Source organism: Semicossyphus pulcher, unplaced genomic scaffold, assembly GCF_022749685.1.
Source record: "Semicossyphus pulcher isolate SPU_LCO1_2020_fin unplaced genomic scaffold, fSemPul1.0.p SCAF_19, whole genome shotgun sequence".
Lineage (NCBI taxonomy): Eukaryota > Metazoa > Chordata > Actinopteri > Labriformes > Labridae > Semicossyphus > Semicossyphus pulcher.
Window position 1 is genome coordinate 22,437,562 of NW_027211692.1, and position 60,948 is coordinate 22,498,509.

Consider the following 60,948-nt stretch of genomic DNA (forward strand, 5'->3'; position numbering starts at 1 on the left):
GCTTTTTCCAGTGAGGGCCTGAAAGAAAGGCTGTTGTGATGAAGCAAACCTCCTCCACTGACCAATTTTCTTCTGAAACTGAGAAAATATATGACATAGTTGGTCTAAGTGCTAATGTTAAAAATGGACACTTGGACAGTGTCATATTTCTAATTAGATTGTGAAACACAAAGATGCATTCTTTTTTTTAGATCATATACTGTGTGCTTCAGCTATGTTGTTATATTCTCAGAAGTAAGCAGTTCCCTTGGTAAATGCAATGACCAAAATTAACAGATTACATGAAGCCAAAACTCTAACCTGCTGCCTTTGGAAATGTGATTCTTGTAAATAGATTTTTAGAGCAGAGACATTGAACAAGATTAAAAGAGCAAAGGCACAAATAATACAGTGTTTTTTTCCGAACAGCTAGTTTATGAATTACCTATGGCTGTGAAAAGCCCTGGGCATATTTTATGCAGGAGAATCTGTCCCCATTTTCACGTTGTTCCCCTCTTTTCTCCTCTTTTTGCAGTAGTCTCCATTTCAACTCCACTAGCCAGTGTGGGTGTCAAGGTTTCAAGCAGACAGTTTCCAGCTTTGTTGGTCAGCTCACCCTGACCACAAGTAAAGGTTTCGACTAACTAATGTGCTGCTCTCAAAAGGATAACATTTAATTCAGAAGTTTCCAGTTACACAGAGGAAATACTGTATTTCCAGTTATCCACAATGATAACTTTATATTTATCCTGTATAAATAAAAATAATAATAATAATAATAATAATAAGATAATAAGACAACTCGATGGACCAGCATGCACTCAAAGGATGTCAAAGAATTTGCAATATCTCTCACTGTGTCACCAGCCTGTTCAGTCACTGGGTTCAGGAAGTGCTGTGAGGTCAATTAGTTCTTGTGTGGATCAATTACCAATCAATTTCAAATTAGTGGTGCAACGCCACAGTACTCCTGGGGGAACAGTTGACAAAACCTATATATATATATAGTCCTTTTTTCAGCACTTTGTCAGGAAACTATGACATAAAACCCAGCTGGATCTGCATCCTTCCTCTAAGTCTGGTGTCAATGCAGGTCACACAAAACCCTTTTGTCATTAAATGCTTGGAGCAGATAGCTTAAGCTTATGTTCATTATTTTAAGGTTTGGCTGAAAAAATGAAAAAGCATTTTGCACCTTATGCACCAAAGTTAAAAACTGAAAAGACTGAAGTGAGTTTCCTGTCATATTAACACTGAGCTCACAGGAAAATGTAAATCTACCAAATAAACGAAGAAGAGAATCTGGAACCTGCAGATTTGTGATTGGTTGATCAAACCATAGTCGTCATTACAGTCCGGGGTAAACCTTGATCCTCTGGGATCAACTGTGATGTATTTATTCAAGGGAACACTGACACACAGACTCACAAACACACACAAACCGTGCCATTTAGAACACACATTTGTGGGACACGCACATTTCATTCGCCATTGATTTAAGCTCTTAAAGATTTACAATGATAAACTTAGCAACTTGGTGATACAAGAGATCCACTTAACGACCCTCTGGCATTGACTGATTGAGAACCACAACCCATTACAAATACAAGGAAGTGATTGGGGTAGGAGGGTTTTTTTAATTACTTAAAACTTTGATGGTAAATGGACTGTACTTATATAGCGCTTCTAGTCTTTGCGACCACTCAAAGCTGCTTTTACACGACATGTCACTTTCACCCATTAACACACACATACGAACACTGATGGCAGAGGCTGCTACGTAAAGTGCCCAACTGTCAATTCACATATGACGCAATATCACATTCATACCCGTTGACTATGGCACCAGGAGCAATTTGGGCTTCAGTGTCTTGCCCAAGGACACTTCGACATGTAGCCTGAGGGAGCTGGGGATCGAACCGCCGACCTTCCGATTGACCGATTCTATCACTGAGCCACAGCTGCCCCTAAGACATACGACATCCACCAAGACCATTTAATAGCTTCCTTAATGTTAAATCAACACGTCCCCAGTATTTCCCATTAAATTCCTAGACTGGCCCACCAAAGTCTAATTTGCCATTACATAATGAACTGAAAATATTTTATCACTTACGCAATAGTCACATTGCTGGATGTGCGATTGTGAGGCAAATTAACTGAAACAAGTAGAGCTTCTACTTCTATTGTTGCTTGGTGCAAAAAAAGTAATGGCCATTTTCTCGTTTTCCATCACTAATCTACAACAAAATCTGTCTAATATCACATTATTGCAGCTCTTCATCAAAGCGCAGAGTGAACTGACGCTGACCTGCAGAGGTGCAAATAATTGCTATGTCATCACCATTCATATCCATACAACCAATTTGTTTACATTTCTTGCAATTTCTTCTCTCTTTCTCAAAGTGCACCAGATTGATCCTTTTAACTTTAAAATGTATAACATTGTAACAATGTAACAATGTATAACACTCTAGAGGGTTCAGACTCCACCCCCCGTAGTCTCACAAAATCCTGTGGGAAACCCTGCTTCCCAGATATCTCTTGAGTTACTGATGTGATGGGGGAGTCCTGTCAGCAAAGGTCCTGTCAAATCTCAAGTGCTAGAGGAAGCATAACAGTTCATTTCAAGGAGAAGATCTTCAGGGTGCCCTGACATGAGGTAGACATCCGTTTGAAATATGTATAAGCCCAGGGCTTTTTTGCACGCACACTCTAAAGGACTGATGGTTTTCTCCAAATGGTACAAACTGTAACAGTATGTTACAGACTGAGAAACTGTTGTATACACTTAATGGATGTGTATTGGGATTTATGGTCTTGTCATTTCATTTTTGTATTGATAATTGTTTCATCCTTGAGGTACTTGCAGGAGGTGACTTTGCAAAACCACAAAGGCTTTCACAATAGTGCAATTTACTCTCCTAGTCCATAAAAAGGTTATCTTGCAGCTCATGGCAATGATCTGGTGGATCATGCATGCTGGGATAAAACTGGTTACTACAACACAGCAACATCATCATGCTCCTTACATGCTCATGATTTACTCATGATTCCCTCAGTTACCACTTTGATTTAAGGTACAACCAACCCCAAAACCTCAGAACCCCAAACCCCCAAAACTCTGTGAACTGACCACATCAGATGTTTGCCCCAGATGCTTGGCCGACTGCTGTGTAACAGAGCAGGCTGTGGACTCTTGTGTTCAGTGTGTGCTTAAGAGACTGTGGGAGTGGGGGAATGCTGCGCTCGCTCTTCTCCAAATATCTGCCCATCATTTATTCATTCACACTCCCAGGATGGTTGCTGCTGCCATCAACTGTGGACCCCATCATCTGAAGTTCTCTGTGCCTCTGTTGATCACTCATACATAAGCATACGCGCACTAACACGTGCACTTTCCAAGCAGTCCCAGAGGTCTTTTAATTTTTTGAGAGGCTATTTTTAGAGAGAAAAATAATCGAGGTGGAAAGTTCCATCTGTCCAACACTCTTGTTCCAGCTGCTCCTTTTTCACAGCAGGGGGGAAAAGGGGGGGGGGGGGGGGGGGGGGCAACCTATCGGATAAAACTGACACAGACAGGATTTTTTTTTTTTTTAACATAACAATGCTGTATCAGTAGGACTTTAAGACTAAGAGACATGGTTTAATAGGATCAGGGCTGAATTACACTTTTTAAAAAATGGCACTCACCTGTAGTTTGAAAAATCAACAGTAGGTTACTGGAAAAGCTCTTGTCGCTATTCTTTCTCATCTTACATTCTTTGTCAACCTAAAAGTGTTTGTTGAAAAAAAACAATCGCTGAACCTAACAAAGCAGCAACCAAATATGGTTTGGTTGATTTACCGATAATTATAGAACCTTCTATACATTATAAGATTTAGTGTAGGTTTTTAAGCTGGTTTTCCACCAAATTAAGCCAAGTTTTGCGATGACACTGATGTCTTCTGGCCTACAAAGTGTCAAAACCATCCTACTTCAACTATAAATATAGAGCAACTGAATGGCATCATATCTGACTCAGTTGACTTAAATACAGAATCATCAAACTAAGCAAAGGAGACCATTAAACAACAAACAGACCAGGCTTGCTATGTAATTCCATTACTTTGCCCACAGCAACAGGCCCACAGAGAAAGAGGAAGAGAAGTGGTCTAAATACAGCTTTGATGTAAACATGAATGCCCTGAATGTTAATGAGCTTAACAAACACTCCATTTTGTCTTTTTTTTGTTTTTGTTTGTTTTTCATGCTCAAGTGCTCCTAGTCCACTGGACAGTTCATTTCAGACTTACAGGACATTGGAAGTCTGGAGGCTAATCCAAACATTTCAGCGTATTCAAATGTGAAATGTTCTATAAGCTTATACAGAAACAAAAAAACAAAAACAAAAGTAGTATAAAAGTTCAGAGTCACTACCTCCACTTGAAATTATTTTTTTATATTGATTGGATCTCCATATCGGTCCCTGCAACACCCCTGAGGGTTGTTCTGGGTGAATTGTTAAATCGGGGCATTGTGGACAAAGCAGCTCTGTGTTGGTGTTGCCAGGGGGGTTATGTTGTGACAACAGCTGAACCAATCAGTTTATCAGCATAAAGCCCCTCCTGTTTTTTCTTCTAACTTTTAAACACTTTTATCGAAAGTTTTTGGGCACTGCAGACATAACCCATACAACCCAACTTTTCTTAACTGTGTTGCTGTAAAATGTCTTTTCTTATTTGAGAAGAACAGATACAAAATGCATGGGTAGATGGCTGAGAAGGACTATTCTCTAACTAACCATGTCCCTGTCACTTATGAATTTGATTTCCTCCTTTTGTAGTTGCTCTTTCTGTTTTTCATATTTGCAAAACTTAACTTTGTTCACTTCTTTTTAACTTTTTAGTGTATGTCCATAGCTACATATACATTATGCTGTGTTCATTAAGTTCAAGCTAAAAAGACCCTTTTGGCCGGAAATGGAGGGAAAAAGCCAGGCACACTCAAGATGAAATTAAATTATTCAGATCTCTTTGCCTAACTACCCAAAACAATCCAGTGTCCATTAATTTAATTATCAGATCAGATCAAATCCAGTGGCAAGTGTGACATGTAAGAAGTAACACATCAGATCAAATCCAGTGACAAGTGTGAGGTCAGTTCACACAGACAAAACAAGCAACCACAATAGATACTGACTTTGCATCATCAAAATGTATTTATAGAAACACTGACTCCCAACCAAGACACAAAAGGAAAGAGGAAAAACTGTCAAGTAAATGCAGTTCTCTCAGAGCAAGTTGGCCACTAAACAGAACAGCTGAGCTCTCTTAGGCTAAGCATTTCTTTCCTACTTATTACTTAATAAGTAAACAGCAGACTTGAACCTTCACTCATTACAATGGCTGAAGTTTTTGTATTGGATGGACTTGGGGAGAGAAATTAAGAATGGCCTTTATGCGTGTGTGTGTGTGTGTGTGTGTGTGTGTGTGTGTGTGTGTGTAAATCTTAAAAAAGCTGACAGGACTGCAATGGAATGGAGTGAAACACCTGGGCAATCAGGACAATTTCTCACAATTGTTCTGTCAAAAGTGTCATGTAAGGTGGTGTGTGAGGGTCGCATGGCTGAGTGGAAATGTGTTTTGTGTTCTGGCATAAGGCTCTATTGGGACTTGGTATTTTCTGCTCTGCTTTGCTTTGTCTCTGACACATTGTAAAAAATTACAGGTTATAAATGACAGTTATTTTGTCAATTATGAATTATATCTCTGAATGCTACCTCTGAAAAACAGAATACATCTTAGCATATAAAAACTTACTTTAAATATACCACAGACAAATGTGAATTCTCATCTCTAATATTCAAAGGATATCATATTGTTCTAAAAGGTCAACAAACTCACTGCAGCTGCATGCACTCCATATTGTTGAATTTCTAATAACACTACTCTACTAAGTGCTTGGACGGCCGTTTCTATTAACTGCAACACACATGCACACAGTTCTCCATATGAGAATTATGGGACAATGCAGTGATTTTCCTTTGGGGTTGCCTGCGTTCCTTTGCTGCCCGATCACTGTGATAGTTACAAAAGTACTCTTCGTCTGTATCCATTTCAAAACACTGACACACTAAATCCATGGAGAATCCATGGTTTTAGTAAAGCAGTTATTTTTATACCTTATTGTTGGTCAAATCAGGCAAGGTAGAGACCATTAAAACATGCAAATTCAAAAGTATTTATAGGGTAACTTAACATGGTGCCTTTGGGAAAAAGTCATCCTAAATCAGTGCTTTAGTTTTTGTTGTAATGTCAGGGATTTGTCTGCTTGATCCAAACATACAGTATTAAAGGGAGGGGGTACTGTTTGGGACTAGAGATTGAACCCGTGGCACAATTTAATTCCAGATACATCTGTTTTTGCAGAATTGATGCAGACGGATTGTAAATTATTAGTACATGTGATAAATATTTGAAATATTTGAGCCATTGGAAATATTGACCATATAACATAGAATGGTTTATTAATATTACTGTTATTACTAATATTATCATTAGTAGTACAAGTAGTAGTAGTGGGAACGCATTGTATGTGTACAAGGTGGATTGTGCTTGATATAGATACACAAGTTTCCAAGTGTCACAGAGCCCAACTTACCCTCGATGAAGAAAATGGCCATCCAGGCTATCCATAGGTCTGAATTATGAAACTTCACCATGGTTCGTAAATGTTCATGCACTGAGTTTTATCCCAGTACCTCTTCTTTGTGAAATATCAGCTCACAGGTCCCTTGAAGAAAAGTAACTGTTCCCTCTAAAGGCATGAGACATGAAAGTAGTCCGGGTATTATGCATCGCGCACTATCGACATTTGGCCAATACAACGTTATTTCTCAAGAGTGTTGTGGAAAAAATAGCGCATAGAGCATTTGTATCAAACCTACGCTCGTTTCTGCTTTGGGATCTTTTTTACTCCTCCTTCCCTCCCGTTCTTTGGTAGCTGTCGGTCTCTTCCTATTTTCCTAGACCGCTCAAATCAATTTACGCAAGCTTGGAATAACTCAATATCCACTTGCGAATGAACGAAAAAAAAGAAATCCCACCGTCGCTAAAAGTGACTTTCAAACTTAAAATATACTGGCATCTTTCCCGTCCGCGTGGTGGGTTTGTTTAACGCGTCTTGTTGCGCTTCATGGTTTCTCTTCTGTTCTGCTGCAGAGGAACTGACCTGGGAGAAAATTAAATAGCATTGCAAATGAACGACTTCCGATTTATATCTTTCAAAATAAAACATCCGAGAAGCAGGTCGGGGTATGCTACCTATAATTTATGAAATGTCACTGTAAATAAACATTTAAGGAGGAAAGGTACTTTAAGGAGCTAGTTTTAAAGTTTTGACAACACAATTTTAATGCCCTGGCTAAACGACAACAACCCGTCAGTCGAAGTTGAACTAGCCTACAATCTCCCAAACCTTGTGTGCTCCCTGAACTCACAATGCCATTCCTCAATATTAGGAGTAAAGAAAATAACGTCAGAAGAATATTCAAAAAGTGAAATATTTGTATACGTATTAAAGTGTTGAATATCTGATAGGCTAAACGTGTCAGTTTAAAATGTAAATACTCCAATCCAGGTTTCAACACTCCCCAGTACAATGGGTAGGCTAACATTATGCAGTAGGCGATAGCCAGCAAGGAAAAGCCAAAGTATAAATCGACGTTAAAGGGAACCAAATAACTCGTCTGAACTCTACGTGCTGTTATTTTCCAGGTAAAATCCGCCTGTTCCTTTCTGGTCTGAGTGTGTTTGTGCGACTTGACGGCGCTCGGCAATGAAATGATTGAGATGAGCTCGAGCCCGACTGTTGCTGGGAGACCGCTGACGCCAGTCGAGAGAGAGGCAGAGAGAGAGAGTTCGTGCCCTCCTGTGGTGGGTAATTTCACCAGACTAATGTCCTAACCTGCTCTTTCTTGTGACACAATCCATTGCAAAAGCAAAAGCAATGAACGAAATAGCCTATACAACATCATAAGTAAACATGTAAAAAGACATAGGATATTCTGAAGAAAAGCACATATTTTGACACATCAAATAAAACCTCACTTATGTATGTCCCTTTGGACAAAACGTCTGCTAAATTAAATTGTAACATTGTAACACAATAGATCAATTTATCAAAACAATTTCTTGTAAATCATCCACTGATATATCCCTTATAAGTTAAAATGAAATAAAATGTTGATGATAATAGGCTAACACTTGTAATAAATGTAACATGATGGATGGGTTTGGGTGTCTTCACTAAAGATGCATGCTTGATTTATCATTGATTCCCTTTTGAAACGGCTCAATTTTTCTTGTTTTACCTGCACAAACATAGATGATTCAAAAGACCTAAAAAGAGAATCTCAATGGTAAATGTGGCTTATCTCCTCTCCTGTCAGCCCTGGCTAGAGTTCACAAGAACTTTAATATTGACGTCAGGTAAACTGAGCCTTTTTTAATGGTCCATCACTTGTTCTTTGAGACATTGGGCATGTTAAGTGGCTTCACTTGTTTCTGGGATATTAATTTGTTGCTGAACATTATTTATAATGAATACTTTTACTTGATACTTCAAGTACATCTAGCGAATAATACCTCTTAATTTTAATTTATTGTAAATTGAACCTGTAAATATACAAGTACTGCTAGCAGGGTATTTTTACAATGTAATATTGTACTTTTACTTACAGGATCAAAATACTTCCACCTCTCAACCATCGACACCTGCTGAGGGTCAACCCAGGTCAGAAGGATTCAACCCGTCAAAAAGAATATAAGTTTCTGTCCAAAAAACAATTTAACAAATTAATACCAATCCCTGGATTTCAAACAATGATCAACTTAAAAAATGGACAACAATGCCATCTTGTGGTGAAGAATACACACTTTACTTGAAGAAGAAAAACGTCATGATAAAATTTGTCCTGCAGGCAAGGGCCTATTGTTTGATTGTCTTCATGTTGTCAACATTTACTTCTAGGTATCAGAATATTTGATCATAAAACACCAGGATCTTTCTGTGACACCATGAAAAGGAAGGAAGAAAAGTTGGTATGACTTTACACTCAAATACACACATCCATTGTGTCAAGAGACAAATTAATTAGAAAGTAACAGAGCAGTCCAGTCCCACAGAAAGCATCAGTCCTGAAATGACAAAAAGGATATTAGTGTTACTACAGAAAGGATACATGATTTATTAAAGAACACCTACAACGCCAAAGCTCCTTTTGACAACAACCCCCCACCCTGAGTTTGGTTCTTTTCTCTTTTGCTTTACATGGAAAACATGGAAAACATGGATGCAAATGTAACTAACATGTTGCTCTATTTCCTCAGAATAAGCCGCAAAGCTGCAGTGTGCCTCAAGGTGATACCATAGCAGAAGTTGTACAGTGATTGGCTGAAAATAAATCTGCTGGTATGGAAGTATGATCAGAATGAGCTCTAAGTGAAAACAGAATACACACAAAAGGAGGTGCGGTGTGTCAGGTCTTAGTAGAACTGGCACTGCTGGTATGACCTGTTTTTGTAAGCTTCATAACTACACCAACCTTAAAAACAAGGTGTGACAGGTATGTTACCTGTTGGGCTGCACTTTATTACATCTTGAATCAAAAAGTTTTAAGGACTACAAACTACAGAACATAAACAAAAAACTGAGCACTGATGGGGTCATGAAGATCTAACATAGCCAATCCCAGTTCATTTGAGTAAGTCATTATAGATCAAACATAAAATAAGCAAAATATGTCAACAAATTTACTGGTGCATTTGGCCTACCTCATTGCTGCTGGAAGATGAGGATGAGGATGAGGATGATGAGGATGATGAGTTGCCTGAAGTTTCCCCCTTCTTCTTTGTCTTCTTGTCCTTATTCCCCCCTTTGTCCTTTTCCCCACTCTTTGACTTTGACTTGCATTTGCCTTTACTTCCAGAGTCCTTGTCTCCCTAATATTGACAAAAGTTTAATTTGAATAAATCCTTAATTGTGTTTGAGTCCACTAATCAACATGTATCATCAAGTAAAAATTGAACACACAAAAAAAACACAGCTAAATATTACAAGATGAATCATTCCACATTCCCCCCGATAGACACTACTGAAGCCTATGCTTATGAACTACAAGTGCATCTTTATTAGATTGTACACATACAATGCTCACCTCATCCTTTTTATCATTTTTGTTCCAGGGCCAAGCGAACTCTGTTTTTTCAGCATCCTCCTTCACAGCTTAACACATGCAAAACAGACAAGGTGAGCTGGTGTAAATGATCCAGTTAAAAATAAATGTCATAATCAAATTTGGGTGACTGCAAACAAGAATTACAATTTCCACAAATTACATTGTTTCCGTGATTTTCTTTGTTTACACATTTGGATTTTGTATCAGACACATACATTGGATTAAAGTGCCTTAACTGCCAGTCAAAACACCTCCCCTGAAAATAAACTCCATCGAGAAACCATCAAGTATAACATTCAAGGTATTATTACTTCATAAAATTTACATCAATTTGAGCCTACCGTTTGACAGGTCGAAAGACATTGTGACTCCATTTAGTGCGCTTTACCAAATAAGTTATCACAGAGACTGGCAGGCTGCTTTTAATACACAAGGGAAACCTGGACTGAGCACTCTTAAACCACGCCCCTCCCCACCTCCAACCTCGCTTAAGGTAACATAAGGAAAGACTCTTACCTGCTATATTTATTTCATAAGAGATTACATACATCCATATTTACCCCTTATTTTCAATTTATGTGGTAATGCTTTGAGAACGTGCAGTTAAGTATAAAATAGGTTTTAAAAAATTCGAAGTTGGATTAAAATAATTTTATTTGTTTTTTTTTTTCATCTCATACATTTTTAATTTAAGAAATTATTAATCAGTTATTGCCTGTATCCATTTTCCTTAAAATTAGTGAAAAAATAAGCCAGCCATAGATTATTTCAGGTCAAGATTTCAGAACTTTTTCTTTTCTAGAAATGGGTGAGATCTTGAATGAAGACAGAGTAAGGGGTTGGTGATTGAGAATGAAGACATTCCTGGTTCAATCAAAAAAAATCTGGTTGTTAAAAAAAATGCAGAAATTATCTTGCTGCAATGGCAGATTTTTAAAATAGTTTGCTAAATGCAAAACAGTAATCAACAAACCGCAAACCGATTGTTGCAGCAGCTGCCTGGGTGGCTGGTCTCAGACGATCTTGGAGGTGAACATGCTGGATGTGGAGGTCCTGGGCTGGTGTGGTTACACGTGGTCTGCGGTTGTGAGGCCAGTAGGATGTACTGCCAAATTCTCTGAAACGCCTTTGGAGACTGCTTATGGTAGAGAAATGAACATTCAATTCATGGGCAACAGGTCTGGCGGACATTCCTGCAGTCAGCATGCCAATTGCACGCTCCCTCAAAACTTATGACATCTGTGGCGTTGTGCTGTGTGATAAAACTGCACATTTTAGAGTGGCCTTTTATTGTGGCCAGCCTATGGCACACCTGTGCAATAATCATGCTGTCTAATCAGCATCTTGATATGCCACACCTGTGAGGTGGATGGATTATCTCGGCAAGGAGAAGTGCTCACTAACACAGATTTAGACAAATTTGTGAACAATATTCGAGAGAAATAGGCCTTTTGTGTACATAGAAAAAGTCTAAGATATTTGAGTTCAGCTCATGAAAAATGGGAGCAAAAACAAAAGTGATGTGTTTATGTTTTTGTTCAGTGTATCAACTTAATTATGTAATGGAAACTATAGTGTTTAAACTTTTACCACCAGGCTTAGAGCTGCTGCCAATTGGATCCAAAAATCTCCCATCATCTGAACCTGAACTTTCCGTTTTTGGCTCACAATTTTGATCACCATTTAAACAATAATTACAGATCATTATTAATATGCTATTATAGTGTTGTTGCTGAACATTATAAACAAATTAGACTGAGCCTGGGGAGAAGGATGTACTTCTACTTAAATGATGATACAATGCTGACCAGTTTGTAGCCTACTACAATGAAGGATATATTGGTATGAAAACTGATAGTAGAGAACCTAGAACAGCTTGTCAGTCATTTCATATCATTACCAACTGATGTAGTAAATTAAAGTGGTTTTACACTGCCACAAACATATAAGAGTATTGACAATATGGATGAAGACTATAAATCGAGAGTATGAGGGCTGAAATATAGGCTGAAATATTTGTTCACCAATATTACATTGTAAGTGCATTGTTTCAAGTAAGTATTTTTATAGTCTTAACAAAATATTTACACTTTAATTTGTGGGCTCTAATCCAACCAAACAATTACAGTTAGCATTACATTATTTCCTGCTTGGTGTAAAAACCTGAGATGTAGAGGGCAAGATGCAAGCTAAGCATTGTTTTCTTAGTTGACATGTACATTTACCCTGGTCAGGTCAGTGTTATGGTAAACTTCTTGTTTATCTTCATTTGTCCAAGGAGGATGTACATGCAATCATAAACCACTGCTTTTAAATGTTAAAAGACACCTAATCGGAATGTATTGCACTTGTTGGAGAAATGGTTGAAAAGGGATAATAGGACTTCTATAATCAAATTAGGACGACTGCACAAAACACATTTCAAGAGGAAACAATCAAAATGGATTTATTCCACCAAGTAAGCATTTTGAATTTTGCCAAAAATGTGTGTTTCTTACCAAATAAAACATTTTCATCATGTCATCATACATGTTTACCCAGTTACCCATAATACACCATAAAACACACACAAAAATCAACTGCTATTATTTTGCATGATAAGTCGTGATATTTTTGGTTTATTTGGCCTCATTAGAAGCATTATCACTTTCAACTTCCTTTAATGCCATGTGAGCCAAGTTTTTTTGGATTTGATAACTATTTATCTATTTTGATCTATGATATCTTATTACTGGTAAGGCCTGGGGCCTCTCAGTAGGTCACTAGAGGTGAGGTGAGTTGTGGAACGGGTTCCCCCGTCTCCAACCCTCCTTGGGCTTCCCATCAGCGTCTCCATTGGGCTGGGAGGTCTGCGAATGGCGGCCCTATCTCCAATACTCAGTGAGGGGCTGGAGACAGAGGGCTTAGAGACTGCTAAAGGACTCGCAGGATCCAGCTTCACCATGGGTTTGGAGGGGAGGGACGCAAAAGAGACAGCAGAAGCACCACCAGGCTTAGAGCTGCTGCCACTTGGAGCCAAAAGTCTCCCACCATCTGAACCTGAAATTTCCATTTTTGGCTCACAACTTTGATCACCATCAGGGCTTCCCTGGAATGAAATCAACATACCACCCCACCCGATGCATTAATAAATGGAAAAGAAAGTTAAGCCTGCAGAGAGTAAATGAGGATAGGTCACATTAGTGGTTGTCTTAGCTTATTAGATCATGGATAAACTTACAATCTTTTTATTCTCAGTTTCACCTTCTGATGACCCTGAACTCTGAAAGCCACACAAAGAAGCATAGAAAGGTAATTTACCCGTCCCATGACAAATAATCTGCTGATTTTCACATTTTATGAGCAATATACCTTTTTCTTCTTCTTCTTCTTGTCCTTTTTGTCCTTTTTATTTTCCTTGCCGTTGTCACTGGAACTAGATGAACTTGATGAACTAGAGCTTGAATCCTGCACGAAGATGGAGCATACATACATACCCTATCATCCATTTTTTGAAAAACAAATTATTGAGCATAAATTTGTTATCTGTGAGCACACCTGAAATTACCTTCTTTTTCCCCTTCTTCTTTTTCTTCTTCTTGTCTTTCTTCTTCTTTTTCTTCTTCTTATCGTCATCACTGCTTGAAGAGTCCTTGATGGAAGTAAATGTGTTGGTGTATTGCTGTTTTTTTTTCTGAAGAATATGCTGTTTTACAAATACAGAATGCAATTTACCTTTTTCTTGTCTTTCTTTTTCTTTTTCTTCTTATTCTTCTTTTTCTTTTTTTTCTTATCATCATCACTAGAATCACTGGAAGAGTCAGAAGAAGAATCCTAAACAGAAAAACAAAGATCGTCATTCATGTGTTTTTGCAGGAATGTCACAGAGTACATTTGTGCTGTCCCATTTCAGGTTTCATTTTTCAGGATTTTTTTTTGAGCTTCTGGTTGTTTTTGATCTATGATTTTTAAAAATTCAAGTCAGGCCTCATATAATCAATGGATACCTAGAATGCAAATAAAAGGTGGAGTTTCTCACCTTCTTTTTCTTCTTCTTCTTATCCTTCTTCTTCTTCTTTTTCTTGTCTTTCTTTTTCTTCTTTTTCTAAAGAAAAAAAACCTTGATTAAGTGCAGCAATGACCTCTATTTGCTTTGTAAACCTGGTTGAGTGATCTCACCTTGTCATCATCACTATCAGAGGACGAGGAGGATGAGCCACAAGAGGTGCTATCATCAGAAGAGCTGGCCTTCTACAACAGGTATCAGTCAATTAGTCAAGAGTGCATCCTTGTTTAATTATCTTAATACTTTATCTACACTTGTTAGGCACCAAAAAGCAAATTGACAAAACAGATTGCTTTCATTTCAGTCAACTGTCTATTAGCATGAGGAGCGTGGCCTAAAACTTTAACTGTCAGCTCAAAAGAACAGTGGAAAGAGAACATCATGGCAAAAGATTTTTTGAATATGTTGTACCTTCTTCTTCTTCTTTGACTTCTTTTTCTTCTTCTTCTTCTTGTCATCCTCACTGTCGGAGGAGGAAGAAGAAGAAGAAGAAGACTTGGAATCCTGTAGAGAGAGAGAAAGAGGCAGACAGAGAGAGTGAGATAGAGAGAGAGTGACAGAGAGAGAGAGAGAGAGAGAGAGATGGGAATGACATTATACCATTAAACGCCACAAGTACAAACAATGCAACATACATAGAGACATAAAGTGATGTGACGACCCACCTTATCCTTCTTTTTCTTTTTCTTTTTCTTCTTGTCATCTTCGCTGTCTGATGAGGAGCTATCAGAGGATGAAGAAGAAGAGGAGCTGGAGCAGTCCTTTGTATGTAAATGAAACACAAATATGGACATTGATATCCACAAATATTGTTGTTATTATTGTCACTAAATAAATGCATTTTATACAAAATGAATTTATTTATGTGATATGATGTCATATTAATACAAATTCAATAATTGTCAAGTGCTTTGTAAACCTTCTTCTTCTTCTTTTTCTTCTTCTTCTCCTTCTTTTTCTTCTTTTCTTTTTTGTCATCATCACTGTCTGAAGACGAACCAGAATCCTGTTGGAAAACACAGAACATTTAAAAAAAAATCACATTTAAATTTGATCTTAATTGTTCTTTAATCTAACTTTACTATGTTGTACATGTTGCATCATTACAGAGTGGCGATAATTCAATATAAAAATTGTAATGCCCACAAAAAAGGCTACATTCTTCATTTGGTTTTAAGATTGTTTCAAGGCATTAATGCTATAGTGGTATGTACATCGCCTGATTACTTTTTTCTTCTTTAATTTCTTCTTCTTGCTCTCCCTCTCCTTTCCTCCTTCTCCCTCATCGTCACTGAGGTGGCCTTCCTCAATACCATCAGGAAATGCCTGCTTTCCCCCTGGTGGACAGAAAACATCATTACAACAACAAAATCAAAATATTTTTTATTTGTTTTTTTATTTTTCACTACAAGATCATATACACCAGTTTTTTTGACCCAGTGCAGCAATCCATTATTTTTTTCTTTCTTCGAAATCTTTCTGTTAAGCCAGAGTAGCACACATACCAGCCAACGCAGAGGACAGTTTCCCTTCTCCTGTTCCTTTAAGCTCTTTTTTGGCCTGTCATGACAAACAAGCAATACTTTTCTTTGCATGTGTGCATTTTTCTTTATTTGTGGGTACTGTATACAGTGAGTACGAATATTTTACCTCAGAATCTTCATCTTTCTTTTTATCTGCATCAGCACATGGTCCGGCAACCTCACCACCTACAGAGAGAAGAAAGGCCAACAATATTGCATCAACCTCATGGACCGATTTGGATGCAATGATGATTGTCTTCTCACTAAACGGGGGAACACTAACCAGCTGACAAAGCACTAGCACTTCTGAGCTCATTCTTTTCTTCATCCTGTGGAAAAAGCACAAATACAACCAGGCTTAGACTTACTGTATATACTGCACCTTGCATTTCCCAGACAAATAACGAATCACAAAAGGGTACAGAAATGTACTCACTACATGCACACATAACTACACACTCTTCTTTACACATCATAATCAAATCAGCCTACTGAGTGTATTTTACCTCTGCAGGGGAAAAAAGTTTGAATATAATTGATAAAAATATATGTAGGTCAGGTGTTAAGCCAGTGTAACTTTTCATACCATTCCCTTACAGGTCCTGACAGGTAGGGAACTTACTACCATTTTTTTCAGAAGGTATGTTCACTGTTGGGGAATCAGTGTTTTTCTTTATCACAAAGGGAATGCTGCTCAACAGTGACACATTAAGAAATTACATTTTAACCAGATATTGTTCATAGTGGATGTATATTGTAATAAAAACTAAGCATCACACAAAGCATCAAGAAAAACCTGACTCAGCATTCCTTCAATGAGTCAAATACCTTTAGAGGTTCACATGAAGAGCAGCTTTGTCTGTGCCCAAAAAACCTGCAAAATCATTTAAAAGCTATAGGCTTTGGAAAAGGAACAAGACAGGAATTATGACCTTTTTATCATCCTTCTTCTTCTTCTTCTTGTCCTTTTTCTTCCTCTTCTTTGTTTTTTTGTCATCATCACTTTCAGATGATGAAGATGATGATGAAGAGCTAGAATGCTGTGTCAATAGTAAAAATATGTTAATTCATAGATACAGAAAAAGCTTGTCATTCATGCAAAAATGTGTGCAACATTGTTGGATCGGAACCATAATGGATCGGACCATACAATAAATGATCAATAGTCATTTTAAATATGTGTGTACCTTGTACTAAATCCTCCCAGTGATAGTTTAAACAGTGAATAAAGAACTTTATGTATCAAGAAAAAATTGCTCTTTTGGATTAAGAAACTTTCAAATAACTTTACCCTTTTTTTGTCTTTCTTTTTTTTCTTCTTTTTCTTCTTGTCATCTTCGTTGTCAGAAGAGGATGACGAAGAGGATGAGCTATCTGAGGAAGAGGAGCTGGAGTCCTGTGAAAGGCAACCAAGCTAAAGAATTAACATATTAACTCTGATCAGTTGGATTTACAAAGATAGAACAGGCAGGCCTGACAGTCACTTAAGACATTCACAATATTTTATCAAACTGAGAACTTTTTTAAAACATCACACCTTCTTCTTCTTTTCCTTCTTCTTCTTTTTCTTCTTCTTCTTCTCCTTCTTCTTCTTCTTCTTTTCCTCGTCACTGTCACATGACGAACTCTCAGATGAGGAGGAAGAATCCTAGGACAGAGGAAGGAGGAAAATAACCAGTAAAAAGGTTAAAAATATGTTTCATATCTATGTTTCATTATTTTCATTCTATATATAATTTAGTGACTAGGCTAAAAACAAGTTTAATTCTAAAGTCTAAAGCTATATGTCATTGTATAAACTTTTGTATTGTGAGAAAATATGACATACCTTCTTTTTTTTCTTCTTCACCTTGTTCTTCTTCTTCTTCTTCTTATTTTTCTTGTCATCCTCATCATCTGATGAGCCAAAATCCTGAAGATACAGCAGGAAATTCTATAATGATGAGTTAATGGAAAAATAAGTTTATGAGGGGAACTTTTTTGAGTCTTACCTGGCTCACCTTCAGACCTTCAGCAGACTGTTGTTCCATTTGGCCATCGGGACCTAAAAGACATGAAATACAATAATAAGTAAATAATGTGTTAAATCAATCAAAATAGGTATATGTATCGTAAGCTAAGAGGCTTCATCAGTAATTGTTCAGATCACATATATAGATCACACATCACAGCTGCAGATTAGTATAGAAGGATCAATCATAAATTTCTGATTATTGTTTACAATAATTCTGCCAACGATTTCCAAAAATAAAACAGCTATCCAAGTTTTAAACTAAAATCAACTGACTGACATTTGAAATCTGAGTAATGGGGGTGCCGGTTTAGCTCAGCATTTAAAGCATGTACAGAGGCACAGTCCTCGATGAAGCTGCCCCAGGTTTGAATGTGACCCTCCGCCCTTTGCAGCTTGTCATCCCCTCTCTATCTTCCCTCATTTCTGACTCTATCCTATCCAATAAAAAACAGGCCAAAAAATAATCTTGAGAACTGAATGATGCTGCTGTAAACACAGAAATTTGTGGCCAATAAAAGTAAAATTAGAAATAAATAAATAAAATATCAAAAATATAGGCAGCAAAGGTGAAATCATTTTTCTAAAATGTTGGAATACAAAACCATAAAACAGTGCTCAATGCATATGTTAAAGCTGTGTTTCACTTACCAGCCTGAGATATGACAACACTGTCCCAAACGTACTCTTTCTTCTTATCCTTTTTCATCTTCTTCTTCTTTTTCTTCTTCTTGTCATCCTGCAAAGGAACATTGTTCCTTTTATAACAGTATATTATTTTTTATGGCCTTTTTTTGGGCAAGATTCTACTGTATGCCTGTTGGTACGTAAAGCTTATTTCCAAAGTGAGTGTTACATTTGCAAACCATGTCACCTATTATTCATACACTCAGAATTTTTTGTCTTGGGTCACTCCGGTAATTATCTGGTTAAACGTTCTTCCCATGTGTCAAAACTGAGTTATTGCCATGGCATCATGGACTCAATTTCAACCTTGGCCCTTTGCTGCATGTCAACCCCTCTCTTATTGCCTTCCCAGTGTGTATAGACTGTATACCATGGATCCAGGACCTAAGAGCCTCCACCCAGAGCTTGGGGTGAAAAGATTCCAGTGTTATTACTATGTACTGAGTCTGAGCAGAAGTGAACCAAAAGTTGGTAGCACTACTTTGGAATGCAACATTTCTTTTTGTCTTAAAAGCTTGCAAGTTCTGAGTCACACACTTTTCCAGAGTCCCTAGATTTTCTGACTATGCCATCAGAAAATTTGCAAGACCTCACACCATGATTGCAGTTACTTGGAGCCAAACAAAAAGGTCAAAAATGGTACTTAAGATGAATTATTATCATTATTATTTATTATTATTATTTTACACCTTAGTGACTCCTATATCAGTTGACCACCCCCCTCCTCAATAGTCAGAGGAATTAACGAGTGAAAAGTATTTACATAAACAAAACCATCAGGTCTACAATCTCCTTGAATTTTTCAAATACATATTTTTCCTTTAGCTGAAAGAATATTGAGAGCTGTCTATCAAGGTTCAGGTCCTTGCAAAATGATAAATGCAAACAATATATTTTCCTGTCACGAGTACTTCTCAGGTGTCAGTGGAAAAGTAAGTGACAACAGAAACTTGTGTGTGTCTTTTTGCAGCAAGACAGGAGTTGCACACAAGCAATAATTTTCTATTCCACTACGGGATTGTTGAGCAGCACCAATGCCATAACCAAAACTTACCTCACTGTCACTATCTGAACAGCTACTAGAGGAAGAAGAGGAGGAGGAGGAGGAGGAGGAGGAGGAGGAGGAGGAGGAAGTTGAGCTTGAATCCTGTTGAGAAAGAAGTGGGGAAGTTATTGTTTTATTCTGTGTACACAGTACAAGTTTAGTTTTACTCTCCTTTGGTGGTGAAAGTGAAGAATAAGAATCTAACCAAATTAGTCATTATACAAACACACTGGAGAGAGGCTTTGTTATTGCAGCTTAGAGAATGTGGTGTAGCTGGCAACAGAAGGGAGGGGCCCCCTCAACCATTCAGCAACACACAAAAGAAACTACACAAGCAACCACTTAACCAAAGCAACATTTGCAACCACACAGACACACCTATTCCAGCTACGCTGCAGAGGTAATCAGCATTTTAAACAAATTAATGCCATTCCTGTTTCTCTCTTGTTTGACTGACTGTTACTAGATACAGCCCTCATAGCTCATTTTATATAATCCAGAAGCCCGAACCCTGCAAAGCAGCCTTACATGTGAAGTTTCCAATCAAAACAATTCCCCAAGAAGCCACAGTATCAACTTGTGTAGTGAAGTGATTTAATCCTATTTGACACAAGATTACTGCCTGCTCTGTCGTAGATTAATCTAGTCTATCCAAGAGAGTAGGCCTATACTAAATAATGGCAAGAAAAAAAAACAGTTATGCTTTTTGAGACACATACTTTCGTCTTCTTCTTCTTTTTCAGCTTCTTTTTCTTCTTGTCTTTCTCGCCCAAACCCTCATCCTCGCTGTCCGAGGAGGACAGAGAGCTGTCAAATGAGTACAGCTCCTGGTAGTAGACAAATAGTAAAAGCATAGACTAGATAGATAGAAGAGATCTATTCACAATCTTTAGAGTCTAATATGATGAGAAGAATTACTGATAACTGATAACCATTACGGTGAGACTTGATGGTCTTTAATGCAATTCATTTTTTTAAAGAGATATTTCTGAATTTAAATATATTATTTTAAATGGTTCTTATGAATAACATTGACAAGAAATACCTTAAACACTTGGTTATAAGGTTATAAAAGTCCATGAATCTTATCGAATCTTATTGAAATAAATTTCTCCACTGCTCACCTTTCCATCTTCTGCTCCTGCAGGATGTCCGGATTGACTCTTGTCTCCCTCATCCTTGCCCACGTCTAAGGGCTCTGCAACCTTGGCAAAGGGCTGCAAACCTCCAGGAGGGGCCTCTGCTGGCTGCTGGACACCTGCAGGGCCTGCTTCACCTGGGGCTATACAGTACAGGTTGACAGGATTATAGTTGTTTGGCAGACAAGCACCAATTATTATGATTTATCTCTCTTTTTTAAAATATAGAATTGTCTAAACCCAGCTGATGAGTTGTCAGTATGTACCTATGGTATCATATGGTGCAACTTCAACCTATTTTATCATGCTCGTATCATTACAAGCAAGGGAGTTGGAAGGCTGTACTTCCTCATTTTCCCACTTCCTGAATTAGACAGCAAAGGGGAAATATAGAGAAAGAAAATCTTAGGTGCTAGATCAATACAACGATGCATTTGGATTGATGCTTTCAGATTGATGGCTTTTTGGTGCCCTTCCAGCAAACTCATTACAATAATTGTGAAACGTGTCACACCCTAAACAGTATAGGCTAATGCCATAAGACAAAGCCTTTGATTTGTGTTAAAGGGTTATTAGTTAGTGTACACAACACATCTATGAAACAATGTAAATTGGTCATTAGCTTTAACCCTGAAGCTGTTACCTATTACTCAAATGGGGCTTCTATCAAGCCAACACTCTCCAACTTAAAGAACTAAATAGCTTAACCATAGTCAAATAGGCAACAAACCTTTAGGGAGGGTGGACTCCATATTTGTCCAAACTTCTCCTCTGTCCAGGTATTCCTCTTACAGACGCACCTATGCGATTTTATGACAAGGGGTGTGTGTGGAGCTTGTGTTTTATGGGTGTAAAAACAGGAGTAGTGTGAAGGTAGGCAAAATAATAGACACTTCCCTTCACAAGTTTCAAAATTAAACCCACTTTCAAAGAAGACATTTAAAAATACTAAAAATATACCCACTATATATTCAACGTGTCAACTCCACTGGATTTATTAATTACCTTATTGTTCTTTGTGACACATCAATTAACAGATTGTATGCATATACACCACATTATTTTAAAACGTCTGTTTTATTTTGAAGGCAACAACGCCTTACACCTAATGTTCTGGCTGTTATATCTAAGGTGTGGGCCCTGCAAAACTAGTATGACTGGTTTACCTGTCCCAACATGTAATGCCTGTTTCACTGCATGTGTTTGCATAAACTTTACAGGAAAGGGGAACACATTCTGTAAGGGGTAAAAATTTATTTAACCGTTAGTAAAAATTGCAAAAATAGATATGCACTAATAATAATTAACACAAATTGCACATCTCAGAGGAATAAACTCTTTTGCCCTAAATTTCAAGCAGCTCATAAGTAATAGGCTATGTTTTGAACTGGGTAGTAGAGGATATGTGTTCCTTTTGTTTATAGGCAAATCGTCCCATCTTCAACAAATATAGGGATCTGAACACAGTTTTTGTCACAAAGCTGTTACGTCGCCCCCGCTCCTTTCCTCGGTAGGCTTTTACATAGTCACAATTTAAGTATTTTGTTCGTTTTAAGTTTCCGTAGTTTAACAGCTAAGTAAAGTTTGCCGTAAACAGCAGAGTTTCCGCATTATTCCGGAAATGGGATTTTATGCTCAAAATAAAGGTAAGACTGTTACAATATAAATCAGAAAGAAAATGTATAAACAAGACAAAAGCGTCAAACACTCGAGCTTACATAACTACAGAATACTCTATAACATACCTTATCGACTCATGAGGTTGGGAAAAAGATTTTAAAAATAACCAACAACAATCATTGTATTTTGAAATCCATAAACAGGACATTCGTTCAATATTATAGATCTTGACGGCTGTGTTTCACACACTTTCGAGGTAGCCTAGCTGTAGAAGGTTAAAACACTTTATATTATCATTTAATGCGTTTAATAATAGCCAACCTTTCTAATTCAACTGTATCATGCAAGAAAAAACTAACTTCACCCAACTTTTCCTTACCGATGACAATAGACACACGACACTGTCGGACGGTAATTTTTTAAACCGACATAAACACTCTATCATGGGACTTTGAAAGGAAGAAGGCTATTTGTATTTTTGGATTATATAAGGTAATTTCTTTGTTTGTTATTGAGTAGCATGGGGACCAAAGGGAAGATATGACCACTTGCTGAATGTTGGTCAAACTTGAAAGACTGATTTGTTGTCACCATGCCGAGCCAAACGTCGTCCCCTCCACTGCTGACAGTGACTCTACTTGTGGCGCTCTGGGTCAGATTGGGTCGGTGCGGTGTCCCAGAGTCCCGGGGGCCTCAATGTGACAATGGAAAGGTACAATTTGGGATTTGTTTTGTGTGTCGCTGTCTGTCAATGTGTCTGTAATCGCATTTCTAAGGATACAAGTTACATTCAATCAATGCAGGCGTTAAAACGCGCTCACTTCCCTTGTTTCTGTCTGTGGTAGTTGTCTTTGGATAGGGACCTGCCTGCGGGTGCTATTTACCGGGAGTGTCCAGTGACTTCTTGGCCAGAGTCCCCTCAGGTTACTATGAATACAACATACCGCATATTGATTAAATAAATCTTGTTGCATATTATCTTCATTCTCTCTCGCTCAGATGGGTGGGGTATGCTTATAGCAAATACTGTAATTGGTGCCAGGATTAAACAATGTTGGGAAAATTGAACATCCTGTTCTAATGGCATTGCTTAGGTTATAGTGTAAATCAGCGAAAAGGTTATAACAATAATAACAACAATAAAATTATATGAAATATAATTGTAAACATATTAATAATATGCCTGTCCTGGTTTCTCTATCAGCAGTTTAACCGGTGTTTTCTCTTTGTCTTATCTACTATACAGAGACTTCCCAGTATTATTGACACATTGTATGATCCTGAGGTGAGTAAATACTTTGCAGAGCACTTTTTTGAGACTTTCCCCAACCTTTGACCCCCAAAGACTAATGTAACATTGCTATTTCCTAAAATCAAAGTACAATAGGGTCTCAGTGACACATCCAAATTCAATTTTCCTAAATTTTCCGGTAATGCACTGAATAAACTGAAAGCTTTATACTCTTTTTCAATTTTACAAAGTCTTTGCTGATGTATTAAAATGTGGTAGTTGCAGACATAGTTTGATTTATATATAAATACATTTTATTTGATTTGTCTCTATTGCAGCCAGCCAACCAGATTTGCATGGGTAAATCTATTTCATACAACCATACCATTCCGAACAGGTAAGGCATTTTGGTCAGACTTATAGTACGTATGCTCTAGAGAGGTTGGGAGCTGCTTCTTTCAGCACTAGTCAGACACTGATAAATGACAAATTTTGTCAGAATAACCCACAGCAGTGTCCTTATTATCCTCATCTATTTGCGGTTTCTGTGCTACAGTATAGTTCTCAACCAATTTTGTCAGGTATATAAGGCCTGTTGACAATAATCAGATGTGTCTATATTTGTGTATGTATGTTGTAGTGGAGCGTACAGACCAGTCAGGGCTGAGAGTGGAGAGTACTTGTATTGTCCTCCTCAGCGCTGGCTCAATAACTTACACGTAAGTCACAACTTCAAACACACCTTGATGCTGCATCTGCCTCTGTCTCTACCAATTTGATTACCTTGTCTGCTAAGTTCAGTAAAAGAAAGAACTGAAATGTTTGTTCAGGGCGTTGGTAACAAGCTACTGAGACACAGACAGTGAACACAGTACCATACATTTGTATGAGAGAGAAAATGTTTTACCTTACTTTTGTAGCTAAGCCCCTTTTTCAAAAGATGCAACTATTTAATATTAGCATCAATTAAATTAAGAAAAAAAGTTTATTTTATATTATTTTTCCACCCATTTTATATTTTACCCCCAAATTTTTACTCATAATAGTAATGATTGATTAAGGTGTTGTGGTGCATTTATGGATGTTAGTTAATGCTTTACTATTTTTCATAAAGGTGCCACTGTTTAATAGTTGTTGATCAAAGCTAAGATTAATTCAGTCATAATAGACAATAGAAAACACATGTCCAAGTCTTCTAATTTGCCACTTAGCCCACTTTCCTTTCTGTAGTATTACCCTCGAGTGGACCTTCAGTAGCAGGGTAGAAGTAGGGATTAAACAAACATTAATGGGGGTTTTTTTATTGGTGGGGAGTAGGTTTTCTTTAGGAATCTTTGTAAGTTAATCAACATTATTAACGGGAAATTATTTACATTGTCATAAGCAGTTAGTTACCGAGTGTCATGAATTTTAGTAAAATCTAAATGGATGAAAAAATGGAGATGATGATAATTACGTTTGCTTGTATTGTCTCTTACAGCACGCAGCTATTGTTTTGCTCTACCATCCCTGTGTTCCTCTCCATGAGCGTCTACTTCTGTCTGTCCTGGCTCGATCCTGTCTGCCAGACTACATCATTACTCCCCATACACAGCTCAATAAACACACAGTGAGAAAAAACCCTTCACCTCTGTTGTGTGATCCATTAAAGGCAATAAGGGACGATAGACTCTTAGTATTTTTGTTCATTTGCTGAAATACTAAATTGTTACTCAGTACAGATTAATACCACTAATATGCCTATTTGGTATAATATGATTGTTATTTCAAATTTAAGGGTTTAACAACCTTTGTGTAAGTGTGAAATATTCTGAAACATAGCATTTAAGCAAGCTGTAATATAGGCTACCCTTTTTGTCCTTGTTAGCATTTATTAGAAAAAGCTGTCTCATCTTCTAAATAGGTTTTCTTTATGTATGCTGAGACAATCTGTCAAGAAATGCTGATTTGTCATACAACTGTTTTGTAAGCTGGGCTTAAGCCATGCCACTTTAGGCACACAGTAGCTGTGGAAAGATGTTCTCAAGACACAATGGTATTATTATTGGATATGGCTTTGAATAGAAAGGGCACTGGTATATTGTTAAAACTTTAATTAATTGTTTACAACCTTGTACATTTGATCTGAAATATGACCAGTTAAGTTGTACTGCCAGAGTTACAGGATACTATTGGAAAATATATTTTACATGCATTTTCCCTTTTATCTTTGGTGTGGATTATCAATTAGGGGATGTTTTTTTTATATTGTGCTTAACTTATTTCCTGTGTTCAGCCAATAGTCTTAGTGTCCTGGGGTCGCACCTTGGAGCTGTCAACCATGGCCACTTTAGATGTTTGTGTTTGGCTGGAGAGAACAACATCCACAAGAAGTACGATTGGTGATGTAAGCCAGAGCATGAACTATAACCTGTTGTTAACCTGGTCAGCTGAGAAGCACAGAGAGCAACCAGCATATTCAAAGGAACACCCTGCAAGAATTAAGGTAAGGAAACTTGACTGACAACTTTTCTGCTTTTACTTTTCTGCAGTCTATTTAGTTGTCTATTTAGTTGTCCTGTAGATGTATCTAAGTAGATGTTATTGTAATTTCCCAGGAGTCTCTGAGGCAATGCTGTGAGCAGACCATCTCTTCTCTGCTAAATGGAGTGATGGAACCAGAAGTAGAGTCAAACACAAAGAAGGAAAGTTTGAAACAACAAGTCAAAGTCAGGCACATTAGAGCTATTAGAGGGGGGAAAAAGAGTGATATGGATAAGAACGAGAAAGAAAACACAATAAAACGTGTTTCAAGGTTTTTGTCTAATCAAACCAACAGAACACACTTCAACAGGACAGTGGGAACCCTGAACTATATTAGCACACTTAGATCATCAGCAAATTCTCAGACAGAGAACAGGACTCTTGCATATGTGAGAGGTCCAAATGAAGCTCCTTCACAGCTTGAGATCCAAAACATAAATCAGAGCCTTAGACCAATGTCTACTGTTCCTTTGGGGTCAAATATGCCTGAGACTGCTCTCAGAACTGATTCTTTTGGATTTGGGGATCCTGAGTCTCAGAGAATCAGGCTAATGCTACCAACATCAGTACCACAGCCCAGTCCTAGGAATATTGGCACAAAACCCTTGGCTAGGTTGGATATTCTTGCAGCTAGTGTGAACAGTAAACGTAACCATACTGCCAGGCTTGAAACACTGGCCATCAGCTCAAAAGAAGTTACAAACTCAACCAAACAAAGAGATAAACACCCCATGAAAGACAACGCCTCCAAAATTAAACACTCTGACAAAGCCAACACAGCAGATGGCATGATGAAGGGTAATGAAGTAGTAGATGTTAAAGAGACTGAGTTGGAGCAGCGGCAAACACACAATGACACACACCCTCCCCACAAAAGTGAGAAGACTGGCTTTGATTCTGTTTCCAAATCCCAAACAGAGTCCCCTCCCCTTTCACAATTGTACCCACTGCCAGCCAGTAACCTGCCCAAACGCAATGACTGTGAGGGCTGCAAAAAAGGTGAACATTGTGAATGTACAAAGGACTCATTGGCTGAAGCCCAAGCCGCTTTTGTGAATAAGGGGTTGCCGAGGACTCCCAGGACAGACGAGGCAGTGTGGGCAGCAGCTGCACTTGGCTTCCTGCTGGTTCTCCTGACCCTTTCAGTGCTTCACACACGCCTGTACCGTCACTGGAGGACAACGCCGAGTCTTTACTGGCACGACCCAAAGCAGGACTACGACAGCGTGGCAGGTAGGTGGTTTGCACAGGGTTGAGGCACCAGATAGCTGTTTTGATCCTCTGAACAATCCTGTTAACTATTTTGATCATGTCAGGGGCCTCCGTAGCCTGTGCCTCAACTTTGCATCCAATATTATTTAGCTTTTTCAAGGTTTTAGATGATTCTACTATTTTATACATGCGGAACAATAAACATAGTTTAGAGATTACAAGGTGACTTTTATTTTCGTAAGCACTTTAATATTTTGTGCTTATCTGTTTGTATGTTTCTTCTAGATGTCATCCGCGGAAGGATACGAATTGCAAAGAGGAGGCAGAAAAGGAGCAGAAGACGGGAGTGTGTTCTTCTGCCAAGCTCCTCCAGCTCAGATGAAAATCCATAGAAAAATGAAGGAAATATCTGTAAGAATGTCAATAATGCATACAAGTCTCCCTGCATGTGGAAAAGGTGAAGAGTGGACTTGCAACAGATTCTCTGTCAATGTAATAGATTGTGAGAAACAAATTAGACCTGGCTTGTGCAAAATGGGTGCAACTTGTTATTAGAGCAGTATTGCAAATAATAACTCTATCACTACACTACCACATACCACTTGCCAGGACCACATAGCTTTTCAGGGGTCAGTGTGATTTTTCGGGTGGGGGCAACATTTCTCCTTGTAAAGGAAGCCATGGTTAGGAAAACAGTAAAAATGTTTTTCACCTTTCAAAATGAGTGTTGTCTTAAGAAAAGCCAGAGCACAAATGATTTCTTGACAAATTGCAAAAACAAAAAGACTCACAGATTTAGTCAAAAACTACTGTCCAAAAATAAAAACTGTTTTTTTACAACTACAATAATGAAACAATGCGATTTCATTTGAAGACAGAATGCTATTGTTGGGTGTATTCATCTTATCAAAACTACATACTTCTAGGGTCATTTGTTTTTTCTAGAACTTGTTAAAGAAAACAAAAGCTGCTGCACCAGCATTGAGGTCTTTATTAGTAAACTAAGATTAGTGGAGAACCAGCTCAACAAAGCAAAATAATAAAAATGTTTTTTTTTATTGCCAAGAAGGTTTGCACTTACAAGGTATTTGTCTTTGGTGCATTAAAGTAAACAGAAATAAAATAGAAAAAAAATAAGTAGTATAAATACAAAAGTATATTGTATAAAATATCCATTTCGTATTCAAAAATTATATAGCTATATAAAGTATTTTATTTTAGGAATGTACAGTATGTTGCTAAGGGACTGTGCAAACGTTTACTCTGTAAATTAAAGAGACAATGTGCAAAGAGCAGAGGTAGAAGTCCAGATGAGTGTTTCTGTAACAAATCGAGTCAGATGTAGTGACTTAATATAATTTTACAATAATGTGTCTGGGCTGAATAAGAGTCACAATGCTGGGACTGGGACCTTATTAAAGGCTTACCTTTAAGTGTACAAAGAAATTCCCCTGTTTACTGAATAAAAACCATTAAAATGATCAACAGATCAAAAATGTTAAGCTTTTAGATATTTATTATAAGACATATATAAAAACTATTCAGTAACTTACATTGTTGTTTTTGCATTCACTAATACATAGAAACGATTTCAGCCAGACAAACCTTTAGTCATGCTGATATTGGTTTATAAATTATGAATTTGCTGACTTTGTTTTTATGTGTTTGTCTTAAGATAAGATAAGAAAGTACTTTATTGATTCTCAGAGAGGAAATTCAGTTGTTGCAACAGCACAAAGACAAGAAGGCAAGAGCTGTACACAACTGGTATGCAAAAGTGACGTAAGTGACAATCTAAAGTGACATGGTATGGGATAAAGTGACATATGGGTAATAGCAGCAACATTTAGCAGTATGAAATGTTGCAGTATAAATAAGGTATTATAAAATCAAATAAATACAGTATGTTAAAGACAGTATGTATACGTATATAATGCAGTATGATATGGAATATAAAATCAATAACAGTGTATGTTACAGCAGCAGAAACAATATATCAGATGTAATGATAACCTTAATATAGTGCAGCAGTATGGAGGTAAGCAGTTGTATGAAGACATTACAGTATATGGCAAGTGTATTATTAAAGTCAGACCAGCAGAGGGACACTGAGGAGTGAAGATGACGAGAGTCACTGTCTGTTTGGGGGCTGTTCAGCAGGATGACAGTCTGTAGCTTCCACCACTGTCTGAGGGCAGTGGGCACAAAGGAGCGCCTGAAGCGCTCAGTTCTGCACCTGGGCTGCCACAGCTCATCATGGAGAGGGTGAGAGGGGTTGTCCAAGATGACTTTAATTTTGTCCTTCATCCTCTTCTCAGCCACTGACTCAAGAGTGTCCAGTTCAAGCCCAACCACAGAGCGGGCCTTCTTCACCAGCTTGTGGAGTCTGTTAGCCTCACCAACCTTGATGCCACCCCACCAGCACACCACAGCAAAGAACAGTGCGCTGGCCACTATAGACTGGTAGAAGGTCTTCAGGAGTCTCTTCAGGAAGAACAGCCTGCTCCGTGCCTTCCTGAAGGTGGCGTCAGGGTTGTGGGACCAGTTCAGTTTGCCATTGATTTGGACTCCAAGGTGCTTGTGTGAGTCCACCCTCTCCACTTCCTCCCCCTGGATGATGACTGGGGCAGGGGGCTTCCTGTTCCTTCGATAGTCCACCACCAGCTCCTTGGTCTTGCTGATGTTGAGCTTCAGGTGGTTGCTGTTGCACCATGCGATGAAGCTCTCTACCAGTCCTCTGTACTCTTCCTCATCATCATCGGTGATGCATCCAACAATGGAGGAGTCGTCGGAAAACATGAAGTCGTCAGAAAACTTCCTGTCCTTACATGCAAAAGATATGTAGCTATACACATTTTTCCCCTACAAAAGTGATAAAATGTACAATAAAAGACTACATGCAAAAGACCCAAGACAACAACTTGTTTTACTATTTTATTACAAATGTACAGCTTATGAGTTTCCATTACAATTGACCTTTTAAGTCACTGTTTTCTCCACTTTTATACAGTTTTAAAAGTCTTCTGAAAAGAAATCTTCTGTCACTCATCTTCCACAATGTAAAGCTGTGGGACAGCAGCAGTACAGGCTACAGTGAACTGCCAGTGGCTGAGTAGTGTGTTTGTGTGTGTATAATTAATTGTCTGCTAATTTAATGTTTGTACTTGTACAAGGCTTGCTCCAACTGATACGTTCAGAATGTGTGTGTTTTAATGTCAGAAAAATATGTGCTGATTTTGCGACTTGATAAAGGTGTAAAAAAGTGCGTTGGACATGAACACCCAGAAGCTTTAACATTCACACTGGAGGCACCATATGTGTCTACTTACTCGGGCATGACAAGGTCATTTGCATTTTAGACCTTCCTCCTGCCATTTTGAGATGACTGTATGTAGTGCTAAACCGAAGAGGGCTTCAGACCTTTTCTACTGACCCATTCCGAATGTAACTTTGCATGCTGCACCTAATGTACTTGGACTGGGACCTTATGAAGAGTTTAGTACATAACATAGATCCTACCTCACCCAGCTGGTGTTTGAAAATAGTGCAACTTTTGACCACACTGTTGAGTAATCACCTACATCTAACAGTTGTTCTCACTCTTCACTCCCTGTTGATTCTAGTAGGATCATTAATATGTACAATATAACTACATAAGGGAGTAATACCACAGCATACTCACAAGACGTAAAATATGTACAAATACATTAGTTTCAAGACTTAAGAGCCTATTGAAGGTTTGGTGAATAGATCCTAAAGCCTGAAGCCTACTTAGGCCAACAAAGAGAAAAAAATATCTCGCAGACAAAACCCTAACAAGTAGAATCATATAAAACATATCATGAAAATACATGTTTATATAAATGGCTCCATTTCATAAACTTGGGAAATCATGATTAAAGGGACAAGCTTTTCTACTGCCCCATAGTGCATGTGTGTAAAGGGAGACTTGCCGTTGTTTCAGCAGTCAGCACTTTACAGCACACTGTAACTTAGACAAATAGACAGGAAATAATGATGTAGATGTACAAAGGCATTTGATATTAAACAAGGATGTGCTTTCCCTTGACAGGGAACAAACTGGGAAAAATCATCTTGCTTCACAGCAAAAATAAACAATGGATTGATTGTGAAACGATCCACTGGTTCTGCTAAATTAAAGAATTTATAAGATAAATCCAAAAAAGACAGCTGAGGGTACCTTAAAAGTATTGTAATCAAGGTCTTGTCAAAACGCGCCAGGTTTACCTCTGTACGGTATGAAGGAAAATCCAAAACAAAAAACTATCTCTCTCCCCTTTGGCAACTGTTCAACCCCTTGGCCACAGGATATATAGCAACATGTAAAAATTCTCAATTGTCACCCAGAAAAGTAGTGCTTAACAAATTTTGAGGACCATTCACAGGTTATTTCTATGACTATGTGTGTGCAAATTTACCTAAATCCCAGCAAGAGGTTGTACAAATACTCACCGCCTTTCTCCCTATATCTGTAAATGAGATTCATATTTTAAACAATAAAATACACAAACATAAACAAATAAATCAAAAGGACAGTCAGTAAAAATATCAATATAAAAAAACAGGCATGATAAACAATACATCACAATAACTCCAGTGTAAGTGTTTTGTTTGTGTAAGTCATACATTTTCTCCCCAGAGGTGCAGAGCAAACCAATCTGCATATTCAAAATTAAAACAAAAAAAGAAGAGAGAGGAAGGAAATTAAAACATGCCAGATCATGCTGTGTACCAACAATAACATTGGGTGACAAGTCAGAGAAAAAGCTAGAGTCCCTGCATATGTTTGGGATCTTGAGTTGGTGGTTGGGTCACAGGGGGTCTCTTGTTCTGCACTGCAAACTCATTATGTATGAGACGTTATAGGAGACAGAGGGGATCAGGACGGTTGGCAAGAGACAGGGAAGAGGAGCAGGCCACAGAAAAAAGGAAAGGGGAAATGTCCTGAGTCCTCACTGGACGAAGGGACGGAGACGGTGTGGTTGTATGTCATGGTTGGTCCACCTACTTCCCTCGCTCATAGTATATACTTCTTCCCTCCCTAGTTCAGGTACACCGGGAGAGGGAGGGCTGACGAGTGACAGGTAAGAATAAATAAAGCAGTAACATCTTAAGATCCAGTTCACTTTACATCAACATTGTATTTGTATTTCCTGTATGCATCACAGTTTAAGCGGAATATTATACACATTTGACTCCAACAGTTTCTTTAGTTTGCAGCAAGCATGTTGGATCCTCCCTCTTGTTCTTCTGTACTTTCATTTCCACACTTTCCCCTTTTCCTCTTTACTGTGGTGTTGCGTCTTAGAAATCATTTCTCTTGGCTTCCATCTGATTTCTTTTCCAAGCATATTTCGAACTTTCCTTTCCTAATTGTGCCCATCATCGTCATTTCCTCTCCCTCCCTCATTCTCCCATCTATAATTTGATCATAATTTCCCCATTTCTTCCTTACCTAAAAGCCCCTCCCATCCCGCTAAGCCCAGCCATGCATTGATGCATTCTCACTCTCTTCCCTCTCCATCTGTCAATGCATCTGTTGCATCACTGTTTCTTCTCCCGAGTGGTGATGGTGACCAGTTGCTTGGCCGCCTTGGCGATGTCGTAGGCGCATTGGATGACCTGTTGAGTGAGGAGTTGGTAGTCCACTGCAGGTGCCCCAGGCTCCGAGGGAGCTGCCTTACGGCACTCCAACTGCAGCCGCGAGGCACTGGAAGCCAACAGGCGGAGGGAGCAGTGGACTGCATCCAATGCTGGGCGCTATAAAGAAATGAAGAGAGTCAAAACAACAAAAAAGGAATTAAAAGAGGCACCAGTAGAAAGAACTGTAACATAAGCAAAAGGAACTTACTTTGGGGAAGAGTGAGGCCATCTCAGTGACTGCAGAATGGATCTTCTCAGAACATGGAACAAAGCTTAAGAGATGAGAAATGTGATATTTGAATTAGTAGCTGACAAGATAATTGAGGAATTAAGGTTGTCTGTTAAAAAATAATGCTTTGGGCTACTCTTGACACATTTTGTAATGTAAGGGTGCTTTTTTACAAGTCTGTTTGTTTGATCCGAATCAAAGACCAAATTGTTAAAATATTGCATTTTTCCTAAAGTTTGGTTTGTGTTCACAAGGCAGCTTTTACCAGTAAACCAAGAGTTTTGATGTGCGAGGAAACTGCTCTCTGATTGGTCTGAATTTCCACTTGGGAAAACTCCCTGAAGTAAACAAAGAGGGAAAGCACACTGCTCTATCACGCTCAACACGATCACAGCTTTATGTTTTGTTTTGTTTTTTTACTTTTAACTGACATTGTTCCACTGTTTGATCAGTTCCATTCTCCTTTAGTATGCCTCTGTGTTCTTGTACATTTCCACAAGCATTTTAGAAATTGTTTTGACCAGCCCATATTTGTATTTCCTCGTCGCCCCCCATGTCTGTCCTCTACTCATTGTGCTGCTTGGCTGCGTGTCTGGCCAGTGTCAGCACCCGTTAACAACCCACGATGCATAGTGTTTTGGTTTGCTTCCTGTACACCTGAATTGAACTGGACCGTGGATCTTGGAAACGGACCGAGACCTGTCTTTTCAAGCGGACCATGGTTCGGTTGTTTGGTCCGCACCAGAGTTTGATTGCGTTTTCACACCTGTCCAAACGAAACAGACTTTCGTGTGACAGCACCGTAAGTAAACTAACCATGCCACGATTGCAAAACTTCTAACAGTGGTCATTCTTTGATACTGAGCTGGATAGCAATCCATTCCACAATAAACAAATGTTTTCAACTGGTGCAGCTCTTAATGAAGGTGTATGAATGTGACACAATTTCTAACAGAAAAATAAATAAATACAATTCTGGCACTAGGTGTTCCTGTGACTTTTCAATCTGTGATCCAATCAAGATGATCACTTGATATCATTAGTAGTGTAGTGTTCAGTCTTAGACAGCAAATGTTTTAGTGTAACTTTTAACCATCCTGAGGGTGACTTACCTGTCGTGTTTGAACTCCTGAGCGGCCCTTAGCAGCTCCTGGATGTTCTTGGTCACCTGCTCAGTCTTCAGTATGACATCCTCTGTGCAGGGCAGGGTGGGATCCGGCTCCCCCGCCTCTCCACCTCCTCCCTCCTCAGACTCCCCACGACCTTCCTCTTCACTGCTGCGGCCCATACTGACATGAAAAACACAAAACTTTACTTTTATCAACAACTTTAACGAGATCAGAGAGGTTGAGCTATTGAGCCCATTCCTGGGCATGTGGACATGGCCCTCCCCACAACACACTTGGTGAGGTTGATGCAGTGGTCAGTAATGACACATTTCCTCCCACTGGTAAAGCAGCCTGTAGTTCAGCCTGATAAGCCAGGAGTAAAGAGGATGCAACCACCTTTATTCCATGACAAAACGAGACAGTGATGGGTTAAAAATACAGTAGATCGTTGATAATAAAAACTGAGGAAACGTATGATTTGACAAGTGAATGTTATTGTTATTGTTATTATTGTTATTTATATATTTTCACAAGACCAGACGAAAACTAAAATGTTATGTGGTGGGCTGTTGGACATTTAAAAACTAGATATTTTCCCCCACCATGCGTCTAATCTGTCTGTCAAAATTCAAGTAGTATACTTCTGTAATTGGTTGAATTGGTGAGGGGTGTGTGGAGATCCCTATGAATCCAACCTAGCTATGCAGGTGCAGGTGATGATGTCCTGAAGTGGCAGCTTGACAATAACATGATGGGATCCACGCAAACGAAGGGCTATACTTTGTTCAACATACCCAGGCTTTCTTTAAGTAAGATGGCTCAACAAAGCCTCAAGCACCAGTTAAGGATAACAGGTATCACGAAGGTGATTATGAACTTTCTCTGTTAACCCAGGCTTTCTGCTTAGGCTGGTTGCATGATCACAGAAAAAGGTCATTTGACACTTCTTCCACACAACAAGCAGCGATCATCGGCTGTTTGCTTCAGTCAGACTATTTAATTAGAAGGGATGCAAGCTGCAAAAAGGCAAGAGAGGAATGTGCAATATGTGCTACTGTAACTGCACAACTTTGTTCTGTGGCTTTACATGGGTAACGTTACATTTGAAAAGTTTCCATAAACACATATAACCTCAGCACAGGATCTATATTGCCCGTGGATTGTCAGGAACATCGTCAGGAAATAATTAATGAAAGTACAGTTAAGCCAATAGTCTCTTTAACAGTAGTTAGGAGTTAGGCGGAGTTAGGAGATAAGGCTTTCCGATTTATAAGCGAGAGGAGGTGTTGTTGGTGACCTGATGACGCTGCATCATCCCCTTTGTAGGTAGAGGATGTCCCTCTTTTTAATACAGCTGTCACAACTGCCAGCCAATGTGGCTGGCATTATGGTATTGGGATTCTGAGGACTAAGCAGATGGGTGTATCCAAATGGTGAGATACCAAACGAAGGTTTTATTCTAATCAGTATATGTGATTCTCTTTCAGCCATTTTTTTGTGTACAGTGACTAGCTGTGGGTCTGACCTTAGCGACAGGTCGTACATTTGTGTGTTGTCATAGTCACTGTCAGTGCCACTGCCATGCTTCTCTGGTTTGGGGACCTGCAGAGGAAAACACAACATGAACATGCTCCATCAGCCAATTGCAACCATCTCATTAAAATAATTTACATTTACTGACGTAATTTTTGAACGAGCTTGGCGCTTCAACCAATCAACCTGAAACTTGGTCAGTGCACGGAAAACAGAGGTATATACAACTGTTATTCAAAAGTGACAATCTAAAGTGACATGTATGGTTAATGGCAGCAACATTTTAGCAGTATGAAACAATACAGTATGATATGAGGTATAAGATACAGTACAGTATACGGTGCATATAAAAGTGTATATGTATAATGTTGTATGCTATGGAATATTAAGTGAGTACTAAAAAGTAAGGTAAGATTGCAATAATATGGAATTAGTATATTATGATATAATTAATGTAGTACAATATAATATACAGTAGGTGTTCAATCAATCAAATAACAATAATAATAATGTTAATAATACTATTATAATGATGTACGTATATTACAGAAGTAAATATAACTCTATATTTATATTATAACATTTGTATCATATAATAATTTATAAATATAGTATACATAATTTAATCTGATCCAACTTTCACGTTTGATAGGAATCCAGCCCTGAACACATCTATAGGACAAAATTAGGACACCCCATTAAATATTCAGTTCTTTATTAAGAAATGTTCACATACCGACGTCTAATCTTGTTTTTATTTATCTCTGGGAAAGAAAGTTATTTAATTGCAGCTAAACAACAAGAATTAACCTTGATTTACTCATTAAACAAAAGATAACAACAAAAATGCGTATTCTAACTGAGGAAAAAGTTAGGACACCCTACCCCCTAATAGCTAGTATTATGCCCTTTGGCTGAAATAGTGAGTCGCTTCTTGTAGCCATCCACCAGTCTCTGACATCGGTCTGAGGAAAGTTTGCCCCACTCTTCAACGCAGAATTCTTTCAGCTGTGAGATGTTTGAGAGGTTTCTTGCATGTACAGTCTGTTTCAAGTCACCCCACAGCATCTCAATGGGATTAAGATCTGGGCTTTGACACGGCCATTCCAGGACTCTCCATTTCTTAGTTTTCAGCCAGTCCCTGGTGGATTTACTGGTATGTTTTGGGTCATTGTCATGTTGCAGGGTCCAGTTCCTCTTCAGCTTTAATTTTATTTTGCAGATGATCTCACATGTTCCTCAAGCACCCTCTGATATACGGTAGAATTAATGGTGGATTCTATGATGGTGAGCTGGCCAGGTCCTGCTGCAGCAAAGCATACCCAAACCATGACACTTCCACCTCCATGCCTCACAGTTGGTATGAGGTTCTTTTCCTTGAATGCTGTATATGGTACGCCAAACATGTCCTCTGTTCTGGTGTCCAAATAATTTAATTTTAGACTCATCTGTCCAAAGAACATTATTCCAGAAGTCCTGGTCTTTGTCTATGTTCTCTCTGGCAAACTTCATTCTGGCCTTTATGTTTTTCTTAGAGAGCAAAGGTTTCCTCCTTGCACACCTCCCATGAAAGTTAAACTTGTGTAGTCTCTTTCTGATTGTAGAGGCATGCACTTTCACATCAACAGTAGCAAGAGCCTGCTGTAGGTCCCGTGATGACATTTTAGGAGTTTTTGGTGACTAAATTTAGCATCTTGCGGTCTGCTCTCGGGGTGAACTTGCTTGGACGGCCAGACCTGGGCATGTTGGCAGTTGTTTTGAATGTCCTCCACCTATAGACTATTTCCCGGACAGTGGAATGGCTGATGTCAAATTTTATTGAGATCATTTTAAATCCCTTACCAGACTCATAAGCTGCTACAATCTTCTTTCTGAAGGCCTCAGACAGCTCTTTTGATCTCACCACGGTCTTCACCTCACTTCAACAGTCAGGAGCACACCAAACTAAATGTCTGAGGTTTAAATAGGGCAAGCCTTCTTCAAAATGCTGAATAACGATGTTCTAATCATGTGCACCTGATGTGATACACCTGTGTGTAATTTTAGCCATTTTAAGTGGGAATAAATGTGGGGATGTCCTAATTTATTCCTCACCAGAAATTGAATTCTTTTTAAAATTATATTTTACTGAAAGTTTTAAAAAGTCTTCAGTTTTAATTGTTTAGTTATATTACTTGAATCTCTCAGTATTGTTGAAATTGTTATTGTCCAAATGTAAAAATGTAAAAAAACAACAACACTTCTTTCATAGGATGTCCTAATTTTTGCACATGACTATACATGCTAAGTTAGCCATTTAGATTTTATTTGTGAAAGTGCCTTTTAGATCATTTACAAGACTCATAACTTCAGCAAACTCCTCAACTACTCAAGATTTATTCAATTCAGCTGAAGCTTGGTCAGCTTATAGAAAAGACATTGATAATCGATGCCCTGGTGCCACATAGTGGACATGGGAAGTGATCTGAAACTCATTCATGCGGTGTCCTAAATGTGAAAAAATTCATATCCATGTAAGCTGTGTGGTCCTTGCCTCGTCGGCGGCACAACCCACAGCTGCCCAACACCCTGATGTGCACTGAGGTGAAAGGGCCCATTCAACGTTGCTTGCAGCTTAAGTTGTAGTTGCTTCTTTATAAAAAATGAAATAATGGCTTTATCGTGGTTGAAAATAAAAAAAATGCATTCATTTTCAATCATTCAATCATTTTTGGTTTTTAAACATTTGTTGTCTGGACATTGCAAACAGGAGGTTTGAGAGGTTTTCTGTGATCAAGATGTGGGATTATGGTAAATGTTTTAAGTCTATAGCTCAACTTTCTAAATGGACAAAGTGCAGTATCAAAATCATGAAAATAATTTTAAAAACTGTAAACTGTAAGAACTTGCCACGTATCTCCCCATCTCTGTAGATCCAGATAGATGATGGCCACCATATGGCGTTAGGCCCCCTGTACCACCCTTCCTTACCTGTGAAAAGAGAGGAGTACAAGGGTGGAAAGAGGGAGAGAGAGATAGAGGGATATAGATAAGAGAAAAAAGAGAGGTGTGTGGACAAACAGATGGAAAATGGAATAAAAGATTAGAATAAGAATAAGATTGATGAAATTATAAGTGCGAACACAGAGAGGAAAGATGTTATTATAAACAGCAGAAAAACAAGAGGAAAGAGCCAGTTAGAGCAGCTTCAGAACAACTTGGGAGCTCACACGTCATCCAATCAGCACTACATGTCTCTACTGATTTCTGACACTGAAAAAAAAAAGAACACTGTCAACTAAACTAGCTGGTGATGAACAGCTTTACATTACACAGAGCATCTAAACATGACTACAAACAAAGTTTACACTAAAGCTGATATCAATTAGAAGAATTTAAAACTGCAATGGTGCATAGTTGCATGTAAGAAAATCCTACATTTGTAAAATCCTACAAAGCAATGCAACAGCAGACAGAATTGCTTACATCCAAAGGATGCACGGCTGCACTTCAGTGAGCAAGGGGCAGACAGGTGAAGAGACAGGCAGAAAAAAAACAAAGAAACTGGTAAACCTTTGAGGAAGGGGATGGTAAATTGGACACGATTAATGGAGGTCTCCAAAGGTTGAGAAATGGTTGAGAAATAGAGAGTGGTTGTGTGTTCGCATAGTGTACCTCCACAGAGGTTGCTGAAGGCTTAAATCTTAACTGGTCACCTAGTTGTCTGCCATAACTGCCAATTTACTATAGTCAAAAACATTTTCAGAAAACAAAAATGTCCCTTCGTTTTGTATGTGTGCATGTGTGTTTGTGTATATGTCTGTGCAACTTCAATGTGAGTGGACAACTCCTACATAAATAAGCTGTCCAGAAGGAAGAGAGCTAACTGGGAGATCAAGGGGCTGTCTTTAATTTAAAGGTCAGGGGGAGCAAAGTATTATAGAGATAGGACAAATTGTCGACCAGGGTACCAAACAGACAACAAAATTCCTATGTTCCATCTTTCTTCTGAACATCACACATATGCACTTACCCTTTATGGTGCTGAAGATCAAAGATTGATATTTTGTTTTAAGACAAATCAGTGCAGCACTTTCACATTTAAATGGAGATCATGCACACATGGACCTTTCAAAGAGAATGGAAGGGAACTGAGATGTAGGGAAAAAGAAAAGAAGGGATATATCACCCATCAATCAGGCTAAAGAGAGCCACTTGCCACCAAAAGGAAGGTGGGAAGTAGAAGGGGGCAGGGAAGTTCTAACTTACACTGGGTGTGTTGAGGGGCTGCAGGCGGGCTGCCAGAGAGTCCAAGGCTGGGGGACCTTGGGCTGTGGGGCTGGGGGCCGCCCCTGGCTCGTACATTGAGAAGGCCTGGCGGTCCCTCCGGTGATGATAGGAGTGGGGGGCGGCCGAAGACGGCACAGAGAGCACCGGTGGATCCACTCCTGGCCCAAACCCACCCAGACCCCCTCCATCTAATCCTCCCCTTATCCCACCCCCTTGCCAGTGTCCTCCTCCCCCCCCTCCTCCACCAGGCCCCCCTACCCCATAGCCAGCTGCCCCCCCAGCCTGCTGGCACCCCCGCAGCGCACTGTTCTCTGTCTGCATCCGCGTGATCTACAGGAAAGCAGGGAGGAGTAGGGAAGGATGAGAGGATGGAGGGGGGCACATGGGGAGGGGCATGGGTAGGTTAAAGGGAAGGGGGTCAACTGAATGGTCAAAACAAGCATCCACGATCACAGGTTTAGTAAAAGGCTTATACAAGTTAACTCATATCACTACTGGGAAGGGTGGGAGAATGCGGTCAAGACAGTTCAATAGGCTGCATGGCAAGGCAGGAGTTTGGTCTTAGGAAAGGTGTGGAAGGCTAAATTCTTGTTAATAAAAGTTTATTTTTCAAGGGGCAATGATGGGAGTGAGGGCTCACTTGCACTCAGGTACTGTTGATTGCCACCTGAATAGTCTGCAGTATTTGTTGTCTGCAGTACGCATACACAATTGTTTGCTTGTTAAAGTGCATTTCTGCCTCAGCTCTGAGCCGATCCTCATTAAAGTGGCAAAAAGAATACATTAATGAATCACTAGTCAAATAAGCTGACACTTGTGGCCATTAATGAACACAACAAGCTAATGATGACAAACAAGGTGATAAGCAAATGAGTTTAATGACACTGTCTAACTAGCACTCCACTTTTATCTAATAAGGTAAAAGAAAAAAATCTCATCCACAAATTTCTTGCCATCTCTCCTGCTCTTTATTTCTCAAAATTCTGCTATAACTGAGGTTGTGATTATGGTGACCCTCTAACCTTATTGGCCTTATATGTCATTTCGTCCATCCTCCATACTCCCTACCTCCTTTTGGAGCCGTCGGAGCTCCTCGCTCAGGTTGTTGTTGACCTTCATCAGCTGCTGCACTTTGGCTTCTGAGGAGGCCAGAGCCTTCTTTACCTCCAAGTACTCCTGCAGTGTGATGGGTCCATCTGACAAGTCTGATGAGTCCATACTCTGGATATACGACATATAGGCAGGCGGACAAGAGGGTATAAGGACATATAGTAACTTCATGGTGGACAGAAAGGCATTATGAGACTTGTGAAGTTTTTCAAGGGGTTACACTTTTTTTTCAAGATAAATGTATCATACATGGTGGTTGATGTTAACAGCATTCTGTAGTAAATAGAGTATGTAATTTTTCCAGTTGTTTTGCAGATGTTATATGGGGATAAGCAGTGTTGAGTTGTTTAACGTTGCTTATATCTGAGTGAGAGGAAGAAGCCTGCCCTGCAGTCTTAGGGCCAGTAGTATTACAGCTGATCACACACAAATAGACAATAGAGCCTTAGTTCTTGTTTACACTGCACCATCCGCCCCCACTTTCTGTCACCGGGGATCATGGTCCAACTCTGTGGTATACCACTCCCTTAAACATAGCCATTTTAAACATCTGCCATACTCTATTCTTCAAAGTGTAAGTATGCATTTTTTTCTGCTGCTACAATCATTTGGCAAGGAAAAAGAAGCTTTGTAGTAACCCAATCAGATGGAGATTTTTGCAGTGTTGGTATACTGTATGCACTGGCATCTATTTCTATGTTACTCTTATGTCTCCACTTCGCATTATAGAGGATTATAGCACTACATATAACTGAGGACAATGCCATTGGATACCACATCCTTTTCCGTGCTTTCACGTTTCACAACAAACAGATTAATGCACATATTTGTAGAATATAAATGAGGGTTGAACACTCAACTTGCAAATCAGATTTTTGCTGCTGAGGCAAAGAAGCTCACAGGAAAATTTGATATTTACTGGTTAAGCTGTTTAATTTGTCATTTCTACTTCTCCCACTGAGCTCTCTCTCTCTCTCATTCAGACACAGACTCTCTCTCTGTACGAACAATGTCTCTCTGACAAGGCCCAGAATAGCTGATGATGTCACTCATAAGATGTTTGGCAACCCTGAAGGCAGCCACTCCTTGCAAAGCATGCTGGGACAAGCAGTCATAAAAAGGGAACCACGAAAAGCTTTGCAGGCTGGTGGAATTATTTTTCAGTTTTTAACACTACACTGAGTCAGAAGAACAGACTAAAATTGTTGAGAACCATTTTACAAATACTATTCCTTCAGCATGTGCAGAGTTTTGTATTAGTGGATTGTTAAAGTGCATGTTGCAAGATGTGCACTGGTTTTCCAAAAAGAGTTGTGTGTGCTCAGGTATCTTACCTTTGCACGGTTGCTGCGTTGTGTGTTGTTGTTGTTCTGGGTGGTCAGCTCGCTGTCTGTATCTTCATCTGAGGCTACACTGTCGTAGTCATGCTGGTCATCATCAATTCCCAGATGTAATGGGTCTGGCAAAGGAAAAATTTGCTCATTTATTACACCTCTTAATGTTCGGCCAATCATTCTATCATTCTCTTTATTTGCCCTACTCTTTAGGGAATTATTGGACTGATAAGACTTCTGACTATTACCGTACAGCTTTCTTTCCAAATGATTTCAAGAGTGGTCTCCATGTTGGTTTCACGTAGAAAAAATTGAGTTACAAAGGTAACTATGGTACTGTGAATTCCTGTATGACTTTCAGTGGTACTAATCTAAGTGAATAATCTTGTATCCCAAGTAGGTTGAGATCTCTCTCCCTCTCAGAATCTTCTTGCTCCTATGCTAGTATGACGGGCAGTCATACAGCAATTAACAAAATCCTTGTTGTAACGTTCTGTGTACTTCTTTCCTGACCACCAGCGGCTGTAAAGAAAGATGAGTGGTCAAGATACCGAAATGTATTAAATTAAATTACAGTATGATACTAGTAAAAAACAAATATCATTTTCTTACTGTGCTTGGGATGTTTCTCAAAACTAAAACTACTTCTGAACTTGTAATACTAACTTAAACTAAACTGAAATCAAAAAACAAACAAAATTTTAACTAATGGAAATTTCAAAACTATAATAACTCTGGTGTTGAGGAGACATATCGACTTTGTTAACTGCCACCTGCAATCAGGGAGGAAGAAAACTGAACCCTACAGAGAGGAATTGGAAAAAGTCAAAAACATACCGCTATCTATACACATGTGCTTTTACACATTGCTGTATCACCTGTAGGGCTACTGAGACCTTTTCCCTGTTGTCTTCTTTTAGCATCACTCAGGATGTCGATGATGAGTGTGGCAAACTCCCGTGCGTTGAAACGTGCCAGCTTCTGGCGGCCCTGAGGAACAGGTGAACACACAAAACCTGGCCTGAGTCATGGAAAATATATACACATTGCAGCCTAGAGGCAGTGGTTTACTGCCTGCTTGACTGATGTGGTCAATGACCATGTGCTGTGGAAAAACAAAGCCATATCTCACAACACATACTCATCCAAATACTTAGATTACAATCTGCTCACACAAACATAGGAAAGAAACATAAACCTTGCAATTACAATAGCATGCAGGCATCCATGTAAGAGGATAACTCTTTTTACTGAAGTGATAAAGTCATACTCACACAGAGTCATGTGTATTCATAACAAATTTTTTTGGAAGACAAGAAAAGGTTCAACTCCAATTTGTGTGAGTGTGTTTTTCTTCTGTTTTCCACCATAAATAGACAGCAGTTCCACTGTAAGCTGCCTAAATAGGGCAAGCAAACGTGGCCAATTGGGTTTTTTGTATACTTGTTTTAAATGTCAGTGTTTACATTGCATGACTTTGGTTTGCTTTTATACTACCTCTGCCACTTGAACTGATTTTTGCACTGTATTTAACCTTGTTTTCCCCCTATTTATATAGCATCATAGTCTTAGAGAAAGTTTCATCTCACTGTGTACTTGTATATGGTTGAAATGATAATAAAGAAAACTCGACTAGACTTGACTACTGAGTCACACAGATGAGGAGAAACTGTGTGAGAGACATTATCTCTCAAACAGAGTGAGGGCAAGAGCGAAAAACACAGATGGGTTACATCTATCCTCCTTTATAACACAGATGAAAAACATCCCTCATCAATTTCACACTAATTCTCTGATCCTCTCCGAAACACTTGTCTTGTCAGAGTCTAAATAGTCTCTTGGCTCATTTTGTTTTCCCCAAAAGTTCCTTTAAGCTAATTTCTTATTTTGTCTGTTATTGTCTAGAGGTAAACATATCTACAATGCAAAAGTAGATGTATTAATGTGAGTATATGCATGCCATCTGTGATAATCGGCACTATAGGTTTGTGCATGTTTACCTGGTTGCGTGTGGCAGAGTATTCAGGGTTGACTGGTAGAAAGGGCACTGCGCTGCGTTCTGTTACCAAAGTGCTGTGGTTCTGGGTTGTAAGCCACACTGGAGAAACAAACAAAAAAAACAATTCTTTGTGTTTGTGTGTTGAGTGTACAGAACTTTTCCGTTCAATCCACCCACACATGCATACGTATACAAAAAACAAATTTAAGTCTACAATCCACCTCTGTGCTTTGAGCCCTCCCCTTGTGTGATGGTGACTGTGAACATCAGTACGTGTGTAATGTCTGTGTGCATGTCTGTGCGTGTGTGTGTGTCTTAATATCTTTGCCACTTACCTGCAGGGCTTCTGTTTGAAAGCACAATTTCACTGCTACTGCTACTGAAGGAAAGAGAGAGAAGAAACAGGAAAAAATAGAAAGAGACAGAGCGAGAAAGAGCCAAGGAGGAGGAGAATTCCTGAGGTACTTCCTCACTCAGTCTCTCCTCCTCCTTTACTCACTCACTCCATTTGGCCTTCCTCCTCAACAGTCAGTTTCCTTTTCTCCTCACTCTGTCCTTCAAATTAACTGTCCTCTGTCCTCTGAACATCTATATTTTCTTTGTCTCTTGTTTTACTTCTCAAAGTTCATGAAAATAATGTCTTTAGAAATATTTCCATTTCGATAAATGGAAAAAGCAAGAAGTGAGGAGGGAGGACATAAGGCTTACCTGCATCGTTTTCTCTGCGATCTACCTCATCATAGACATCCATTGCTAGCTCCTCAAACAGACGATTGTTGAGCTGTCAAAAACAGAAAAACAAATTGACTTCATGTCTATTACCAGGTGTATTGCACATGCCTACACATCGTGGAAAGAGCAGTGGAAAACAGACATGAAAACCTAATTCTTTTGTTCCTAAACTCCCCTGTGGGGATCAATAAAGGATTATTATTTTAAATTTTAAGATTTTATTTGGCATTCTACAAAATGCCTTTTCATTTTTGTAAAAGCTTCTTTGTCATGGTTGGTGGAAGGACTGATCAGGTTTCAGTTTTTGTATCACTGTCATTGTGGCTAAACAGATGGGCCTGGAGGGGGCTATAATGATTTTGGGAAAGAACAGAAAATGTTTTTTGCGCATTTTTTAGTGCAAGTACTTTTCTTTTTCAATCATTACTTTTAAGACACAATAAGTCTTGCTCAATCTACTGTGCAAAAGTCATAGACTTTGATCGACAATTCTTACCAATGTCTAAATAAAAGTAATCTAAAATGCACACATCCATTATCTATACTGCTTATCCTGTTTACAGTCGCGGGGGGCAAGGAGTCTACAGGGCGGCGTACATCCTGGACTGATCGCCAGTCAATCACAGGGCTGACACACAGAGACAGACAACCTTTCAGGCAATATATAAACACAGCTCGTCCCTACAAACATCAAACCACAAATCTCCACATCTGTATTTAACCAGTGTTGGGTGGAACAGATGCAAATGACAAGGCTGAGAATGGCACAAAGGCAGATCTGTACATGCCTCTTGAAAGAAGTAAAATGAAGATGAGATTTGTCCATCACTTGTCTGACTCGGTGCATGAACTATGGTGCAGTTGCTATCGTTTGACTTCTGGTGTTTTGCATCTCCATTTCTTCTTTGTAACTTCAGCAAGGAATTTAAAAAAGTTCTTCTTTTCACACTCACACCGATGGGTAATTTTAAAGTCACCAATTACCTAACATGCAAACTCCACACAGAAAGGCCACTGCTGTTTAACCGGGGATTCGAACCAGGAACCTCCTATCTGTGATGTGGCAGCGCTCACCACTGCACCACAGTGCGGCCCTAAATCTAAAATAAGCTGTGATTTTAACCTCACAATTCAACACAACTTACCGCTTGGAGTTTCTTCTTGGCAGCTTTGGCCAACTCTGAGAGGTCAAGACTGCAAAACACAGAGGACAGTAGTCAGATAGGCACCATAAAGTAAAATAAAGAGAGGGAGGGAGGAAGATCTGGATATGGAGAGAGGAGAAAGAGGTATGAAGATGGGGAGGGTGCTTGGCTACAGAAGGGTGACAGGGAGGGGGATGGCATTCTAGTGTGGGATGGGTGTCTGATAGAAAAGGGCTTGAATGTAATGGTGACTGCCATTTAGAGCCATGTAAACCTGAAAGACCATCTCTGTACAGTTAAAGAGACATCTTGAACTTTGCAATATACATTTAAATTGATAAAAATTGGAAAAATATCAGCACATAATAATTTCAGTCAAAGCATAACCCACTCTCACTATAGGTTGCTGTAGACTGTGATGAAGTTTTATTACACAGATATAAAAAGGTAACGTGTCCAAAGGTTTTACTTGCATGATCTAAAATTGAAATGTAGGGCAAAACTTTTTTTCAACCAACTCCAAATAAGTTGACAAAGGATAAATACTACTGCACAGTTTGAACATTTCTAGTAATCTATTTATTTTGTTTACAACTTATTGTGGAACTGTTTTCTAATGATGATACAATAACCAAATGATCTTCCTACTTTGAAAACCATTGAAGAAGAGGGACAACAAGGAAATCCAAAGATGATGGGAAATCAGAGAAAGGGGGATTGAAATGACGAAAAAGATTCTGGAAAGAGGAAGCAAGGAAAGAAAAGATACCTCTGAGTTGGGCACTTAGGACGAGCTCTGGCTCCACCAAGCGCAGCAAAATGGAGAGAACAGAAGATGAGTGAGAAAAAGAAGAAACAGACAGAAAGAAAGGTAGAGACGCTACATCAAAATACCTTTAATTGCTATTACCAAGAGGACTCATTCACCCGAACAGAATAGATGTGGAGCAAGACGGCAAATAAACTACAACCTGCTTAAAAGGCAAATTTAGCAGATTTTTTATTTTGTGTTTATTTATGTGAGTTAAGTATATAGTGTAAAATACGCCTGCAGTTGTTGCAGAGGCTTTCTTTGTTTCTGGGACGCAACTCTGCAAAATCTGATGTCCTTCCAGCCACCAGCGGGCCTCATTTGATGTAGTTGGTGGCCTAGAACTATAACTTATTTCAAGTTGGATTTATGGTCTCCACCTATTCTTGTGTTGCAAACTAGCTGCAAACAATACCAACCCAATATATGATAGCAGAGGATGATATAAAGCATGATACATTTTTAATCGTCTTAGACTGATATTGGCTTTTTAACCATATTTATTTGAGCCAGAGTACATGATTGAAGAAATGCAGCTGTGCAAGGGCGAGGCAATGGAACTGTCAGTATAGCATTTACAGCACCAAAAACAGGATGAAAATTAAGCACACTAAAACATGATGAAAATCCCCTTTAAATAACAAATGGCCTTGAATTTGCTTAATCAACTAAGCAAAAGCAAGCATCTAAATTATTGTAGGTAACTGTGATAGCTTAAATTACCATTTACAATTAACAGCAAGCTTTAGTAGAGATGCCCCTCCCTCAAATAACTCCTTTTGTGGGTGTAGTTACACACACTATGGTGCCATCTTCTGGTGAGAACACTAAACTGCATCAGTATGATTTAATCCGTGCCAGGGAGAGAAAGTGAAAACAAGTATGGCAAGTCATGTAGCTATAGTTCAAGTACACATACTTCATGCCATCAAACCATGCCATGCATGTAATAACAGGACATTCAAACCACTTTAACACAAAAATAATGGAAAGGTCCATACCTGTCTGCCATTTGAGGAATGATATAATGGCCATTCTTATGATCTAGGGAGAGAAGAGGGAAGGACAGGAAAGGAGGAGACTTTACAAATGGATATAAGCTACCACAGTATGCCACTAAATTACTGCTATTAACTGCAGAAACAAGGGCAGTAGGTTACCTGGTCGACGTCCACAAAGGTAGAATGCGAGTCTGTCGGTCAGTTCATACTGACATTCTACCAGCCTTTCTGCTAGCTCAACATGGCCCGCCTGCCTAGATTATAAAGATAAACACTTAGTTATACTTTAATGTTGTTTTTTCAGCTTTTCCAACTCTTTTTCTTTCCCGTAGCCATTCTCTCCCAACACATTTAATGTAGATTTGATTTTTAATTCAGATTTGAGCTGAGGAACATCAAGGCGAGAAAGGCTGCAGGTCCTGATGGCATCAGCTCCAGACTCTTGAAGGACTGTGCAGACCAGCTCTGTCAGGTGCTCCTGCACATCTTCAACCTGAGTCTGGAGAGGGTCCCAATTCTGTGGAAGACTTCCTGCATGGTTCCAGGCCCAAAGACAACACATCACAGGAAGCCCAACCACTTCAGACCTGTGGCCCTCACTTCTCATGTGATGAAGACCATGGAGAGGATCATTCTCAACAACCTCCGCCCCCTGGTGAGCTCAAATCTGGACCCTTTGCAGTTCGCTTACCAACCGGGCATTGGGGTGGATGACGCAGTCATCTACCTGCTTCATAGACCACTGACACACCTGGAGAACACGGGCAGCATTGTGAAGGTCATGTTCTTTGACTTCTCCAGTGCCTTCAACACGATCCAGCCTTCACTGCTCTGGGGGAAGCTAGAAGGAGCGGGAGTAGACTGTTACCTGGCTGTGTGGACAATCGATTACCTCACTAAGAGACCACAGTATGTGAGGCTTCAGGACTGATATGGTGGTCTGCAGCACAGGGGCCCCACAGGGGACAGTGCTCTCCCCCTTTCTCTTCACCCTGCAAACTTCAGACTAAAGTAACAACTCTGGGAGCTGTCACCTCCAGAAGATCTCCGATGATACAGCCATCGTCTGGTTTGTATCTGAGGGGAATGAACAGGAGTACAGGGAGGTCCTCATGGAATGTGTTGACTGGTGTCAGCTTAACCATCTTCAGCTCAACACCAGCAAGACGAAGGAGATGGTGATTGACTTACGCAGAAAGACACCCCAGACTGCACCGGGGAACATTCAGGGATCTGACATCGAGAGGGTGGAGACCTACAAATATCTGGGTGTTCACCTCAGTGATAAACTGGACTGGTCACACAACACAGACTTCCTGTACAAGAAGGGAAAGTCTTTTGCACCTGCTGAGGAGACTGAGGTTCTTTGGAGTATGCAGGAGTATGGACATTTCATGACACTGTGGTGGCGTCAGTACTTTTCTATGCAGTGGTCTGCTGGGGAGGAGAGAGCACAGAGAGGGACAGGAAGAGACTGAACAGACTGGTCAGGAGGGCCAGTTCTGTCCTGGACTGTCCTCTGGACTCCATAGAGGAGGTGCACCCGCTGCATGAGACTGTGGGGGCCTTAAGCAGCTCCTTTAGCAGTAGACTGAGTAGACTGAGACACCCCACCTGCAAGAAAACATGCTACCGCAAGTCCTTCATACCCACTGCTGTTAGACTCTATAACACCTCATGCAATAACAGTACTGTAACATCATCCAACAACCATACCACAATTTTACATACAAAGTTCATAAATGCTGTGCAATAATCTTTGCTACACTGTGCAATACAACTGCAATATTTTTAAAAAATCTAATTTCTGGTTTTAATCATGTTTCACACCATGTGTGTTTTTATCTTTTTAAATGGCTGTACAATTTTCTGTGCAGAAAAATAAGCCCATGCAGATCTATCGACAAGGAAAAACGTGTACATAGTGTGTATAGTTTTATAACTATTATTTTTGTTACTGTTCTTATTTATATTGTAAGATTTTTGTTATATCCTTTTGCCATTCCCTATTGCCAACTCTACATTTTTTGCTTGAGTACTTTTTTAATTTGCCTGTCTCTTGAGCTGCTGTAACAAGTAAATTTCCCCTGTGGGGGATCAATAAAAGCTTATCTTATCTTATCTTAAATGCAAACACTGTTATTAATGATGTGTTTCCGCTATCCCGTACCTTGCATAGTCCATAGGTGTGCGTCCATTAATGTCAGGTGCTCCGGGATCTGCACCATACACTACTAGCAGCTCAGCCTGCAGGATCTGGCCTGCCTTTGCTGCCACGTGGAGTGGGGTAGTGCCCTTCTCCTGGATGGTTAGGTAGACACACAGATACAGACACACACACACACAGACACACACACACACACACACACACACACACACACACACACACACACACACACACACACACACACACACAGTGTCAGGTCTGGCAAAAAGAGACGAACTGAACAGTCAGACTAATTTATAGATGGATCAGTCAAGAAGTAGAATTTTTCTGACCGGGTGGAAGAAGTTGGCTTGCGCGCCGAGGGAAAGAAGCCGAAGGCACGTCTCTAAACTCCCTGTCCGCACACTTGAGTGGAGTTGCTTATAAAGAAAGAAGAAACACAATTTCAAGAGTGATTAAACATCATGGAAAGATCGATATTAGTAGCCAAGAAAAATATTGTTATATATATTTAACACTGGAACTTGATTACAATCTACTGTGTTATTGAGATTGAACTCATTAATTTTCAAGCCTTTGGCTGCAAAATACTGAGACCCCACCTTACTGAGGTCCTTGGTAGTGACACCATCATCTTCGCGGCAGGGCAGCTTGTGCACAAATGCCAGCATTTGGTATTTGGCTCTGATGAACTCTGACTTGGTGGGACTGCAAGGTAGGAGAAGATATGATGGTTACCAAATTCAAACCTTAGAAAAAGTGTCATTTATGTGTTTTTTAAATTATGCTCTGTAAAACAACCTTTACATTTCAAGTTGTTTCAGTTGTTTTTTTTCAAACAGCTGACCGAAAAGATGTTTGATTTTATTTTTCTCCTTCTCCAGGGACTCTTTATGTTATCTGAAAATCCAAAACTTATCAAAAAAAAAGTATTGACTTAACATCTACATTTCACTTAATTTCCACCTACCGTAGTTGTCATCTTAATGGCCAGCACCCACGTAGTCTAACAAATGAACTTCTGCCCACCTGTGCGCCCAGAGGTGTGTTGCTCTTAAAATGAGTTGCGGTCCGGTGCATTGCTATATGGAGGCAGCAGAAGGTAACTGCGCCAACAAAAAAACCTAGGGCACATCCTAAGTCTCTTAAATTGCATCTATATTTCCCCCACTTGCATCTCTCCTTGCGTGTTAGTCCCTCCCACCGGGGATACATGGAGAGATGCAAGCAAACCAGGCGAGGAGAGACGAAACAGAAATACGAAGCATCACGTGATGCAACAACTGTTCACATCTGGATCAGCTGCCAGTCTGCTTTAACAGCTGATGAGTCTGAACATATCTGTACTGTATTAATTCTAATAAAAGGATATGTTACCTGTGACTAACAAACACCTGCAAATACAGAACAAGCAGCAATTTGTGTACTGTGTGCTGCTTAAAATCGTATGGACCATTTCTTTTTTTTTTTATATATTTAAAAACAAACAATGTACAACAACAACAACGCGAGACAAGCGTGACATTAACACCAACTACAAGACAAAACGCTGATACAATAAACAAGAACATAAAAACAATACATTGCTGTGTCATTATAAAACATCGAGAGTGAGAGTCAGATGGAGGAGGGTAAACATAAGAAAAGGGAATAATAACAACAACAATAATGATATGGATCAGAGGCCAGGAAACCCAAACTGAGTTTAATTATTAATGTTTCATTTCTTTGCTGTTGTTGATTTTCTGCTTGTTTTGTTTTTCACTTCTTTTATTTATTTATTCATCTATTTTTTGCTTAATCCTAATCAGCAGTTTTAATTGGCGGTGCTCTGGGCAGCCCCCTCCCCTGCAGGAGGGAGCCTGCCCGTCTTACACGTCCCACTGGGTGATGCAATGGGCAGCCCCCAGACCCTTGTGGAGGGAGGCTGTCCACTGCAGAGCATCCCACTGCATAAAAACGTGTATATAAGTTATTTTAAGACTATTTCAATTTATTTTCATTTGAAACACATTAAAAACAATCTGTTTTCGCCATGTTGAGTTTGCAATCGTGCTACAGCGCCATCGCCTGGGTAAAAGACCTCTCTCTGCATTTTATACTGGTATTAAAATTAACAAATTTATTAATTATGACAAATTTACAGTGTTTAAAATCAGTATGTACAGAGGTTTAGTGTGACCAGATGGATAGGGATCAAAAGTTTAAAAAACGGATTCAAGTTTAAAAAGATGCATTTTGGGGATGGGATTTAAAAACTGAGTCAACGTTACAGATGTCTAAGTGTGTGTTATAGACCAGATTTTATGGTAAATGACCTTCTGTGCAGCAGTGACAATATTCCCAGCACAGTTGATGTGTGATAGGTTTGTTGTGATTATTTTAAACCAGAAGGAAGTATACGTACTGGACTTTGTCCTGGGGGTTGGGTTTCCTACGCCCACTTTGCACCTGAGCAGGGTCCAGGAGACTGTGTTCCCATATCGAGTTGGCCCCATTACTGGCCAAAGTCTGAACCATCTGAAACACACATACACAAAGCAATAACTCAGCGATGGTTCACCATCACATGGCAATGTTCTATGTTTTGAATGCCTTTAGAATGACCACAAAGTTAATCATTATGCCCAAGCAGAAGGAAATGCATGGAATTTTACATTGAAATAGAAAAATCTAAATTATCTTAAAAAAAACAAAAACATGAAAAACCTGTGTGCTTGCATTCTCAGCGCAGTGTCAGATTTATGTACTAATGCTCTCCTGTATACGGTAGTATTTTGGGCCACAGGTACCGCTTTTGCTTTAATTTTACCAGCCCTCCTTCACTCAATCCTTATTTCTGCCCCTCACCTGAAGTAGTGCAGCAGGCCATCCACTGTGCCTCAGGTGCTTTACTATGGAGATGTGACGGCCTAAGCTGCGATGGACAGAACAGCATTCATCGCAGATCAGGACCCCTCGGTTGATACTGGTCCAGCCAGGGTCTGTCAGAAAAACATAAATGGATGGTTTTACGATTTATATAAACATGATATGGTGGATAAATTAAGACTCTTTACAATGCTGAAAAGTCCTCCCATCACGAACAACATTCAATTTAGGCTACAGAAACAATCAAGCCTGTGTACTCAACAGATGTGTAACACATTAATCAAAATAAACCCCTCAATATGCAAGTACAATGTACAATGGGCCTAAATCATTGTTTGCTTTTCCAGTGTCATGTGCTATAAATACACTACACTACTTCCCTTAACAAATTAGTTTTTAATGAGCGGAGCCCTGATAGAGTATGCTCCCCATGTACTTAGGGTCCAACCCGGGTCCTATTCCAACGCAGGTGTTTTGCTGCACATTATAATCCTCTCTCCATTCCCCACATTTCCTGTCTCTTTTTGAGCCTATTCATTCTTTCTTTCTTTCTTTCTTTCTGTTTGTTTGTTTAAGGGAAGAATTCTGAATGATTTTCTCTGTTTTGATTTCAGGGCCAAATACAAAACAGAAACTGTGAAGACAGAGTTGTGAATAGTCTCAGAGTTAACACTTATGAGAAAGGCTCTCTGTGCTGCATTTGATACTGTAGACACCGTACTGTAAAATTCTACTGGACCACAATGCTCTATCTTAGACCAAATTCAGTCTGTGTACATTACCATTTAGCCTAATTATGGAACTTTATGTTCCAATTTCTGATAATATTGCAGATATTACCCAGCTATATCTCACTCTGTTAGATCAAGTGAAGTGTCGGTCGTCTTTCAATCGGAAGTTTGGAGGTTCGATCCCCAGCTACCTCAGTCTACATGTCAAAGTGTCCTTGGGCAAGACATGAACCCCAAATTGCTGCCGGTGGCATAGCCAACGGTTATGAATGTAATAACTGATTAACAGTTGGGCACTTTATGTAGCAGCCTCTGCCATCAGTGTATGAAAGTGTGTGTCTAAGGACTAGAAAAGCGCTATATAAGTACATTCCATTTACCATTGATTGCATGCATCTCTGACATAAGTATTTGACTCAGAACTTCTTACAGCTAAATCAAGACAAAACTGAGATTCTTGATGTTAAAGCAAAAGCTGAGTGAGAAAAACGTATCTTACAATGTTACAATTTCATTTAGCAGACGCTTTGTCCAAAGTGACCTACATCTGAGAGTTAATACAACACAAGCAACGATCAAGACAGGAGGGAACGAAGTCAGTAAGTGCCAAAAATCAGCTTCAAGTGCGATCCGACACTGGTGCCAACTGGCAGTGTTTAGGGCGTTTTTTTTGTTTGTTTATTTTTTTTAATAATAATCATCATTATCAGCAGCAACATCAACAACATAAGTATAGTCATCATCATCATGATGAAAATCCTAGTCAGCATAAACTACATCCTTGATGTCATCATCAATAGCATCAATATTAAGTGCAGAGGTGTTCATGAAAGAGCTGGGTCTTTAGCTTCTTCCTAAAGGTGGAAAGGGACTCTTTGGACCGAATGGAGTTTGGTAGCTCATTCAACCACCTGGGGACTACTGAGGAGAAGAGTCTAGTTAGTGACTTAGGGCCCGGTTGTGATGGGAGTACTAGGCGCCTTTCATTGGCAGAGCGTAGTTGGCGAGACCGAGTGTAGACCTGGATGAGTGCGTTCAGGTAGGCAGGAGTCGTTTTTGTATTATTACATAAAGAAATCACACAAAAAATAAAGTAACCTTGGTTATTGTAAACTGTGACCTACATTTTGAAACTCAAATTAGAAACATGACTAAAGTGGCATTATTTTAACATTATTGGCAGCGACAGGTGTTTTCTCTCCCAGGCTGACACAGAGAGGTAATCCTTGCTTTAATCAGAAACCCTAAGACGGCTTTTTTCATGGCTCATCATTGCTTTCTCCTCAAGTGTTTTTACCTGACATTTATCTCATACTGATTCTGTAATTTAATAATTTTTTGATTTTAATTTTTCTTCTTTGGCAAAAAAATGCATTTTGTTCATGTAAGCTGTGTTAATTTAATATTGCTGCAATTACGAGAACAAAATACTGAGTTACAAAGGGATGGGCAATACACAAAAATCAAACCATTCAATAATAAAAGTAAAATTTTACTTAATGATTTCAAGTATAAAGACTGTAATTTAACTGTCAACAAGTTTGTCATTATAGAATAGTATAAAAAATTATATAAGAGCACTACATTTTAGCAATTATTTGTGAGTTTTCATGGTTATAGTTAGAGATATAATGTGAAGTACCCAGATAAAGTTGGATCACACCCCAAACACACCATACCATATGATTGTCATAGAGTCTGGGTCATGTTTATGCCCTGTGGACCCTTATGTGATGAGCATCTCACTATTAAGTCTGCAATGTCAAAACACATACAAATTTACGTGAAAATGATGGATGCATAAAAACACACACAGAATTTCCATCAGTTTAAGTCACTCATAGGCTGGAATATAACTGGGTTTAGAGTTTTAATGGAGCTCAAGTCGTCCATCATCAGATGAACTGACATGCTGCAAGTCTTTCTATCCACAGAAAAAGGAGCAGGGAACGCAAAAGGGCTTTATTAAGAGCTAAAGCCTATTTTAGAATGGTAACCCATTGGCTTTAAAAGCTGGACTGTATCAATTTAATTCCTCAATCTGTGTAATAAACATAAAAACTCCTACAGGCTACACAATCTGCTTGGCTTGCAGGATTAATATGAGGCTACACTGTTAAGCTACTAGACCTGGAAAGACTATTTGGCAGCAGCAAATTGGCTAAATCTGCTGCATGACATAAAGTTGGCCTAATTCCTTGAGATATGTATTTATAACCGTCACCTTAGTCTGCATGGAAACATGTATAACGAGGAGAATTATTGGTAAATGATAATATTTAAACGTATTGAAAACTCTTACTAAAGTAAACACTGTAAATGCGAGGATACCCAAGGCTCTAAATAACCATTTTAATATCAAGAACCAACATAAACTTGCTGTCCTAAGTTATTGCAAGGTGTTTATTGCAAACACAGTGTTTCCTTTAAACCTAACAATCAATAACAAAAAAGGAATTGGAACTTAGTGTCAATGTGCTCTAAATGCTTGTACCAGTACATCATTTTCTTAAACAATTACAGCTGCTCAATAAAGTCTTTAAAGTCATGACAACATGATTCACTGTTTCTTTTAACCATGCAGATTGCCACTGCATGACATTAAGCCTCCTGAGGCTTGGATAGGTCTGGGAGTATTCATAGTCCTTTGTAGCCATGCCATTGAGTCATCTCCCTGTATGACACAAAGCTGGGTAGAGAGGAGGTGGCCTGTCTCCAGTGGCTATGTCAGCATTTTGCAGAACACATTGCTGTGTGTGTAGGCGTAGGGGATACAGTTAATGGTAATATAAGAAATATACAGCTTTCAAGGGGAATACAAGCTGCTCACCATTGTAAAATATTTGTAATTTGTATACAAGGAAATCCATGTAAATAGACTTTTGCCTTACAATTAAACAGAGATATTGGTTCCAAACATCAAGAACACCTGGGGTTAGTTTGTGCTAGCTTGTATATTTGAAGAAAACGTCAGAAGTACAGCAGGGAATAGTTTCAGTGAATAAAGCAAAGTGTAGCCAGCCAAACTCTGAACACTAAAATATACTTGCTTTTTAACCTTGCGTTTGCATACAACCGGCTGCGTCATGAACGTGATTGCTCACACACGTCTATGCACTACACGTTACTAGAGGAGGCCTAGAGGGCACACCAGAGAGCTCAGGCCATATGCAACTACTATATTTGTGGGATGTAAACGACAGACATGGCGACAGTGGAGGAGGTTACTATTAAATTAATTCTGAGATCAAGGCAGAAAAAGCATCAGCTTTTGTGTGTTCAGTGGATAGAACACACCATCAGCATCATCCCCACTCTGTTTATCCAACATTTTCCTCCAATCCCGAACTTGTTTCTATTTAATTTTGCAGGTTTCCCCACGACTTCTTAAAAGGTCCTATATGTAACCTTCTGAAAATCCTCATAGTGACACTGTCGGCCGTTGAGGGAACTGCAGTCAACCTTCGCACGCATGCACAAGCATCCAGGGTTTTTGCCGAAGACACACGAAACTGGGCACGCTCAATCTCGGAACTCACTGGCTGTTCTGGCTGTTTACTTTTCACTGACGAGACGTGTTCATTGACTGGTATTATGTTGACCGGCATCATGTTGTCAGAAATCAACACTTTTTGTCATAATACCTAAATATTATGTTAGCTGGCGAAGTTATTTGTCAGACTAAACTGACAACACTGACATACACACTCATACAAAGATGGTATTTTGGTTGTCATAACGCTAGCGAGCATGCTAAGGTTAGCCAACTAGCTCTAACATAACTACACTACATGGATCTTGTATTGTGCTTCGTAACCAAACAGCAAATTACTCAATTACCAGCCAGATCAGCCCCGGGAGTCTGCGTGAGTTAGTTGATGTTATCCATTCAACGGTGCGATAGCAGACAACCTAACGGCTAGCTTGTTGCCAGCTTACAGCTGGCTGGCTAACCTTAGTCTAGGCAGATAATGCAACGATATTGGCTAATAGAAAACAATCAGAAGTTATACACGTTTGCTTTGTTCTGCTACATAATTCACTGTTGGCCAAAATCAACACTGTTTGTCATGGTAGCTGCCGAAGTTATTTGTCAAGCTAGGTAACACGACATACATACTCAGATAGTATTTTGGCAGTCATTAGTGAGCATTCTAAGGTTAGCCAACTAGCTCTAACATAAATACACTGCATGACTCTGGCATTGTGATTCATAACCAAAAGTCAAATTACGCCAGCGAACTAGTAAATCTTCACAAGCATTAGCGAACATTAGCTAGGCGGGGCGGCTGGAGAGAGCTGGGATGAAGCACTTGTTCTATGAGAGAAAAAACGCTGCATGCAGGTTTTGTTTCTATGACAACAATAAGTCGTGTGTCTGTTTTGATCCCAAAAAGCAATCGAAGGTCTCCCTCATTTGCATGCCCTGCCAAAGTTGACTCTAGTTTTCGTCAGTCACATTCCTGTTTGGCCAGATGGGCTTCACTAGATAAAACTTTTTTTTGGTTTTTTATTCTTATACATGCTTTGTGTTGGTGTTGTTTTGGGTACCAGTCGTTTATTGGCATTATCCGTCTCCATTTCACAGCTTGCGTTTTCTCGTGTTGCACACTGTTGACTGTAGTGGAGGAGAATGAGATCTCAGCAGAGGTACTCGCGAGCGCGCAGATACGTCACATCCACTTGTTTCATGGAAAAAATGTCCCAAGTGCTTTACATAAAAATCAGCCCACAGGCTGTTAGGGGCTATAGAGAAAGTTGGGGAAGGTCTCAATACATCAGTTCCTCTACTATCCCTTCACACATTGACAATAAAAAAGTATATTTGATTAATGATACATGTAAAATCTTACATATAGCCCCTTTAAATGGAACTCATCTGTTGCCTGCTATTTTGACATGTTTGTTGCTGTGCAGTGGTAATGACACATCGTATAGATATGGATAATTGCGGACTTGGTTTATCAGCTTGTCTTCAGAACTTTACAACGTTGTTGTCCCTGCTGCTGTGCTAACCCTGTCCCATCCTCTCCGCCACTGCCTCACGTACGCATAGCTATAATTTTTGAGCACGTGCACAGCTGGCACTGCAAACAGACACAGGGAACGCGTGGCAGCCTTCATGCGCACGCGAACCAGCAGTTGAAAGCAAGTACATTTCTTAGGGCCCAAAAGCTTAGAGACAGTTTTTCTCATACTAAGTCTATAAGGGAGAGTAGCTGTGAGAGCTTTTTTAATGCACACTTAAACAGATGCAAACAAGAGGCTAAGACAATAACAATAATAATAGACACACACACACACACACACACACACAGTTTGAATATATTTCTTTCTTTTCAAATTCATGTTGAATCAAGTTAGCTTTCAGATGAATGGTGTGAAGCTCAGCAAAATAAAAATTGGTGACTAACGTTATTTTAGGTTTAAAGTAGAGAAGACTGTAACACAGTATGGTGGGGAACAATATGCGTGTCTAGAAACCTCTGCTCTACTAGACAAGCTCTTTCTTGACTCTTCAACAGCCTTAAATAATGCCGTAAACCATTAAATCGATTGGCTGATAGCTGACGCGTTAGCTGAATCAGTTCAACAGTACTTGCCGATTAGCAAAAAGTTAGCTTGACCAGCTAAAGTTGTAGCTAGCAGGGTTAGCCAGATCCACAATCGGAAAAAGCCACCGGCAATTGTTAATTATTACTAAATGGTTCTGAAATATAGTCAGGATTTTATATGTCGTAACATTTGGTATATTGTAAATATATAATAAAAGGCAGCAACACAATGTGTCAAAACGCATGCTTGTTCGTTAGCCAGGCTAAGCTACGTGTTCAGAAGCCAGTCCCTTCACAAAAATCATAACAAACGTCTCTCCAAGTAGGAAGGCGGTATAAACCTGACACTCCAGTAAATCAAGTCGTCGTATATGGTATTGGTCAAAAAATGTACATAAGAAGCTTCTCAATGGGATCCATGGACGTTTTAATCTAATAGCCTAAGATATTTCTCGGTGTGATAACGCCTATTTTACACAATATATTTTGGGCCTTAGCGACTCTGGGAAGCCCTGGTCGGTTTCCTGCTCTGTGGACCCACTGACAGCAGCTTTGCCCCTGTTGTCCCACCATGTCTCACTTCCGACGTATTGTTCTGGTAAAGGGATCTATTTTTGATTTATTTTCCTCTTCCCTACCTGGCGCACTGCAGTCGGCGCAGATTTCTGTCCGTTGTAGCTTCCTTGACATCTCGAAAGTCGCTGAAATCGAGAGGAAGATGTAGGCGATGATGTGGTTCGCCCCTTTCCCCTCTCCTAGTTACCGACCGATGCGGCCCCTGAATCCCCGGAAGCCGGGTGGTTTGCTCGTCTTTCCCGGCAAGCTGATAGTTGAATAAGCAGTTTTTTTCCTGCTGTCTCTTAGTCCGCGTTCTCCAGAGAGCTTAATTCTGGAGTCAAGTTATTAGACATACTTTATCAGGTTGTTTGTATGCACCTCATATCGTAATATTTACTAAATCAATTTGCTGCATTGCCTGCAACTTACCGAGAGACGGCAGTTCTCTACCTGTCATTTTCCGCACACACACCCATCCCTGCAGCCTTATTATGGAGGAGCAGGGAGTGGTAACGAAGCAAATCGCTCTATAAACTGAGATGGATTTCACCGACAAATCAAAGTAGAGTAGGCCTACGAGAAGAAAACCGACTCAATATTTTTAAACGCCAGTGGCAAAAATATTGCTCGAGATGAACATGTTTGAAATGTAGGGATGAAATCCCATTAAGCTATACCTACTGTGAACTCAACTAAACAGCAATATTACTATTTATGTTCAATATTGCTGGCTTTAGATATTTTAATGTATTGATTAGTTTTTTTTTGTGGGATTATTTATTTATTTATTTATTTTTACAAATAGTCTTTTGGTCATGGTCCTTTTAAACATCTTTTGGTCACACATAAAAACAAAAAACGGTTTGGCTCATTTGAACTTTGGTATCTATAGGCT

General features: G+C 39.3%; 5 protein-coding genes across 14 annotated transcripts in view; 1 reads left to right on the forward strand and 4 right to left on the reverse strand.

Moving 5' to 3' along the window:
• igsf11 (immunoglobulin superfamily member 11) overlaps positions 1–7,091 on the reverse strand; it is a 143,746-nt gene extending 136,655 nt beyond the window's left edge. Inside the window, exon 1 of the mRNA XM_069668826.1 lies at positions 6,623–7,091. Within this exon, the coding sequence (XP_069524927.1) occupies positions 6,623–6,683 (61 nt within the window). The 5' untranslated portion in view covers positions 6,684–7,091. The remainder of the gene's footprint in view (positions 1–6,622) is intronic.
• Positions 7,092–8,878: 1,787 nt separating this feature from the next.
• LOC138597269 (protein FAM133) lies at positions 8,879–10,650 on the reverse strand. Of its 2 annotated transcripts, none has more exons than XM_069668848.1 (4): positions 10,541–10,650; positions 10,170–10,246; positions 9,796–9,963; positions 8,879–9,159 (listed from the first exon to the last, which is right to left on the reverse strand). In XM_069668848.1, exons 1-4 carry the CDS (start codon positions 10,560–10,562, stop codon positions 9,154–9,156), a joined length of 273 nt encoding a protein of 90 aa, XP_069524949.1. In that variant the 5' UTR covers positions 10,563–10,650; the 3' UTR covers positions 8,879–9,153. The 2 variants fall into 2 exon arrangements, with proteins under 2 accessions (XP_069524949.1, XP_069524951.1); XM_069668850.1 differs by having other exon boundaries at positions 10,179–10,246; positions 10,541–10,647.
• A 1,979-nt stretch (positions 10,651–12,629) lies between these two features.
• On the reverse strand, positions 12,630–21,483 carry LOC138596987 (cylicin-2). 3 transcript variants are annotated; one of them, XM_069668487.1, is made up of 24 exons: positions 21,380–21,483; positions 20,635–20,792; positions 20,230–20,337; positions 19,520–19,612; positions 18,430–18,517; positions 17,768–17,811; positions 17,596–17,679; positions 17,305–17,415; positions 17,059–17,163; positions 16,700–16,807; positions 16,051–16,096; positions 15,895–15,953; positions 15,750–15,804; positions 15,472–15,581; positions 15,164–15,250; positions 14,910–15,005; positions 14,656–14,748; positions 14,358–14,429; positions 14,218–14,283; positions 13,914–14,012; positions 13,747–13,830; positions 13,551–13,646; positions 13,420–13,461; positions 12,630–13,287 (listed from the first exon to the last, which is right to left on the reverse strand). In XM_069668487.1, the coding sequence occupies exons 1-24, from the start codon at positions 21,399–21,401 to the stop codon at positions 12,928–12,930; spliced, it is 2,286 nt and encodes a 761-aa protein (XP_069524588.1). In that variant the 5' UTR covers positions 21,402–21,483; the 3' UTR covers positions 12,630–12,927. The 3 variants fall into 3 exon arrangements, with proteins under 3 accessions (XP_069524588.1, XP_069524586.1, XP_069524585.1); XM_069668485.1 differs by having other exon boundaries at positions 14,358–14,426; positions 17,759–17,811; XM_069668484.1 differs by having other exon boundaries at positions 17,759–17,811.
• A 1,032-nt stretch (positions 21,484–22,515) lies between these two features.
• On the forward strand, positions 22,516–30,119 carry tp53i13 (tumor protein p53 inducible protein 13). 3 transcript variants are annotated; one of them, XM_069668836.1, is made up of 10 exons: positions 22,516–22,981; positions 23,115–23,192; positions 23,516–23,554; positions 23,839–23,897; positions 24,141–24,219; positions 24,981–25,109; positions 25,776–25,985; positions 26,098–27,256; positions 27,521–27,646; positions 29,554–30,119. In XM_069668836.1, exons 1-9 carry the CDS (start codon positions 22,862–22,864, stop codon positions 27,625–27,627), a joined length of 1,980 nt encoding a protein of 659 aa, XP_069524937.1. In that variant the 5' UTR covers positions 22,516–22,861; the 3' UTR covers positions 27,628–27,646; positions 29,554–30,119. The 3 variants fall into 3 exon arrangements, with proteins under 3 accessions (XP_069524937.1, XP_069524936.1, XP_069524935.1); XM_069668835.1 differs by lacking the exon at positions 29,554–30,119 and having other exon boundaries at positions 22,516–22,680; positions 22,789–22,981; positions 27,521–28,715; XM_069668834.1 differs by lacking the exon at positions 29,554–30,119 and having other exon boundaries at positions 27,521–28,715.
• Positions 30,120–30,156: 37 nt separating this feature from the next.
• On the reverse strand, positions 30,157–60,535 carry git1 (G protein-coupled receptor kinase interacting ArfGAP 1). 5 transcript variants are annotated; one of them, XM_069668109.1, is made up of 22 exons: positions 60,483–60,535; positions 60,134–60,384; positions 53,189–53,322; positions 52,746–52,858; positions 50,941–51,046; positions 50,671–50,757; positions 50,342–50,472; positions 48,331–48,425; positions 48,172–48,214; positions 47,129–47,155; positions 46,360–46,408; positions 45,191–45,263; positions 44,484–44,581; positions 43,362–43,473; positions 42,484–42,608; positions 41,108–41,260; positions 40,019–40,369; positions 38,660–38,740; positions 35,763–35,839; positions 34,241–34,417; positions 33,108–33,171; positions 30,157–33,016 (listed from the first exon to the last, which is right to left on the reverse strand). In XM_069668109.1, exons 2-22 carry the CDS (start codon positions 60,183–60,185, stop codon positions 32,801–32,803), a joined length of 2,364 nt encoding a protein of 787 aa, XP_069524210.1. In that variant the 5' UTR covers positions 60,186–60,384; positions 60,483–60,535; the 3' UTR covers positions 30,157–32,800. The 5 variants fall into 5 exon arrangements, with proteins under 5 accessions (XP_069524210.1, XP_069524209.1, XP_069524212.1 ...); XM_069668108.1 differs by having other exon boundaries at positions 60,134–60,520; XM_069668111.1 differs by lacking the exon at positions 40,019–40,369 and having other exon boundaries at positions 35,781–35,839; positions 60,134–60,520.
• Positions 60,536–60,948: the final 413 nt, after the last annotated feature.

Excerpts from the sequence above, each read along its gene's own strand:
- git1 (XM_069668109.1), bottom strand. The coding sequence starts at position 60,185 with ATGTCAAGGAAGCTACAACGGACAGAAATCTGCGCCGACTGCAGTGCG. Across the intron at positions 45,264-46,359 it reads CCAAGAAGAAACTCCAAGCG|CTCAACAATCGTCTGTTTGA; the intron begins GTAAGTTGTGTT and ends TGTTTTTGACAG. Across the intron at positions 41,261-42,483 it reads AACGCAGCAACCGTGCAAAG|AGTATGGACTCATCAGACTT; the intron begins GTAAGATACCTG and ends TCGTATATCCAG.
- tp53i13 (XM_069668836.1), top strand. The coding sequence starts at position 22,862 with ATGCCGAGCCAAACGTCGTCCCCTCCACTGCTGACAGTGACTCTACTT. Across the intron at positions 23,193-23,515 it reads CTTGGCCAGAGTCCCCTCAG|AGACTTCCCAGTATTATTGA; the intron begins GTTACTATGAAT and ends TCTACTATACAG. Across the intron at positions 23,555-23,838 it reads ACACATTGTATGATCCTGAG|CCAGCCAACCAGATTTGCAT; the intron begins GTGAGTAAATAC and ends TCTCTATTGCAG.
- LOC138597269 (XM_069668848.1), bottom strand. The coding sequence starts at position 10,562 with ATGTCTTTCGACCTGTCAAACG. Across the intron at positions 10,247-10,540 it reads GTCTTTCGACCTGTCAAACG|CTGTGAAGGAGGATGCTGAA; the intron begins GTAGGCTCAAAT and ends GCATGTGTTAAG. Across the intron at positions 9,964-10,169 it reads AAAAGGATGAGGTGAGCATT|GGAGACAAGGACTCTGGAAG; the intron begins GTATGTGTACAA and ends TGTCAATATTAG.
- LOC138596987 (XM_069668484.1), bottom strand. The coding sequence starts at position 21,401 with ATGGAGTCCACCCTCCCTAAAG. Across the intron at positions 17,416-17,595 it reads TGAAGAAGAAAAAAAAGAAG|GATTCTTCCTCCTCATCTGA; the intron begins GTATGTCATATT and ends CCTCTGTCCTAG. Across the intron at positions 13,462-13,550 it reads AGAAGAAGAAGAAGAAAAAG|AGTTCAGGGTCATCAGAAGG; the intron begins GTATATTGCTCA and ends TGTGGCTTTCAG.